This window comes from Engraulis encrasicolus, chromosome 2 (genome assembly GCF_034702125.1).
Source record: "Engraulis encrasicolus isolate BLACKSEA-1 chromosome 2, IST_EnEncr_1.0, whole genome shotgun sequence".
Lineage (NCBI taxonomy): Eukaryota > Metazoa > Chordata > Actinopteri > Clupeiformes > Engraulidae > Engraulis > Engraulis encrasicolus.
Genome location: NC_085858.1, coordinates 52046245 through 52112208, shown reverse-complemented (window position 1 = coordinate 52112208; position 65964 = coordinate 52046245). Strand labels below are relative to the sequence as shown.

At 42.4% G+C, this 65964-nt stretch overlaps 4 protein-coding genes across 4 annotated transcripts in view; all 4 read right to left on the bottom strand.

The window, feature by feature from the left end:
- Positions 1-444, bottom strand: part of syt5a (synaptotagmin Va) — a 7353-nt gene extending 6909 nt beyond the window's left edge. Inside the window, exon 1 of the mRNA XM_063190838.1 lies at positions 282-444. Coding sequence (XP_063046908.1) covers positions 282-444 — 163 coding nt within the window. The remainder of the gene's footprint in view (positions 1-281) is intronic.
- A 7066-nt stretch (positions 445-7510) lies between these two features.
- On the bottom strand, positions 7511-8994 carry zgc:173594 (uncharacterized protein LOC100126128 homolog). Its single transcript, XM_063190833.1, has 4 exons — positions 8699-8994; positions 8312-8458; positions 8053-8178; positions 7511-7869 (listed from the first exon to the last, which is right to left on the bottom strand). Exons 1-4 carry the CDS (start codon positions 8801-8803, stop codon positions 7714-7716), a joined length of 534 nt encoding a protein of 177 aa, XP_063046903.1. The 5' UTR covers positions 8804-8994; the 3' UTR covers positions 7511-7713.
- Positions 8995-10620: 1626 nt separating this feature from the next.
- On the bottom strand, positions 10621-29481 carry aldh16a1 (aldehyde dehydrogenase 16 family, member A1). Its single transcript, XM_063190824.1, has 18 exons — positions 29410-29481; positions 29099-29198; positions 28204-28303; positions 27272-27398; positions 26530-26687; positions 26130-26207; positions 25624-25811; positions 24769-24927; positions 24118-24276; positions 23786-23942; positions 23440-23515; positions 22237-22342; positions 20954-21084; positions 20674-20841; positions 18988-19192; positions 14288-14473; positions 13414-13539; positions 10621-12526 (listed from the first exon to the last, which is right to left on the bottom strand). Exons 2-18 carry the CDS (start codon positions 29183-29185, stop codon positions 12347-12349), a joined length of 2391 nt encoding a protein of 796 aa, XP_063046894.1. The 5' UTR covers positions 29186-29198; positions 29410-29481; the 3' UTR covers positions 10621-12346.
- A 6771-nt stretch (positions 29482-36252) lies between these two features.
- Positions 36253-65964, bottom strand: part of kcnc3a (potassium voltage-gated channel, Shaw-related subfamily, member 3a) — an 85111-nt gene continuing 55399 nt past the window's right edge. The window contains exons 4-5 of the mRNA XM_063190813.1: positions 64946-65146; positions 36253-37080 (exon numbers count right to left, since the gene is read on the bottom strand). Of these exons, the coding sequence (XP_063046883.1) occupies positions 37067-37080; positions 64946-65146 (215 nt within the window). The 3' untranslated portion in view covers positions 36253-37066. The remainder of the gene's footprint in view (positions 37081-64945; positions 65147-65964) is intronic.

The following is a 65964-nucleotide window of genomic DNA, read 5'->3' as shown; positions in this document are numbered from 1 at the left end:
TATTTATACCTTATAGAGAGTGCATCTTCTTATGGCACGTCATGTGTGTGTGTGTGTGTGTGTGTGTGTGTGTGTGTGTGTGTGTGTGTGTGTGTGTGTGTGTGTGTGTGTGTGTGTGTGTGTGTGTGTGTGTGTGTGTGTGTGTGTGTGTGTGTGTGTGTGTGTGTGTGTGTGTGTGTGTGTGCAAGAGGGGAGATGCAGAGTATGAAGACAATAGAGATTTCAGTTGTATGGGGGGGGGGTGTTACTTAGGGGTGGTGAAGGTTGTGGGTCATACTCACTGGGCAGGTGTCCGAGCTCGTTGAAGAACTTGTTCTTCATGTTGAGGAAGTTGTGATTGGAGTGGTGGAGGGGGGGAGGGGGGGGGGGAGGGGGAGGAGCTTCCTCTTCCTCCCGCTCGGCCGCACGCCGCACCCGCAGCCCGGGCACGCTGACCAACCGCATGCTGCCAGCTTGGATGGGGCGCAAAAACACAAAAGCATTCATTTCACTTCACTGGCACATCATTCAGTTAACTCAAAGAAGTCAAATAATTCAATTCAATAACGGACAATGTTAGGCCAGTAATTGCAACGACCCTCTCTGTCTGTCTGTTTGTCTGTTTGTTTAGGATTGCCTGTGGGTTGCGCCAAACACACTTTACGTGCATCTTGCATTGGGGCCAGGTTGCCTCATATGATTACCCTTGTTCAATATAAATTTTAGAGGGGGTTTAGCCGTATTTGGGACAGAGCAGTGAGGAGTTGGACAGGATTTGAGAAGGAGAGAGTAGGGGCAGATTTGGGATGTGACTCAGGTCGGGTCCATGCGGGCAACTGCTTGTGCATTCAGTTCAAGCCACATTGTGTAATTCACATCGAAGGGACAAGACCTGCAGCTGTTGTCTATCCATGTTGCACAGTAGCAAGTTGCCAGCTTATGGGGGCAAAAAAAAATCACTTCAATTCACTTTTAGTAATTCACATCCACGAAAGGCACGAGACCTGCAGCAGCTGTAGTCTAGCCATGTTCCAAATTCTATATGGGCGGACCAATGGCACGTTGCCAGCTGATAGGGGCCCAACCCCCAATAAAGCATTTCAATTCACTGTCAAATCAGCTCATGTCACTTTCAATAATTCACATAAGCATAAGTATGCCCTTTATTATCCCACAGTGGGGAAATCCATGTCCATGAAACTCAAACATTTGATCTGTCTCCCCAATTTGTCTATCCACATTCTAAAATGTTATCCATGTTTTTAAATGTCCACAAAATAAAGCTTCTATCTCTCATTAGAAAAGGCCTGATGATGCACATTGCTGTCTTACCCAACAGCAGGCTGGATGAACAATCCTCCTACAGTTTCTCTGTGATCTTTGTCGCAAAAATAGCTTAGACACCCACACAAACACGAACACACATCATTTTCAAATGTCATGTGACCTGGGTATGCCACATATTTGCCGGCATGTTAAAAGTTGGCACAAGCATACTATAGGCTATAGTTAGTAGACCGTAGACGCATGTTACGTTAGGGCCTGTTTTTAGAACTTGTCAGCTTAGACGAATTAAAAGAACCACAAACACACACACACAGACACACCCCCACCCACAGTAGGAAGAAGGCGCTGGCAAGCAACAGTGTGGTCCCTGCCGGCATATAATAGGATTAATTGGTAAAGGTAATCCAGGCCTGAAGGAAGGCAAGTAAGGCACAGTGAGGTGTCCTGGTTCTGATTCCTGGCAGAGTGTGTCCCCTTCCCCAGACAAGTGCATCTGTCAGCAGCAGACCACCAACACCTCTCCTGACTCCCTCCAACCCACAATGATTAACTCTGTATTCAATATTAATATCTGAGTGTTTCAGTTTATTAATATTTTCAACTAATCTTAGACCCTTTTTTGTATTGTGCCCTGATGTCCAAAAATGCACAATTCTTTAAAGGTGCACTGTGTAGGATGTGGCCAGAATGGGTACTGCAATTCTGCTCATTGAAACTGTGCTGCATGTTGCCAAATTTGATCTTTTCATGAATATTTAGTAAATAATAAACCAATATTTACTAGCTTAACCAGTGTACAGTAAGTATTTCAGCTAAAAATGCATATTTCTGGAAATTCAAAATGGCAGACCATGAAGAAGATCCCCCTTTTCATGTATGAAAACTGCAATTTCCCCCATCATAATGAATACTTAAAATGTTATGGTGGTGGTAAGTGTTCATGAAAAAGGTGGCATTTGTGAATGGGCAGCATGAATTCTGGAAATAAAATACTACACAGTGCACCTTTAAATAAAATTTAAAAAAAGATCTGCGTTGTGGGCCACTTGTTGTCATATTGACTGTGTGGTTAGGGTGTCCTAATGTCTTTTCACCTGCTTGTCCTGCACTTTGGAGAGCTGCCATTGATGTTTCATTTTTTTATCAACTTTACACTAAGCTTTCGCGCATAAAAATGATGATAATAACTGATAACAGAACCAGGCCACCCCCTAGTGGGGAAGCAGTGGGAGGTCAGGGGTGTTTCGAGTGCTCGGAGCGGCAGGGCCGGGGTCACAGACGTGAGAGATTATGAACAGGTTAATAGGCTTCAGCCGCCAACAGTCAAGGTCACTGAACTGCAGGGTGAGCCACCCACGTTCAAGTTGCGTCCATCTGCGTGGACCTTCTGCTGGTTTAGTTGGTTGTTGGACTACCTCAACATCCCCTCAAACTGTAACATGCCCATCTGCCTTGCTGGCCACCTCCACAAACCAAAGCAGTAGGCTATATTGTTAAAAAAAAAAACACACAGCCTTGTACAAGCCATAATCTCATCACCTGAAGTTGGTGTCAGTGACAGGTGTTAGCATGGCTAATTTAAGACAACCACGAGTTGACTGTTGAAAAGGCAGTCTTATCAGTGTCAGGCTACCTTTCTCATTCTTTAAGAAACGTTTTTATTCTACTGCCTTGGTTTGGGGCCAGTGGTTTAGTGATCCGTGTTATTGACCAAGCCCACAAAAAGGGCTGCTGGTATCAGACCTGCACCTCCCAAATGCCTAATTTACACAGAGAGAAGTGACACATAGTGTACACCATTATTGGCATGCGAAAAAACCTGCTCATTTCAATGTTATTTACATTAAAGGGTGCAGGTCAAATCAATGTGATGTAATATCAATGTACCCTTTACTATGGAGGCCTACATCATTTTAAAAAGACAATTTTGGTTAGAACACAATTGCTTGGCAAAAGATACTGCCTCAGCGACAAGCAATTTCACTTGTTATTTACGTATTTTATGAATAGCTCTGTTTGTGACAAATGATAAGGAAAGGAACTGCTGGCGTGATTCTTGACAGCCGTTGGCGTTTGCGAGAGGCTTACCTCCTCGACACGGACAGCAAGGTCAGGGGCTTGACCCCAGGGAGCTAATACCACAATAGAACCAGCCCTAAACATTATGCATTGTTTCGTTAGAAAATTGGGGGAAGCTGGGTTAAAAAAATGCTCCTAAACTTAGTTATATTTGCTTGATATAGAGAATTACGCACGAATGTGCGCTTGGATAAGGCAGGAGTTTGCGTGTGCGGATTAAGCTGGATACACAGTGACAGCAGGACGGATTGATTTTGTCATCACGCTTTTTTTACTCAACAGATGAAAACCACAGAATCCAAGGATTACTTAACTACCATGGCTATACAGTTCAGAGAATATGGACAAAAATTTGGAGATAAAACACGATATACACATGATTTCCACATACAAGATGTTCATGTGCAATAGGCTACTACAGTGAAGACAAAGTTGAGTTGTTGTACATTTTTTGGTTCTTCAGACACATCAAGAACTGACACAAACCCAACAGACGACTGGCGCAGAACAGTTATTTGAATGAGCGAATTCAACAAACCATAACGGGCTGCTCAAATTACCATTAGGTCCAGGAATCTAGAAAGTTTCAAACTGATACCAAGGCGAAACTACCCTTTATCAACGATACAGAAGTCACAAAATAGTATATGAGGATGAGTATTCATTCGTTCTGAGTATCTACAATCGCCGAGTAAAAAAGAAAAATACTTACCAACAAGAGCCTTTTTCCTCTTCAATTTTATGGATGAGCTCTGGATACCTTTAGTGAATGAATGTTGCGCATCATTCCTCTCTGCCCCCCTGCGCTCTCTCTCTCTCTCTCTCTCTCTCTCTCTCTCTCTCTCTCTCTCTCTCTCTCTCTCTCTCTCTCTCTCTCTCTCTCAGCTTAATCTCTACTATCCCGACATGCCATCTTTATCTCCCCTCCCTCCATCCCTCTCTTTCTCTGGTGCGCAAATCGCATTGGGATGACCAAGCCGTCGCTCGGATTAATTCCTCCCGTTAAAGCAGTAGGCCTGCGATCGGATTGATTCTGACAGTAACCACAATTCTGTTCTACCTTCTTTAACTTGTTTCCCAATATGTCTATATATGATGGATAACATATAGACTATAGATAACCAGTGACCAGTGGCTTTCTAAACATATGGTTCTTAATCTTTTCACCGGGCCTATAATCTTTTTTTCCCATTTTAAGGTGGTATAATACTTCCGGTCACTAATCTGATTTCTGCGTGCATCCCTATGTGATTTAGGCGCCATAATTCCCCATATACCATTTCATATAGCTCGCAGACCTAGACCAATATCAATCCACTAATCCCATAGGGTTTATGCGTACTGCACTCCATGGGCAACACTGCTTATGTCTCCTCTCCCAGTTATCACACTGGAGTCTGGACTGTTATGCTATATTGTAGGCCTCAGTGATCAGATTGAGATGTTTTTTTTTTCATGAAAGGAAGAACCTCTCTGCTACATTAGTACTGTAGAGCAAAGAGGCCTAATTAACTTAACCCTAAAGCGACCGACTGGGGTCATTTATGACCCCGGGCACATATTTTCATACACCATTCCGGCAATTTTCATCAGAAAAACTTGTCCTTCTAGGAGTTTGTCAATACATATGTTGTGCATGTTGTGAATGATTTTTGTGAGATTTGGACCATCTATGTAGGATTTATAATCAAAACACCTCTGGGGTCATTTATGACCCCGAGAGGATCCATGAGAAACTCAACATTATAATGTCCATTGTTGTTGTAATTTTCAAACTCTGTTTTTTGTATTTTGTGTCTTTGGGCAGACCATGGTCAGCAGACCTAAAGTATTCACAATATAAACATTTATAGTATTAAAATATAATATATTATAATAAATAAATAGGGCACCCCTGCGATAGCCAACGAAGCATATTGTGAGGGCACCCAGGTAGCATTTCCTCTGTTATTGCTCCATATTTGTTGATATCATGGCACAGTGGTCCTAGACACATGATGAGAATATGAAATAGACGTCATCCTGATGAACAAAGAGGGAGGAAACAAGTCATCAGTGTAGAAATCAATGGCGTTTTTAGAATTTTCCTTATTTTATGGCTATACAAAGGCTGAAGCATCAGTTGAATCATTTCTTTGCTCTAACATATGTGGAAGACACCTTTTCACAGCTACAATGTCCAGAAAAAGTTTCAGAGAAATTTTGAGTGTGCATAAGGTTATATGTTTGAGACATGGTTTTGTCTATGTAAATTACCATATTCTCTGATCTTGTGATTTCATGAACCCAGAAATGTTGAGTATCCTAAAGTTTTATTGCAGAAATGTCATCTATGGGCCTAATGGATAGAATTTAGCTTGGTTTCTCAAAGTTTCACTTTGAGCAATTTCCATAATTAGCATAAATATACTGTATTATTATGGTGAGACTACTACAAGTGAATAGGCTAAAAAATGTAAATGATAGATATCACCATGAAACTTTCTCAGTTGATTACTGATGATGAGAGAAGAAAAAAATGTATTGGATGTTTTTTGTATTTTGATGTTTACATATGCAAATGAGGGTATACATCATATTTAGCATATACGTATGTAAGTTTGACTATTTTTTAGCAAAACAATAAAATGTTGAAATTCACATTTTTTTGCTTTAGATGAGGGACAAGTATGTGCAAGATGTAAATAAATTTGAATGAACCCCAAAAAATAATTTATATAGTGGTATTTCTATATAAACTCCTTGGGGTCATAAATGACCCCGCTCGGTCAGATTAGTCGCAAAAACAGGCCGGTCGCTTGAGGGTTAAACAAATTACAGAGCAACGTACAGTTAATCATAGTCGTTGGTTACATTTCAGATACATCAGATGATCATAATTTCACATGAAGCCCAAAATCCTCATAGCATTGTCCGTTTTAAAAACTCATTTCATATTTTGAAAAAAGGGGCTTTTTTTCTTTTCTTTGTTACAGTCATATCAGTCACCAAATATATCCTTCCCTTTTGATGTACAGGGGTTGGACAAAATGATGGAAACACCTGTCATTTTTGAGTGGGAGGTAATGTCTGCATACCACCAAGAAGGATGAACCACATCCAACAGAATTAACTGTGGATGCAAGAGGCCATAATGTTTAAAAAAAAACAAAACAAAAAAAACATGGCCACGGCAGGGCCGCAAGAGGCCATAATGTTACCCATGATGTTGTGTGCAATGCAATTTGAGCAAAACTGTGCTCTTACCCTGCTAATTGAATATTCACACTTCACCTTACTGGTACAATGTGCAATTAATGAAGATTGGTCAACAGACTGGTCCACCTGAGTCATGAAACTTCCCACTCTAAAATGACAGGTGTTTCCATGATTTTTTTCCAACTCCTGTGTAATTCCATTGAGAAAATGCACCACACAAAAACATGGAAAGATTTTAGATTTGCTGCTCAATCACATACTGCAAAACAAGAGCACCAAGGTGATTTCGTTGCACCGTTGGTTATAACTCGTATACATCATTACGGTTCACACAAGCACCCTGACTTGCAGGTCAACCACTGACTCCTGATTCCGCAATCACTAAAGCAGAAACAATAGAAAGTGCAACTTAAAGTTGTAATAAACCGTTCTGCACGGCTGATGTTACTTGTTCTTGATTTATATCTCACTCCAAACCCAGTATGCATTTTCCAGTGCATCAGTGTCTAGGACTCTTCTATAATCACTGTTGAACTGCTTTGCACATAGCTGGTGTGTTCGTGATCTTTTGATGTCGTTCCGCACCTCTGTGGCAATCACTAATCTCTCCAAACAAGGGTTTAGGGGTTGTAAGAAATGGGATGGGCAACCCAGTCTGAGATTTACCCACAACAATGACAGAACTTGGTTTGTTATATCATTTTCCACCCAGCTTTAAATATAGATTACAGCTAGAATTACCCATTTTAAAAACATAGTTCTCCATTTCAGAAATGTGCAAGAATGCCTCAGGTCATTGTTCCATCTCCAGTAAACAGAGACATTGCAAGAAATGGACAGGGTAAAGATCAAATGACAGCAGTACAGATTGTCATAGTGGGATAGACAGTTGCTCTTTTTGACAGATTACAAGACCAGTCATACCAATAACAGCAAGTGAATCCAGAACAAAACACAGAAGAAAATAATCGGTTCAAAATGTTTATTCATCAGATTGGCAACAGCCATCTTAAAATCAGTTTCTATTCCAGCCGGTTTCATTTTGTGTGCCCATTTAGGATTAGCCAAATAAAACAAAGTGACAGATTAATGATTAATCAAGCAGAACTAGGCAACCTTGGCGTGATGACTGCGTTTTTTTGTGGTTGCGATTTTTTTTGTTTTTAACATTTAGCTCTTGCCACCCAGGGTGTGCTTGTCGAAGAGGTACTCGGCCATCTTGTTGTTGGCAGAGTCCATCTTGGTGAGGTTGGTGACGTAATCTCCCAGCTTCTTGATGGCCTCCACCTGCTCGCCCAGGTAGTGAGTCTCCAGGAAGTCACAGAGCTGCGGAGTAGACACAAACGTAAAGCCCATAAGTATACACATTCAAGTCTAGACAGGTTTTCAGGGCATGATGTAGCTACTGTAGGCCACAGACACACACACACGCTTCATGGGGGTTTGAGCTGTGCACTAATCAACAGGAACAAAGCAGACACTTATGTGAGAAGACATTGTGGAACTTACATGTGGATCTCCTTTTTCGGACGAGATCTTGTGCAGGTCGAGGAGGGCCTGGTTGACGTTCTTCTCCAGCTGAAGAGCACACGTCATGGCCTCCAATCCACTGCCCCACTCATCCCGGTCTGGCTTCTGGAATGGTCATTAAAATAAACACAGGGTCAATGAAGGCCTTCACAGAGACAAATATTTACCCAAGTGCAGCCAATTTAAGCCAAACAACATTACACAATGTTCTAGTAGTGTTATTATCAATGATGCTGACCTTGATGTCCTGAAGGAAGATGCGCCCGCCCCTTTTATTCTGGAAGGCCAGCAGTTTATCAGCGTGCTCGCGCTCCTCGTCGCTGTTTTCTTTGAAGAAGTGGGCAAATCCAGGAAGTGCGACATCGTCACGGGCAAAATAATATGCCTGGAAGTAGAAAAAGGGCATTTCATGATACACTTCACGCCAAACACAAGTGTAGTATTGGAATCAGAAATTGGAACCCAATTAACATTCATTTTGTACAGAGATTTACTTGTGTTAACACCTGCCCGACGCCAAGACGCAAGCTCTTGTCTAGTCTACAGAATTTCATAAACAATGCACTGACTGCATACTTCGATTCATTGATCTATTATAAGGAGATGTTGCATCTGTTCGACTTACCATTGAGGTGTAGGTGTAGGAAGCAAAGAGCTCCATATTGATCATGCGGTTGATGGCTGCCTCGCAGTCGCGGTGGTAATTCTGGCGAATCTGAGAAGTCTCCATTTTGGCACTTTCCTTGTTTTCTTATCAAAATTATCCGTAGAAAAATATAGAATCTGTTACTAGTGTTACTAGTCTACTTTGTACAAAGTAAGCAATGCAGCGATGTCCAAGACGAAGGAAAGAAGCTCCGTTCAAACACTGTTGAAGCAAGAACTTCTTCTAGCGTCTACCACAAGACGATAATAAAATGGCAGCGCGCTGTGCTTATTTATTGTTCCAAATGCGCTGCGTCACTGGACACGACATCGGTGGGAGTGAGCCAATCAAGAACAGCCTTGGTAGTGAAGCAATGAAGAACTGGGTGGAAAGGCCAACTGTTTAGGTTGCTGACATGACATGATAAAACTCCAAATTGCGGCATCATAAAATGATCAGCAATATACACAGAAATGCTTCAGTAGGCTATCATGTAGACTAACTAGTTGCATCTTTTATGTAAAATGTTGCATCAATGTTGACTTTCCAAATGCTACTACTATTACTATGAATTCAGGTAAATTGGGCCACTTTTTCCATTATCTATTATGCAAAAAAAGTGGCCCAATTTGCCTGAATTCACCCTATACTTTTGTGCAGTGTAGGCCTACATTTAAAAATATTTGAAATGTGGGCACTTCACAGTTTTTCATTTTTAATGGTTATCCCTACTCTCTCTGTTTCACATTTCCGTGGACTGTGTGAACACATAACACGGTTGTCATCTAAGGTCAGACTGAATTCTTCTTTTTTAAATGACAATTTAGGAATTTGATTTGAATATTTTATTCCACTAACCAATATAATCATTTTAATTTACACTTGTTGATATGGTGTAGGGTGCAGAATAAGGTATGTGGGTCTAACATGGAAGGCCTATGGCATTTGGCAAAGAAACTTACAACTCTGTAACACACATATTTGTAGTATCTGTGTGTAAATCAAAACATCAAAAGGTGTGGATAAAACCAAAACATGAGGATACAACTCACTCAAGGACAAGGTCAACTACTTGTCACAGTTTAGACCAAATACACCCTTTGTTGTCCGTAAACAGCTATTTGTTCTCTAAGTAATGGCAGCGTACAGTCATACAACCATACCAAGGAACTTAGAAACTACAATTTAAACAGGCGTGTGCAATTTATTTGCCTGGACACAAATGCACACATTAAGCAGACTGTAAATCGTAGGCCTACATGCTTTCCAGCTCTTTCTAAATGTTACAAGTGACCTCAACAAGGTTCAGTGATAACAGTAGTAGCACTAAAAGATAACATACTACCGTAATTAACATATAATAATGCCATCCTGTTAGCACTTTAAACTCATTAGACACTGTGTAGCTGTCACACAGGCAACCTTTGAAGGCTGCACAGCGGTATGAACTGATGTGCCCCCTCTCTCCCTCCCTCCTCCCCCACACACTTCCTGTTTTTCCAATGGGAGCAAAGGATGACTGTTTATTTAGGAATGGTGACTGTGCACTTTGCCAAGGAGAGGCAGAATGAACTTCCACATTTTTCAAATGGAAAACCAGCTCCACATGACAGTGTTGACTCATGTTGTCTGAAATTGCTGTGTCACTGTGACTTAGCAGTCTGCCGCTTCTCCCTCCGCCATGTCCTTATCTGACTACAGGCCAACAGGCGGAGACTTGTTGTATGAGGCGTGACCCGTGGTTTATGGAGACAGATTTAAAAGATAGGAGTCACATAATGACTGTACTGTACTTTTTGGACAAATGCGTCCTTATACAAGTTTAATGGAATAAAATAGAATAGAATGGAATGAAATGGGTGTGGGGGGGAAATAATCCCAAAAAGGACCTATTACAAGTCTTGGTTCTCAGTAAAATTCACTTTAATATCACCACTTCAACACATGTGGTAGGAGTAATAGCTTCTGTTCTTTATTTTCACATAATTTCAGACAGGTGCATACGTACATGTTCTTTTATTCAAAAAATGTGTGAGATGTGTTAAGGGCATGGGTTAGTTTTAACCTTAATCATTTAGTGACCAGGGAAATGCCTATATTTTGATCTTCCAATGATTTGGAAGATGCTCAAAGACACAATCTAATCCTAACCATTTTACCAAAATCTTTTTGACATTAGTTGTATCCCCATATCCCTGTTTCTTGTGTTGCACTGAAATGTTAAGGCAGCGTGTTGAACTGTTTGAGGTGAGGCATGTTCCTTCTAAAGCATTCCATTCTGCATACTTCAGTTACTGGCTGCAGAGGTAGAGGTAGCATCTCTCAAAGAGGTGCCTGTGTGCACAGAGGTGCCCGTGTGACCTCTTGGCAGGGGTGGAGTTAGAGGGGTATTAGCCACAGGTTCCAGGACCCTCCAATACTCATGAACGGCGTGACGTTTTCCGTGTGCGTTACGCCCATTTGTGGGGGAAAACAGCCAATGCAAGTCAATCGGTGGTAAAGCACGGACTGTGTTCATTTAGGCTAGCCGATGTACCATGTAAGTTAATGAGACATTCGGTTTGATATCCCCCATAAAGGGGCGTAACGCACATTTAAGAGCAAAGTACCCGGATGGCCGTTCATGAGTATACGGGTGATGGGTCTCCTATTATGACAATAGCAGGCTGTATGGAGGGCCCTATCACTGTTTTGGCCTGGGGACCTACATGCAATTATTCCGCTGCCAATTCTCAGCACAATATGTACCCTTCACACATTTCCAACTGTTTTTTTCCCTCCCCCACCACGACATTGTATTATGGCTTAGCTAACAGAAGAACAGAACCTCTGACCTCTCATAAGTAAAAAAAAAATGCACTCAACGGTGTGGTTTTATAAGACCATGCGTCCCTTTCAAGACGCGTTTTTAAGACCAACACAATCACATGCCTAACCATAAGGGTAATGTCTGTTCCTTTTTCTCACAGTCAGTTATCCATGTGACGACAAAAAAACAGAAGTGCTATGAAAAGATTCATCCAGATCCGGAGCGAGACAAAGAAAAAACAAAAAAAACCTTCCAAATTACATTGTGTGTTACACAATGTCTCCCTCAGCCATGACCTACAATACCCCACCCCCCATAATTTCTCTTCCTTTAATACTTCATAAACACAGTGTCTTCTCTCCTCTAGGTCTATATCCAAAATGTGCACTCTTTCACTACATAGTAGACTTTGTAGGAAACAAAACATTGCAACTTCCATACTATATGAAGCAGCACTACTGGCTTGTTCAGGTCGACAGAAAACGTGCCGATGCCCATTCCCACACCTGATTCGAACCAATTGATATGTTCACACTGAAAAATTTGAGCATCCTCAAACCAGAAAGTTGGTCCTCCATGTGTGCACTGTGCATCGATAAATACTTGTTTTTTCTCATGGAACCATACAGACAACAAAAACGTCAGCAGGTTCATCCGGGTAACAATTGGCCACATGTAGTAAAGTACACAAGCCGGTATAAATGCAGGTGGTTCCGAACGCAATTGGTGTGGGAATGGACCCTAGCACCTTTCTGGCTGGCCCTAAAGCAGCATAAGTGAAGGCGTGAACATTTCAGACACAGCCTAGGCCAGTCTATCTAGGCAGTGGGGATCCAGACGCTCTTCCAGGCCACGGCCTGCCTCCACATCTCCTCTACGAGCGAGGGATTAGGGAGGGTCCAGAACTTTCCTTCACTGGCCTTCTGTTCATCTGCCTCACAGTGCAGCCACAGCCGCCTCAAGGGGCTAGAGCAGGCGTGCTGCAGGAACTGACAACCCTAGAGAGAGAGAGAGAGAGAGAGAGAGAGAGAGAGAGAGAGAGAGAGAGAGAGAAAGAGAGAGAGAGAGAGATAGAGAGAGAATTAAATTTATTATGGAATTATGGACCTGTAGCTGCCCTCAATTGCTAGAATCTTAATTTAATTGACTAACATTTTTTTATTGAGTGCAATTTATTTGATCGAGCAGTCGTCAGTCTTCCTGGATATAAAAGTAAATCCTTTTTGAATTTTCACATATGTATTTAACACTTTTAGCTGTGGTTTCACACACAGTATGTAATGACGACAGAAGTTTTACAAACTGATTAGGACCCAGGAGTGTGACTAGGGGACTTAGGTTGCATCATCTTCTACCATTAATGAATGAATTACTATGGTATACTATATACATGGGTTCTAAGTTTTTGTTTTAACCTGACTGCACAAAACTAACTGTGCACAACTCAACCTCTGATTGTTGGAAACCACTGTCGGTCAAAAAATTTGCTCACGTGGTTGGCTGCCAGTGTCTTGCCCCTCACAACATCGTGTTTACAAACACGGCGAACCCATGTATACGAAAGGGAGCTGTGCAGATACCATGGGTACATTCCATTGTCCAAACTCGTCGACTTGCACTTGTGGCCTCGTGCTTCGCTGACGCCTGGCCTCCGTGGAAAAAATAAATAAGTTTCCCTGCCGTCAGCCTTGGCACAACAACTTTTTGGGGGACATTCTCCCAGTGCAACATCCCAATTGCGAGTAAGAAAATGACCTTTGAATTGCCACTGTGTGAGATAATTGAATTAATTTCTATAGTCAATGATGTCTCATGCACAAGGGAGGACAGGAGTTTGGATGATGGAATTTGCCCCATGTTCACACCAGCAACAACATCAACTTACTTCCTTACTGCCCCAGTACCACACCGCCTGGATAACGCTGTGATTGGCTATTGCATGAGTCAGCTGATCTCTGCCTCCAGTGATGATGCTCACCACACCTCCAGGAATGTCAGAGCTCTGGAGCACCTTAAGGGAATGAAAAAAAAAATCATAGAAAGAAAAACCTCACTCATGGTGCATTCAGGCAAACTGAAAAACTGTGCCGGTGCCCGTTCCTGCACCTTATTGTGCACCGGACGGCGGTTCATACCTGAGATCTTGGAAAAGTTGGTTTGCAATGCGAACCGAAATATACTCGTTTTTTTCTCCTCAAACCGTGACACCAATGTGGACGTCAGCAGGTTCGTCCAGGTAACACGATCATGTGCGGAAAAGTTCAGAGCCCAGTATGAACGCGGGTTGTTCGCAGGTAAGCACTTTAGTGGCAAACATACAGTAACTGCAGTGGGCACGTGCACTGACACCGTTCTGGTCGGCCTGAAAACAGTCTGCGTCATGCCAATATACTCCCATACTCACATGTCAACACAACAGTCACAAAGTCAAGGCCTGCTCAGTGCACACACACCATGCAGTGGAATACTCCCAGGTCAAGCATTTTAAAGATTAGAAGAGAATTGAGCAGAAAACACACTGCTGCTATTAGAAGTCAATTCATTCATATTTCTTGTTAATTTAGTGTTTATTGTTGCTGGACACACGTATATTTTAAGATTAGGGCTTCATCAGAATAACTGATTTAGTGCCAACAGTGGTGACTTCATAAAGCAACAGGGTTGCACTTAAAAATAAAAAAAAATCTTTCATAACATGCAACACATCCACATCCACATCCCCAGTGTACTTCACAGGAGACATGGGAGAGCAGACGTACCTGGATGAGCTCTAAGGCAGGCAGGGGGTATTTCTCACTGGGCACCATGACTACAGCGTTGCCCGTGGCAACTGCTGCGGCCAGCAGAGACAGCAGTGGCAGGAGGGGCTTGGAGTCAGGTAGAACCACACCGATGACGCCCACAGGCTCAGAGATGGACAGAGCAGAGCCAGACTGAGGGAGGAGCTGAGCAAACACACAAAACAAACAAAATGACATAACATTTAAACGTGTGCTGTGTAGGACGATGGCCAGAATAGGTATTGTAACTATGCTGCTCAGTGAAACGGCTGACAACTGCCAAATGTGATCTTTCCGTTAATTTTTACAAGATAATGAACTAGGCGTTTACTAGTATGACCAAAGTAATATACCAGTGTTTCCCACAGAAATTTTGGAAACAGCCGGGATTTTTTTTGTGGGGGGGGGGGGGGGGGGGTATGTATGACATTATGACAGAAATTACATAAGATTTTACCCATGACATGTATAGTAGTACATTGTCATTTATATTTTAAAAGATGCAGTACAGTGAATCATTTCTGTTTACAACACACTTTCATTCGTCCCTCATGCAGGGGTCTATGCAACAAACAAAATAGGAGCACAGATAAGAATTTAGGAGCACTGTGAAATTGTTAACGCACAGACAAGAATGGTCTAAGAGAGTACGCTATGCTTTTTTCCTCACATAGCCAGGTCCGTACTTTCAAAAGCTCTCTAACCCTTAAGGCATTTTTGGGGGACAGTCGGCATACAGCATTTTTGGAACATTCAAAATCCACCGTATGCCGAAAAAATTAGGCCCCCCACCCCCAATTTTATGTACTTTGAGCTATTCTATTCATAGGACACTTGTCTTGAATGGCAGTGTGGTTGTATGTGTTTTGTACTTAAAAAGCACACCTTAGGCCCCACTTTTTTCGAATGTGGGTTTTGGCCAGCACTATTCTCTTGCTGGTACGACACACCGGGTGTACATTTTATTCGCACCGGTCTACTTTCAAGACTGGGCCCACCATAGCTATTTGAGAGCAACACTACGCCAACCCTTGGGGAACTGCCATGTTAAAGAACAACACAACGTGAGCACTCGGGAACTGCCATGTCAACTCCATTTTCAAAAAATAACTAGAATGCCTGTGCAGTCGCCTTCGACTGCTTAATATATATCCCCGAAACGCAACGCTTCCAGTCCCCCATCATTCCTACCACTCCCGTCCACCTTTTCATAAACGTATATGATAAATACAAAATATTACAGAAATATATTTAATATCTATACATAGATCAATGACGTGCATAGGCTTAAAACCAAATGACTATTATGAAAATGAAGCAAAAAATGGGGCAAATGGTAACACTGTTTTAATGGTTCACTATTACAGTGAATATACCACATTAGGTACAGTGTAATAACCATTGTAACAATATTTAATACCATGTAATACCAGTGTAACACCATGTACCAATTTTGTACTACATCATGTATTTACATGGTATTGCATATTGTTACACTGGTATTACACTAGTATTACATGGTAATATTGTACACTGGTTATTACACTGTATCTGGTATTGCATACTGTTACACTAGTATTACATGGTATTGAATATTGTTACACTGTACCTAATATGGTAGATTCACTGAAATGGTGAACTGTTAAAATAAGGTAGTACCGGGCAAATCAATCCACCCAGTCAGAAGTTATGGGCCAAATAAAAATTCCGCCATTTTGAAACTGTTGACCTCCAAACTCAAATCAGTTCATGCACCTACCCTAGAGCATTAACACACCAAATCTGGGAGAAATCCATCCGACTGGTCAGAAGTTATGGGCCAAACAAAAATTCGGCCATCTTGAATTCAGCCATCTTGAAAGTGTTGACCTCCAAACTCGAATCAGTTCATGAACCTGCCCTAGAGCATTCACCCAAAAAATCTGGGACAAATCCAAACATCCGTTCAAAAGTTAACGCGAAAGACCTCCGGGGATATAATCAAGGAAACATAGAATTAGAACTACCATTCCTGAAAACCACATTTGTTTGGGTACAATTTGTGACCTGTGTGGTGAACTTGCAGGCCAAGCGACAATGTGATAAACAATGTGCAGAAACTGTGATGACCGTTTTGTACGTTTGCAAACGTCAGAGGGAATTCAGTTGCTAAAATACTGCCAGCGGCTTACCATCGGTAGGTCTACACCATCAGATTCCGCAAAGAGCAGAAGGTCCTTTTGAAATAATATCAGAGTGAAATGTTGGCTGTGCAACATCCATTCTTCCCACAGAGAGTGCACTGACAGTGTGCCTAGTTAAGTTTGGCATTTCTGAAATTCCGCAACGAGAAGCGTCATAACATTTCATAACCAGCGTGATGCAACAACAATGCCGATGTCAGCTTCAACAGCTACCAGAAAATTACAGATCAAACTAACTTTATTTTCTTAGTCAATGTGGATAAGTGTCTGCGAAATACTGTAGGCCTACGTATGTACGTAGGTCAATACAGCAGATAGTAGGCTTGTGCTGCACCATGCACATGTGTGGTCATTCGTGGGTGATGTAAAATCCTGGAGAACCAGAGGAGAGAGGGCTGCGTATAGAGATGCTGAGCTGTGCGCACGCACACGCGCACGCGCACACGCGCACACGCACACGCACACGCACACGCACACACACACACACACACACACACACACACACACACACACACACACACACACACACACACACACACACACACACACACACAGGGCAGAATTGGAAAAATTGACCCTGACAGGCATTTAATTGAATATCCCTGTATGTCAAGTATTGTCTTGAAAACAGTGGGAAGGGACTGGGAGTGCATAACATCACAGATCTTTTCATGAAACAAGGACCTAATTGACCAAGGGGAAACTAAAGCTGTGTCTCAGATGGTGCACTTGTGCACTATGTTTCAGTGCGTAATTAATACAGTACGCCATGCACACTGAAACATGAACACTGAAGTACCCGATAAGTCTTGGCAAATCTCTTTATCTACATACTTTGTTTTGTGTATTGTTTTGCTTTCAGGCTTTTTGGTGGGGGGTAGCACCGGTAAGACATGAAAACTACTTTCACCCCTGTTTCCGCTTTTCACAATGCAACTCAAAAGGATGCCCTCTGTTGTTCCTCTGTAAAATGTAATCATGAAGCATTTGCTCATTTCAGTTTGGGCAGGGATTAGAGGTGCTGCCAGAGCTAATACTTTTCCAAATTTCCTGGATGTGACGTCAGGTTCCCTGAGTGCTGTAGATAGTGGTAGCGCACATCTTATGCCTTTGCATTAGGTAGGCGGGGTTTGGGTTTTATTACTCTACTAGGCAACCACACTCACCCTCAACTGCCAACAGTATATCCCCAAAACCTCACAAAACTGGAGGTAGTACATATAGCTTCTACTAACTTGATAATGTACGTCCCAGCTCAATATGATTGAGTGCCAGCACACAAGTATGGGGACAATTCCATCAAGTTGACAGTCTCCCATCTTCAAAGAATTGTCCTCCAAAATATAACCAGTTCATATAGTGTACCAATTACAGAGCGTTAGCACACACGATTTTGTGAAAATCCTCATGTATGAAAGTTATTGTGCGAACAAAATCTCGTCCGTCTTGAAAGTCAGCCATCTCGAAAGTGTTAACCTCCAAAATATAATCTTTTACCTATTACAGTGTTAGCACGTAGGGCTTCATGTAAAGCCGTTTCTATTCCAAAGTTATCATGCAAACAAAAAGGCGGCCATCTTGAAGGAGTTGGCCTCCAAAACGTAATCAGTTCATATGTGTATAGAGAATTAGAGCACAAGATTTGGGGCAAATCCATCCATCCATTCTAAAGTTATCGCATTAACTCAAAATATAGCAGGGGCCATTTCTATTTAGCTGTTTACGGCTAAACCATAACTTTTCGCAACCGGCATACGGCATAAATGGATTCAGCACCAAAAAATCTTACAGAAACAACACTTGAATTACTTTCCCTCAAAAATGCCTACAGCTTCTAATTTAAAGCTCTTTTTCAATTTTGGGACCTGGCTAACACACTTAAGCGTACACATTCTACATGAGGGGTGCTGGTCACGGGCCAGTTTTTCAAAATTCCTCCCAATAAAAGGGCTGAACATATTACACATTTATGTCCATATCCACATTCATAACACATTCATTTCTATATGCAGCCCGATATCTGCTCTGCTGTCAATGAAGGCCTGTCGCCTAACTCATTATCATACAACTGTAAAACAAAGCCTGGGGAGTGTCAGTAAACTCATCCCAACTGTCCCTTCTCTGAAGGTTTTTTTATTGCTGCCAAACCCAAGTTAACTACACTGGGCTTTTGATCCCTCTGTCTTTCAAGCACTCATTATTTTCTCTATAGGATGTATTTACTACTGGAGGAAAATGCGAAGGAAATCGTTTTTTTTTAAAAAGCAGAAATCGTTTAAAAAAAAAAAAGTGGAAAAAAAAAGTTGTTTTTTTTTTAAAACATTTTCGGAAACTATAGCGGCCATATTTAAACTATGGCGGTGCGCCATAGTTTCCTCAATGTATGGGAAACACTGTATACAGTAAGTTTTGCAGTTAAAAATGTCCTATTTGTGGAAATTCAAAATGCAATTTCATGTATGAAAAGTGCAATATCCCCAGTCGAGCGAACCTTACCGGCACCCCGCACACATCTTTGTCACAGCGGGCGGCCCACTCGTAGAGCCGCGAGATGCCGAGGTCCACTTCCTGGTTGGCCTCGTCCAATGAGGCGCCAGTCTGGGTGTGAATGGCGGCGGCCAGTGGCTGCTTCTTCCCCGCCACCAGTCCAGCCAGAGTGTACAGGGACTGGGCACGTGCAGAGGGGCTCTTCTTCATCCAGCTGCAGGGAAGAGGAAAGAGGGTCATTGACTACGTTTACATGGGACATTTAGTTCCGAATTAACTCACTTTGACTCTGAATAAAGCTTAATTCTGCTTTGAAAACGTAATATAAATACTTCACAATTCGGAATTAAATGAAAGATCATTATTACATTGCACTTAGCTGACGCTTTCATTTATTCAAAGCGACTTACAGATATCTGTCAGGGTATTGGTTACAGTCCCTGGAGCAATGTGGGGTTAGGTGCCTTGCTCAAGAGCACTTCAGCCATGGATGGAGATGTAGGGAGAGGTCAGGGGGGATTCGAACCTGCAACCCCTACATTGAAAAACCAACTCTCTAACCACTAGGCCACGGCTGCCCCCGAAAGATCAAAGGGAACTCGACGGAACTATTTAATTCTGAATTATTAATTCGGAATTAAAAATATCATGTAAACGTAGCCACTGAGTCTTCATTTGATTTTTTAAAAACATATTTTTTGATCTTATTATGACAGGACAGTGAGAGAGTGACAAGAAACGAGTGGGGAGAGAGAGAGGGAGAGAGAGAGACAGGGAAGGATTGACAAAGGACCCGGGCCAGAATCGAACCCGGGTCGGCGGCATAGCAGCCTAGTGCCCTATCGTTAGAGCCACGGTATGGCCAAGTATTCATTTGATTTTCTTGTGTGTTGGATTACAAATGGTCATGTTCAGTCATACTTCAACTGTTCTTTATTGTCATTAAAAAAAACAGTAAGAGAGGGAATCTAGAATGAGATGTACAGTAGTGTATTTGCTTGGCTACCACTAACTAACACTCATACCATGCACACAGCACTGTAGCAGAGCTTTATAAAACACGAGTCATGAGACTAGACACATGGCTCAACCATAAAATACAAGCAGAGGAAACCATATGGGCATACTCATGTGATAGACATCCACCACACATTCATAGACAACACAACAATGCATTAGGGATCACACTGTACTGTCCAGTTGGGGGTTTACTGCTAGTGCTTTACTGCCGCTTTACGAAGATTTTTATAGGTATTGGCAAACCTGAGTCAGCAACCTTCAAGAAATATGTTAACCAGGTGACACCTGAGAGAAATCTTTAGTTGTTCTGTCAGGGTCAATGTTAATGTTAATGTTAAAGGGCTGTGCTGTTATCAGCACTTACTATCACCACACTTACAAACAGGTCTCAGTCCCCACATGCCCCTTACCAACCAACTCCCTTTGTATTCAACATGGGCTGCAGTCTCCAGATAACTGTGTTATATATGTTTATGTTACTTGTCTTGCTTCTCTTGGTTTTTGGTTGTACAGTGATATGTTTGTAATATTATGTTGTAATCTGACTATTTCCTAATATTCTAAACAATCTGCGGTGTAGGTAACTGAAAATGTGTTGGTTAGGGTTGGGGGTGGAGTGGGGAATGTAATGTTGTGTTACTTGGTGTTGTTTGCTGCAGTAGTTCCGTGCCTCACCCTGTCTGGCTCTTAATGGCCGCCTCCATGGCGTTCCTGACGTCCTTGCGTCCCCCGTCTGGGCAGAGAGCCAGCACAGCGCCCTCTGGTGACAAAACAGCCTTACTGCAGCCAGAGTCGGCTTTGCAGGCCTTGCCTGCCACAAAGTGGGAATAGAAGCGAGGGATGCTGTGGAAACAGTGAGAGAGAGAGAGAGAATGCGTGTAAGGATGAATTATTCATGCATGCACACACACGCACACACGCGCACACACACAAACACACACAAACACACACACACCTGGAGGGGTCGAATCCCTCTGGAACCGAGGCCTTGGAAGCGGCGGCCCCAAAGCCAGCGTAGTCCAGAGTGGAGGGAGAGCAGCGGGGCAGCGCAGGGGAGTGGGACGGCCGCAGGAACTGGTACAGGCCCTGGACACAAGTTCAAAGGTCAACAGGGTTTATTATAGCTCGTTTTGGTACAGATGGGATGGCCAGGGATCCGGCTCACTGTTTCACTGATGTAGCCTTGCTATTGCTATGACATTAGAGAGCTTTAAATAACAGAATAACAGGTAAAGAAATGGACATTACCATTTTGGTAACAACAAGCTTGTAATAATTAGAAACAAGCTGGTCCCACTTCAAAGAGACTGGGCCAAGGATGACTGGAGCACACAGGATACTTTTGCTGATATTTTATTGTGGTGCAAGCATGACTAACGACGCCGTGCGTCTTCATCAGAGTCAAAAAGCTTGTAATGATAACTATGAGAAAGGGTTAACAATAAGATTCTGCTTTCTGATCAGATGATGTGTGTATACACTTTCTATAACAGACAGCAAATTTCAAACACCTGAATTTTTGTTCTCTACCACTGTCCTTAGGAATGGTGTGACAACTCTGTCCGTAAATGTTTAAGCCATTCTCTACTTTCCACTAACGGATGCTATAACGTAGAAAATCATCCAGTTATTAATTTATGGAGGTAATCGTAGATTAAAAGGCTTCCAGGATGTCAATGAGAGATAAGCAGGATAATGTCCCTCTCCAGGTGAACAGGTTCGTAATAAAACACTGACTCTGCGGAAAGCTCATCATGATCATTTCCACAGGGCAGATTACCTCAGGCACTGCTATCTCCTCCCTATTGCAACACTGAAGTCACAGAGCTGGAAGGACATGGTGCATTTTCCAACCTTAAGCAGCATTCACACACATGGCTACTAGTTACTCGCTCAGCAAGCGGACTCTATAGAATGTCTATGTGTTCCAGCGAGGTGAGGCCTGGACAGGCAAGGACAGTACAAACGATGCAATGTTGAAAATAGTTTAAACTGTTTTAAACATCAAGTTTAGAATGTTGGAACTTTGCACAACGTGAGTTAACAGGTGAACAACTGCCATGCAGAATTCTGACTACTGACAGTTAACGTTGCCCTTTTGCAAAGGCACTTAAACAAACAGGAACGTTAACAAATGACAGTAGTCCATGAGTCAGTGGAAAACAAGCGAGTGGGGGAGAAGAGAGTAACTAGTGGCGATGTGTGTGGACATGGCTTTAGGGAGTACAGCTGCCTTACCTCCCTGCCTCCATCAGTGCAGTTGCCGCTGGTCTTGCGTCCAGAGAGAGACAGCGAGGGGTCGGACACAGAGTGGGAGTTGACCCACACACAGCCCACACACAAGCTGAGGACAAAGAAAGGAGCAGTCAGAAGAGCAAGCTTGTTTCACAATGATTCATAGATCATGTTATGCATAAAACAAGAACATGGTCCCTACCCTAGCTACCTAGAGATTGAGCCCTATCTCACGTCTTTCGTGAAGTCTTCACGAAAAAAATAGAGTAATTTTCGTGGTGCATTCACGTTATTGCCCGCCTTTCGTTAAGTCTTCACGAAAATAATAGATTATTTTTCACGCTGCCTATTCACTTGAATTGCCCCACTGCTGCTATGGTTATCCAAACGTCTGCAGGGGCGCGGAGAGGGTGCTGACAGAACACTGCTGATACACTCGGGACTCACTAATTCGACGCCCTTTCGGTACTTACGCCTTATGGCCCCTAAACCTAAACCTAAACCTAACCCTAACCTTAACCCTACTTAACCCTAAACCTTAACCCTACTTAACCCTAACCCTAACCCTAACCTTAACCCTAAACCTAACCCTAAATTGCTTGTTTGAAATGTTTGATTACCGTGTACTTACGCCTTATGTCCCCTAAACCTAAACCTAACCCTAACCTTAACCTTAACCCTACTTAACCCTAAACCTAACCCTAACCCTAACCTTAACCCTAACCTTAACCCTAACCTTGACCCTAAACCTAACCCTAAATTGCTTGTTTGAAATGTTTGATTACCATGTAGGCTACCGAAAGGGCATCAAACTAGTGGGTCGCTAGGCAACAGTCGGGCAATTCAAGTGAATAGGCAGCGTGAAAATTAATCTATTATTTTCGTGAAGACTTTACGAAAGGTGGGCAATAACGTGAATGGACCACGAAAATTACTCTATTTTTTTCGTGAAGACTTTACGAAAGGCGTGAGATACGGTTGGGAGATTAGGCCCCAGTTCCCTATTTTGACATGAAGTTGTATTGCTCACGCTACTCTTGACTTGTCGGTACCCTATGATGCAGCATTTTTTGTTCAGCCCTTTCTGAGATCGTTACTACTGTAATGAGGGGCATGGTTGTTTACATTTTTAAAAAATGGCTCGACAACATACTCCAAATATCATCCCAGAAGTTTGCAAACAGAGAGGTCCATAGATGTACATACCTCTTGACGGTCTCCAGAGCCAGAGTGAGATCCTCAGTCCAGATGGAGGCTGCTTGGCCGTGAGGACTGTGGTTCCCTGGAACAGAAGTTAATGGAAGTAGCGTCTCAGTCTTGGACATGGTATCATGCACTCTCAATGGTCTCAGTAGCATGATGAGAATGCAAAATCATTTAATTTTCCATTCTAGTCATCTTTATGGGCCTGTATCTGTACTGTACAGTATATCTACAAATGTATGTTTAAGTTCATATAGACAAAGATTACTGTGCACAATTATTCTGTATTTTAAAGTACGCCTCTGTGTGTGATTGTGTCTGAAAAGTTATTCATAGGTGAAATGATTACCCAGAGTAACCGCTTCTCCAGGGCCTCTAAATGTTAGGAGGGGCAGCACTGGTCCGGGGGCTGGGGAGACCACGGCGGGGCAGGAGGGAGCCACCCCGCACAGCAGCGTGGGGGGGTAGAGGGCACCAGAGGGGGGTGGAGGACATGGCTGAATGATCTGAAACAAACACACACACACACACACACACATTTCATGGACATTCACAAACCGCTAAATTATACTGTACACTGTATGCTTGATGTATGTAATTTGGATTGAGGTTAGACACAGGATTGAGCTTGGACAAACTGTACACAACACATGTGAGACTATGGTTGAATATTTAACTCACCGTCGCCCCCTGGGCAGTAGCCTCCTGTACTGCAGTGTCCACCAGGGCCCTGTGTGCTTCAGACTGCAGTGCAATACTCTTCATGCCCGCTAGGCGGAGCTTCAGCCTGGCCACCACACTCTCCAGCACAGACTCCTGCACATACAGCACCCACTGGCACTGGAATGTAGAAATATATTGCAAATGACCCAACATTAATGAGAAGATATGTCTGAATTAATTTTTTCATGACATGCATGGTCTGATGCGTTTTTACTCCCTATAACTCAAGTAAATGGTTAGTGTTTTAGTTTAATGATACAACTAAGGGTATAGCTTTAATATAGACATCTCTCCTTTAGCTCAGAAGGAAGTAAATCTGAAAATTGGACTGAACCATGTTAACATATATATTTTTTTTAAAATCAACTAAATCCACCAACCTTCCTATCCTCTTTACCAAGATGTTATGGTTTGCTAATCCTTTGCGGATCAGGATAGTCTACCATCACAGGGTCTGTCTACTGGAGATGGAGCACCCTCACATACGGTAGGGGAGAGTACAAGCACAGTTGTGTGTTTTTTTCTGGATATGGTGGCACGCTTTTGGATATGGGCTCAGAAAAATGCATCTGAAAGCTCTGCATGTAAATTATAGATGAGCTGCAGTACCTCTTTTCTCTTTTTGAAGACCGCTTCCATTACCCCGTCCACAGCGCTGTCGATGTCCGCAGACTCAAAGATGAGGTAGGGGCAGACAGAGTCCAGGGGGAAAGACACCGAAACCGGTACACCCCAACCTGCCGTTTGCCTGCACAGTGCCTCACCATCCTGAGAGAGAGAGAGAGAGAGAGAGAGAGAGAGAGAATAAAGCCCATTGAATTGAATTGAGAGAGAGAGAGAGAGAGAGAGAGAGAGAGAGAGAGAGAGAGAATAAAGCCCATTGAATTGAATTGAATTGAATTGAGAGAGAGAGAGAGAGAGAGAGAGAGAGAGAGAGAGAGAGAGAGAGAGAGAGAGAGAGAGAGAGAGAGAGAGAGAGAGAGAGAGAGAGAGAGAGAGAGAGAGAGAGAGAGACCGACAGACAGACAGACAGACAGACATAACAACACCGTCCATCAACACCAACTACCCCTGTTTTGGGTGGTGTAGCTGACAAATTCAGACAACAATTGCTGCTATGCAGTTATTTGATTACTCAGGTGCTGAACCCAGATATGAATTAAAAGTCTACAAATATGTAGCGTGATTGATTGTGTTCAATATTTTGGCATAGATACCGCTGATGTACCATAAAACAACACTATTCTTGGATTTTTATTTTTTTTAGGCCATCAGGAATGAACAGAGCAGAGGTGTATGTGTACAGCACATTCATGTAGAAGTGTTAGTGCACTGTGTGCGTGTGTGTGTGTGTATGTGTGCGTGTGTGTGTGTAAAGTGTGTGTGTAGAGTTTATGCTTGTGACCATAAAGTGAATTACGCATTGGCTACCAAACCCACACCAGACATACAGTAGACACACACCTGTCTGGTGCCAGTGAATGTGACATACGCCATATTGCTATTCTGTGCTACTTTGGCGCCAAGAGACGCATCACTTCCTGTGATCACATTCAACACTCCAGCAGGAAGTCCCGCCTCTCCAAACAGCTGAGCCAATAGAAGGGCAGGAGGTGCTGTGGGCGTTCCAGGAACCAGCACCACCGTGTTACCTGGCACAGAAAAATTCAACTGGGTGTAAGTTTCCACATTTGATGACACATTTGATAAGAGCACACCACTGGCAGTGCTCAAAAATCAACAGCCGTTCACATAAAAAATGAAAACATTATTTACACATGTAGCAAATCTCAAAGCTGTCTCTGAACCTTTGAATGAGGCTCTGTGTCAGTGCATTTGCGAGAGAGAAAGAGAGAGAGAGAGAGAGAGAAAGAGAGAGAGAGAGAATGAGAGAGACAAAGACAGATAGTGTGAGTGTGTGTGTGTGTGTGTGTGTGTGTGTGTGCACATTTAAAATCATGCAGACTTACCCATTGCCAAAGCTGGCAAGACCTTAAGCCAGAGGGAGTACAATGAGCAGTCATCAGATGCCACCACTGCCACCACACCTAAAGCGGAGTAATAAACAATAAAATAGATGCAACTACACGATGAAAAGGACAACTAATGCCATCAGCATTGGCTGCAGTCACATCCACAAGGAAGAAGAAGAAGAAGAAGAAGAAGAAGAAGAAGAAGAAGAAGAAGAAGAAGAAGAAGAAGAAGAAGAAGAAGAAGAAGAAGAAGAAGAAGAAGAAGAAGAAGAAGAAGAAGAAGAAGAAGAAGAAGAAGAAGAAGAAGAAGAAGAAGAAGAAGAAGAAGAAGAAGAAGAAGAAGAAGAAAATACAAAAAAATGAATAAGAAAACCCCATAAAGACAAAAGAAGCATACCTCTGGGCACCCAGTCCTGCATGTGTGTGTCGCGGAGCTGAGCCCAGCTGGCGTAGAACTGGGCCAGTCGCACCAGCGCCGCAGGGGAGCAGGGGGCCTGGGAGGCCTCACATAGCTCCGTCACACACTGGCTGTGCCTCTGCACCGCGCTCGCCAACCTGGTGGGGTGGGAGACCAGGATGGTTGACCTTTTGTTTTCTTTTTAAACGGTCTCAGCCTTACAATATCCGTTTCACAGTGTTTAACATAGTCTTTCTCAATCTAATTTTTTAATACTTGGCTATGGATGTTGGGAAAGTCATGATGAGATGAAGGGGGCGATTGTTGAAAAAAGGTTGAGAACCACTGGCTTAACATTTATTGCATGTATTACTTAATTATTACTGCATTTGAATCAATAGTTATATGTTGCCGTACAGTCCTAAAGGCTACTGTCTGTGCCCCTGCATAGCACTTGCCATCCTGGGGAGTGGGAGTCGGAGGAAGCATGTACAGTATGCATGTATGCTGCACATTTATGTTAACATCTTAATCTAAGCCTGACATCTCCTATTCGGATTACTGAATTACTACTGCATACTGAATTTGTTACAGCACAGCCACAAACAAATATGTTCAGGACAAGCTTTGTTAAGCAAACATGGTGACAACATATATGCGATGTACAGTACATATGTCAGGCATCCCAGTATTTTTAGAGAGACTTGTTCATTGTGTGTGTGTGTGTGTGTTTTCTACTCACTTGAGGAGTGGTGTCGCCCTCTGGTGGCAGCTGAGCTGACTCCAGGCCTTGAAGCTGCTTGCTGCACTGGACACACAGCTGCTCACATCCTCATCCACTGCACACATCAGACTGCACACAGCCCTGCCTGCATGGGCAGACGCACAAAAGATGAAAGGAAATGTGTGTGTGTGTGTGTGTGTGTGGGTGTGTTTGTACACATTTAATGACTATTGTGGGGGCCAGATGTTCCCACAAAGGTAGTAACATGAATAAAATGGTACTTTGTGGGCCCCGTAGAACTAGCAGCGTTTTTCTTGGTTGTTTTGTTATTGGTGAAAGTGAAAGTGCATAAACATTTCCTCACTAACAGGTTAAGGTTGAGGATTGTTTTGGTGTGGGCATTCTTTAGCCATTGGTAGGGTTAATATGAATGGAAGTCAATGGGAGGGCCCCGCAAAGATATATTGGTGTGTGTGTGTGTGTGTGTGTGTGTGTGTGTGTGTGTGTGTGTGTGTGTGTGTGTGTGTGTGTGTGTGTGTGTGTGTGTGTGTGTGTGTGTGTGTGTGTGTTGCACAAGAATCAGTTAAAAACCTATCAATAGTATTTAAATCTAGTCAGATATATCGAGACACAGGTGAAGGATGTTCTGCATGCATTTCACTGTTGTACAGCTCAAATGTAAAGACATCTTCAAATAGTTTCCTATGCAGCTGAATATTGCTTAGACAACACAGCTAGCTATACCACAGGCATTGGTTCCATGTCTTGAGTTATCAATGAAAATATCAACATTGAGATGTCAAACAATGCACAGGAATGGTATTCTGCATGCATTTCACTTTTGTGCAGCTCAAAGGTCAAGACATCTTCCATCTTCTGTCAGGCAAGCAAACAGGAAAGGAAATGTCTCTGAGTGTTGTTCAGTCATGTCATTTCTGGGCATTCCTCACCTGTGGAGTCTGTTAGGCTGCGTGTCTGCCTATCCGCAGGGTGAGAGAACTTCCCATCCTGGAAGATGCCAAGGGAAGCCCCCTGTTGCTCCAACCAGGACTGAGGAAGAGAAAATGGATGGTGTTAAGGTGAGTGGCCCTCAGAGATGATGAGAATGAGAACCATTTCCCCGCAGTTGTTTTGAGTATCAGAGACATTCCTGTTTACAAAGACTAAGTCAATAACTACTGTATATAATAAAATAAGTAGGCATGGTGTTTCGTAAAAATGAGACAAAGTGGGTTTCTTATATTTTACAGGGTGCAACAGGGCAAACGTTTAGGGACTGTTCCTGGAAACAGGACATGTGCTGTCACCCTAGAGAGATGAGGGTGATGGATACCGTATATAACCCCCTCCCTCTTTCTCTAATTCTTGTAACTACACACTCATGTGAAGGTGTTCACTCAAGAATCTCTGAACAGATCATGGTCTATGGCAGTCGTCCTCCCCACCTCCCTAGTTAACCAATGACTGGTGAATCACCCCTCTCTTGCAATGTCCATGCGGTGAACTTTAGTCCTGGCATGGGATATTTTTTCACAGAAAGCTGAGGTTGGGTTCACCAAGCACTTTGTGTACTGTAGCTCCCTCCACTGAACGTCACGCTCAAGGCCAGACCTCGAACCTCTGTGCTAACTCACATGTCTAGCATGTGAGTTCACTCTGGATTAGCTAATTACAGTCTCGTGCGTGTACAGTTTGTGTAAAGTTGAATTGAAATCGACTTTTTTTTGACAACTTGACATTCTTATCAGAGTCTATGCCGTTCAACGCTGTGAAGAGTGCCTGTTATCAGCGGCAAGCAATCTGCGCCTCTTTTGACAGATAGCTGTCATCGGTCATAAACTTTACCTGGGCTGTGGAGAAGCTCGAGCTGGACGGTCCGTAATCCATTGTCTGAAAAATCTCGAAGACCGTCTTGGTGGTGCTACCAGCCATAACACCTGTCCAGCTGACAGAGCCGTCAAAACAGTAATGCAACAAAATAACAGAACTTTAGCTGGTATGTCTTGCAGCATGCACATTTGCAGAAATGAAATCTGCACAGCTAGTCAAAGATTTCGTCTTCTATGTTGCAGAGGCAGAAAATTAAGTAGACCTTTCCAAAGTGTACGGAAAGGGTTTCTATACGTATTCGATAAACATGAATATAAAATACAGACCTTTTTAAAACACTGATTGTGATACAGATCCCCAAACGTGTGTACCAGTGCGAAGCCTTGACTGTCTTGCGATTTCCGTCCTGCAGCCAAGTCTCCGCCCCTAATACATGACCTCCCTCTTAAAGGGCAAGTACAGAATCCATGTTCATCAGTGTGCACTGTGTAGGCAAAAATACTGGATAAGAGAAAGATAACGCAAAACACGCCTACTCAATGCAAAAGCGTGTGCTCAAGTTGGGTCTCCTAAGGGGGCGTTGTCCCCTCCTTCTTCTTCTCTTTTTGAGGTGTTTGCACAAGACGTGCGCTACCGCCATCTACAGCGCTAAGGGGACTTCATTTATTCTCAACCTCAGGACTCCGAAGGTCTCCTAACCGAAGGTCTCCTAAAGGGGCGTTCACCTGACATAAAGTGGATACCGGAAAAGAAACAAAATGACGCTTCTTGTTAGATCCACCTTCTTTGGTGTAGGCCTAATACACGTTTGCCGTGTCTTTCCAGAATTCATGCTGCCCATTCACAACTGTTACCTTTTTCACAGATACTTACCACCACCACCACAACAACAAATACTTGACGACAGCGAAAATTGCACTTTTCATACATGAAAAGGGGGATCTTCTCCTTGTCCACCATTTTTAATTTCCAGACAAAGACGTTTTTAGCTGCAAAAGTCAATGTAGGCCTACTGGTTATACTAGTAAATGTTTGTTTATTATTTAGTAAATAGGCTATTCATAAAAAGATCAGATTTGGCAATAGGCCGCAGCACAGCACAACAAGCAGCATAGTTGCAATATCTACTCTGGCCACCATCCTACACACTGAGTGCACCTTTTAGTTGCACAGTGCTGAAGTGGGTGTGAATATGACCAAGCAGACCAAGCTAATATAACAAGAGTTGTATAAAGTAGAAGTAGAAGTACTCTCACATATTTATTTCACAACACTTGTAATATGCTATTACAAAGTTGGAATCATGTAATAAATCCCTTGTATCCATACACATGACATTTGTAAGAGTAGGCTACCCCTGCTTACCTCTGCTACAACTCTGAATAGCCTATAACAGCAGGCTACCTCTTCAACTCTACCTCTGCAGTCCTACAGTTACCTCTATAGCCTACCACTGCAGTTCTACCTATACAGTTACACCGTCGTTGCATAGCATCATATTCTCTTCTCTACAAAGCATTTTTGACACAGGTTGAGTTTACACAGACATCGCCTTTGAAGAGGGTGGCATGCATTAACTGGAAGATGCCCTTTCATTCATTTCAAATGTCAAGTGTTCAATATATAGGCCTACAATATTCATTCTTCTTGCCATTATCATCCCTGACTAAGTATATTGATAGAAATAAAGAAATAACAGACTAGTAATAATGATAATAATAATAATAGACAAAAACAAAGGTAAACATAATACAAGGCCCTAATTAACACAGCCCCACTAAAATCACTTGGTTAAAGCCAGGCTAAGTAATATTCATCTTCCATCACGCTGGTTGAGAGTGTAATTGCTTACCTTTCTTTTTAGATTCATTTGTTTGGTCTTTTTCGACTCCATTTAATAGGACAGTGTGAGAGGCGGACAGGAAGCGAATTGGGAGAGAGGGGGAGGGGTCGGCAAAGGACCCGGGCTGGGAGCCGCATGGCAGGCGAGTGCCCCACCAGTTATCCATGGCAGGGCCGTAATTGCTTCTCATGGTAGCCTATTCATTGATCTGCTCCTCCAATGATCAGCGCCATAATACTAGCCTATATTACCTTACGATGATAACGTGGATTCAGATGTGACTGACTGTTATCAAATGATCAAATGATAACATTTAAGCCTATTTTTAGATAAAAAAGGGAAAAAAACCTCTTAGATGCTGATTAAACTCAGGGGCCACTGAGAGATGTTAATTTCCCATTTATAGTAGGCCTAATTGATTTAGCTGAAGTGGTAGGAATGTTGACATCCTGGACTTTGCCAATGGGATTAGGCCTACTGTAATTTGTCTCCCCTCGCTTCCGCCTTCTGAATTGTAACTAACTTATAGGCCTATCTGAAATACCACAGCACAACTCTAAATAAAAGTATGGCCTAGTAAATGATGATGGTGATGAGGAAGATGATTAAAACTGAGATGTTTTTTTTTTCTTTTTCAAAAAAAGGAATACACACAAAGGACACACAGTGAAAATTTTGGCATAAGCTTTTATTGTTTTTATTGATTTTTGTGGACCTTTTCTTTTTAAATTTGATATGTTTTGTTGTATTTTTTCTATTTATTTTGTGTTTTTTGTTATTTTATTGTTATTTTTCCTATGTGTGATGGAGAAGAGTTGATCAGGTAAGTTAGCATTCACATTCAAACTTTCATTCTTTAATAATAGAGCTGTTGTAAGTCTCGCCTTTCACAAACTTTGTTAAATTACGGTTGATTCATTTTTTCATTGTTTCAAAAATATAAAAGGTAAGTAATAAACATTCCATTGAAATATATTTTATACAGTTCTGTAGACTTTTTTCTTTTTTATATTTTAAAATCATATCCAGTATCTGTCTTGAAAGCATAAACCATCCAACCATCATTTTGATAACCATCTCTTTCTTCCTGCATTCCCATTACGCCTGCTCTCTCCAGATAACACAGGAAGTTGCTGTGCCTCCACCCATAGATATAATTAGATATAATTTGATTATGTACAGTCCAAAAATCATCGGAAACAGGTGTTCTAAATAAAAATGATCACAAGTATAAAGTAATATAAATGGAAGCATCTGAATATAGAACAAAAAATACACATAGATATGGCCATAAGACGTGTTACATTTCTGCTGAAGTCAGTAACTGTGTGTGTGTGTGTTTGTGTGCGTGTGCATGTGTGTGTGTGTGTGTGCGAGTGTGAGTATACATGGATATGTTTTAGTCTGTGTATGGCTCAGATTGCAACACCGGGATAACCCTGCATCATGAAATTCATTCAAAGACTAACATATGCAAGTATGGTCAATTAATCAATGAATACCAGTAAAAAAGATAATTTTTTTGTATCAACATAGGAGTTAGTAGTTAATGGATTTGCTTTTGCATTTTCCCCCTCCCACCTAGCACTGCTCCAAAATGACGGGGAGAGAGCTTTCGAACAGGAAAACAGGGGAAAGGGAAGGTTATTTCTCTCAGGCCATTCACAGATAAATTTTTAAGTCTTCTTTTTTCCCCCACGCATGCATTTATAATTCAGCTTCAAACAATATGACAGAATAAACACAAAAGAACAACAGATGCAATTTAGCTTCGTTCCTCCTCAAAACAAACAAACAAACAAAAAAATCCGATACAGGAAGAAGAGAGCAAGTTAAGGTGGGAATGGAGGGAACACAAGAGGATAAGAGAAGAGTAGAGAAGAGAGAAGGGGAGTGGCAGCTGAATCTGGCTCGATTGGTTCTGCTCCTCACTGATATGTTTCATATTTGGGTTTCAAGTAAACAGTGGAGCCATCAATCACCTATACACAAGGGCGTGGCATTGCTCTAACTCACGCAGATCCACTCGAGATGCATCCCCCCTCCCAAAGCTCAGACAGAGACAGGTTAACACACACACACACACACACACACGCACGCACGCACGCACACACACACACACACACACACACACACACACACACACACACACACACACACACACACACACACACACACACACACACACACACAGGCAAACACACACAGATAATCCCAGGCACGCGTGCCACTACATACGTGTGCAGAGTTAGAACACACACAGTGGCACATTACAATCAATGACATTCACAAGGATATCCTGAATTCTCTCTGTAGGTAGGTCCCAACTGACTTTGGAAACTTGTCACCCCCCATGTTAAAATGTTTGTCCTTCTGCTGGGAACATTTTGGACTTGTTATTGCTCTATCAGAGACCCTGGACTCTCGATAAAGTTTACGTTTTTGCTGTTAGAAAAGGGGCTATGACAGGCCTGCATATAGGCTACCTTTCCTCCATTTTGTTTTCCCTGATCGTGCCCCACCCAAACAGGTTTACATCCACCATTGACTTCTGTCATCTTTATGTGCCCCCTCTTTCTAAAATCAATACATTTCTATTTCTCATACATGAATCCACTCCGGTGTATAGACTGAAATTATCCTGAATAACGGAAGGAAGGGACTGTGTGGGCAGGGGGGCATAGGACAACACAAGAGAGTTGAAATGAATGCCACGGTACAGTAAGTGATGCTTATAAGGGGAGACTACTGCTGCATCAATCTTTTGTTTACCTGAAAGTCAGTGACCCTGTCATGGATGATTTACTCGTATGGCTACAGTGGAGACTGGGGTTAAAGTGACCATTATACAAGGAGCTACTGATTGGGACACACACACACCCCCTCACTTAAAAGTGTTCACAAGAAAAAAAGAGAGTTACAGCCTAATTTGAGATGGGTGTTCTTGTGCAAATCGGACACATTACAGCTGTGCTCTTGCATAGGCTACAGTTCACCTTACGTAGACATCAGGTCAGGTCATTTGTACATGTCGTGTCGACAAAAATGGATATCACCAGTGCAGTGATCATTTGGGTTATCCACATATGCTGTATATCTCAAAAATTATCGCGGTATAATAATTCAGCTATTGACTATCCGGTATTGGCTTTAGTACGAGAGATATAAGGTGAAAGGAGTTTCATAGGGTTAAGTCTCTTTGATGGCCACAATGCATGTGCTATTCCACACATCATAACAATGGCCAAATGCAGTACCACCATGAGCTACATGAAAGTGGAAAAAGTTGAACAAAGAGAACCATTAATGGCACTAGTTGTGACAACTAAAGACAAATGCTCACGATATCACTGCCATTCTTTTGTTTCTGAAACACTGCCTCATTTTACAGTTTATTTTCACAAGTCTCATGTATCGTATAGGAATTCTTTAAGGTCTCAAGATGTGTGTAATGTGTGAATGATGCAGTGGACATTGGGAAATAGGCCTGGCACACTTCTGGTGTACCACTAGTATGATTTAGACTCCATTTTGTTTCAGAACAACTGTGTGTTTAGGTAGGGACAAATAAGAAAAGTGACAGATAAGAAGGGACAGATAAGAAAAGTGTAAGACCATGTGACACTGAGGTGATGGGGGTGGCTTAAACTGGAAACAAAACAAAAAAACCAAAACACAGTAACTGCATAAACAATCTCTTTCTCATGTCCTGCTGTCACCACACTGTTTCAGTCTTGCACATACACAATGGGCTGGTCTTATCCATCTTATAGGCTGAGGACATCAGAACCAAGCAGCTAGTGTGACATACTGGATTGGAGCCATTACATTTTTAAAAAATTGGGCACATAAGTGTTACGCTACAGAAGAGCTGGATAATGGCAAAAAAGAACCAAAACAAAAGAGGTCGTCTTTATAATTTGCACAAAGAAATGGCACAACGTAAAAGTGCTAAGTGAAGGGGACAGAGAAGCAAACATTATTGTGAACCTGTGACCGCTAGGAGGTTTGAGATGACAGCAGCACAGGATCTGAAATAAGCTCCTCCTTTGGATGATCCAGAACTAGTATTGCTGGGCTACAATCGCAAAAAAGTTTGTTCAAGTTGTATTATACACTGTCTACCCACACGCTGACCCTCTGTGAACACTTTCAACTCATCAAGAAACAGAGAAACAAGGACAGAGAAGTAAATGATAGTAACAGACTCTAGTTGACATTAATTGCACAGGCGTAGGTAGCATCTCCTCCACTGAAGCAATCACCCATGACCTCCTGTCGTCAGTGCACAGCTGTGGTTGCAGAGGGGCGAGAGGTCAACGAGGCAGAGCAGAGGCGTCGTGGTGCAGCCTGTGCTGTAGGGGGCAGCGGTGAGAGAGGCTGACAGCGATGCAGCAGGAAAGAGCAAGCGGGAGAAGGAGTAGAGCCGTATACAACAAGAGTCCTTGTGGTAGGATCGGGAACAAGAGCAGTCATAGTTATAGAAGTAGTTATAGAAGCAGAAGTAGCAAGAGAATTGTTCACATCCAGTACATTTGGTGGGGTGTCTTACCTTATATCTAATAAAACATAGTTTGTTTATCTTGCAATCTTATATTTTTATTCTTTTTTGTATTCAAAAACAAAATATAGATCCTCTTTTAATATAATCCTCTTCTTTTCTAAGTTGCATATAACATAAATCTCTTGTTTTCCCCATTTGGTTTTGTTTTTGAAGGGATTGCGAGCCCCTTGCTCTTTTTGGGGGCTGCGGCTTGCAGAAGTAGTCATGCAAATTAGTCATGCTGGTAAACAAAGTAAGAAAATGCAATTTTTTGATTTTCTCCCTTTTTTCTGAATTGTTCATCAAAGTTCATCAACTGTACTTCCATTTTACTGTTCTTCTGTTGGCACCATGCGTTGTATTTTTTTCTTCTTCTTTCAGCTTGATCACATCTTCATGTGAAGGAGAGGCGCTTTCATTTCATTTCATTTCATTTCATTTCATCTCATTTCATCTCATTTCATTTCATTTCCATTCATTTCATTTCTTTCTTTTTGTTCGGTCTAAACTTTTTTGTCAGCAGCTCAGATTATGGGCCACCTCATGATCATTTTTTTCAAGGTCACTGAAGAAAAAAAAAGGATAACGCTTTTTACGCGCCTTTAGTTTGCTAACTGAAGTCTCTTCCTCCATCTACTTGTTCTCTACTTCCTTGCTTGAGTTTTTTTCATGCCATGCAGATCACTACAGAGTAGACACGCCGAAATGCAGACAGGTGAACACAGGAGAGGGGGGGTGGGGGGTGTAGGGGGGTTCTGGGGGGAAGGGGGTGCTAGGAGGGCACAGTAGCATGACCCATAGAGGAGAAGAGAGAGAGAAAGACAGAGAGAAACAACATGGGGCAACGTACTGTATAACCCCCAGCTACAGGACAAACAATCACCAAGATCATCACTCTCCTTCGTCACCTTTTCTGCATTTGCTGAGTCACAATTTTAAAATGTCCCAGAGTCCAAAGAGGTTGAACTGCTTGAAGCATCAAGATACATACTGCATATGGTGTCTGAGTGTGTGTGTGTGTGTGTGTGTATACATCTTTGGATGTAAATCATTTGGATGTGAGTCATTAAGCTTTCCTTCACATCTCAGGTTAAAATATGTAACTGATGGACCTTTGTCCTCCAGATGTTTTTTCATTGCCATGGTCACAAAATACTGGAGAAAGACGTTTTGACAAATCCGTCGGCTAAACAGAGGTTGTCACAAACCTCTATGGCCAAGTCCTAATGCCTCGTATTTTGTATGTGTTTGCAGTCATATGTGCCTAAGCGTTGCATTATTATAGTCTGCATATGTCCATTGTCCGATGTTGATGGATGCTATTGGTTATATGTGTTTTAGTAATTGTCCACTCTTTGTCTCTGTTGCAGTATGTGATGCAGAATAATAGGTAAGTGACTCTTCTTTTTTTTTCTCGATGTCTTCTTTTCCTCAGGTCTTCTCACTCTCTTCCTCTCTTGCTCTCTCACTCTCTCTCTCTCTCTCTCTTTCTCTGTCTTCTACATGGAAGTCGTAGTTCTTCTAATGGTGCTTCCGATGACAGGCTTTGGATAAATGGGACAATTTTTGTCTTCTTTTGGACAGAAAGTGAGGGAATTTAGAAACTCAACACTGCAAAAAAGGGAGAAGAGGCAGAGGAGAAAAAACACGGCATCAGTGAAAACATGAGTGAACACTTATACACACTCAGCACAGGAACAAAAATCCCTTATGAGAACAGTTCTAACATGGTGGACGAAAGAGCAATTAAATGAAGGATAAGCCTCAGCAACTCACAGGCATTTGCGTATTCTTTGCTGTTCAGACATACAGCACATGCCTGGGAGTGCATACACAAACATGATGATTCATGAAATTATTTGTTTTATTTTTTCAGCCAAATACCCACAATCCCACAGGGGTGTTGATGTGAAACAAAGAGGGAACTGATGGAGAAGCCCACCTACATGCACTGAAATAAAAGACACATTGGCCAAAAAAGTTTGAATATCGAAAAAACAACAGTTGTTTCTCATACATTTGGCTCACATCTTTCTCAGCGACACATACACACACCAGCATGCGCAACCAAGAGAGCATGTGCTCTCTCCCTCTCTCTTTTTCTCTCTCTCACACACACACACACACACACACACACACACACACACACACACACACACACACACACACACACACACACACACACACACACACACACACACACACACACACACACACACACACACACACGGGATGATGGAACCTCCAGTCTTTGAGGCCCAGAGTTCTGCTGGTCACCATTGGCGTTAAATAATTTAGGGCTCCAAATGGAAGATTGAAGAAGCTATTTTGTTTCAATTTTTTTTTGGTGGCTGCCTGACCTCAACAGAAAGGCACAAAAAAACACTTTCAATGTGACCTGCGCAGAGACTGAGGACCCCTGAGGACATTGGAGCATTGGAACAAATCAGAAGAAGTCTCCCCCACAGAGCAAACACAGAGGAGTGTGGGTCCCAAATGACACTGTCAACCCTCTGCTCCACTGTCTCCCACCTGACGCTCCCCCCTGCGCCCCCAGAGACAATGGGCCGGGGCCGGACCAGACCACAGCCAGGACAGGCCAGGCTGCCTGTCTGACTCCTGGGGGCCGGGGGAGCAGTGAACACTGAGGGGGGGTCATTTGCGACAGCGGAGAAAAAACACGACACAGAGCAAAGAAAGGCGATTAAAGCTGAACACAAAAAAGGAGAACCACAGGAACAAACGAAACCACGGCACACATTTAAGCACGTTGCACTGAACATGAAAACATGGCACGAAGGCATTCTCTCTCGCTCTCTCACTCAAACATACACACGTACGTACACACTCTCACACAAAGAAACACAAACAGGACATGAAACACTCATTCTTACACTGAGAAGCGATCAGTTTCCATCCTCCTCTCATTTTGATTTTGTTCTTTCTTCCCCAAACTGTCCTCCATTTCACGGTTTTCTTCCTTTGATGACTCTCCTCTTTTCAAACAGTTCCTACTAGTTCCCTCACACAGAACACTCTGTCCATCTTTCTTTTCGTTTTCACGTTAGGGTCTGTCCATCTATCCACGTGAGTTCTTTGTAATCCATTACAGCAAGATCAAATTGGAACATGTTTGCTTTGTTAAACCTCAGTTCATTGTTTTAAGCAGTTCAATATTTGGATGTTTTTTTTCTTTTGGAAGCAGTAAATTGTACAGGAAAATATATGAACACAAACAGAAGGGGAAAACAGGAAAATGGAGGGAGAAATGAAAAGAAAACCATGATTCAGAAGGTAAGTGAAGACACTGAGAACAAATGAGGGGTGAGAAGGCGAAGGAGTATGACTCTCACAGTCAGGAATCATATGTTCACAAGTTCTACTCCACTACTACATTCTATTTAGACATCATTTTGGAAGCACTGATCGGAAGAGAAGAGGAGATCTTGTACCTGAGTAGTGACAAGGGAAGCGTCCGATTGAGGTGAGTGCAAGAAATATGAAACATTCCGGAACACACAGTTTGTTCCAGAATTTGTAGCTTGGTGATGTGCTGTAGCATGAATGGTAGCATGTATGGGTTTAAAGGAATTCTATGTCTTAATTAAAATGGTGCTAAACTTTGCACAGGCCGCCAAATGCTTCGAGTGCTCCCGCACACGCCACACCTCTGACATCAACCTCTCCCTGAGTGTTGCCTCATCTTGGACAGCAACCATAACGAACCCTGCTTCACTTCACCGTCACACCACCCGAATACTAATTCCTCTTGCTAAGTGGAGGTAAAAACACCATGCGTCTATTTACAGTACTGGAGTTAAGTTAACTCAACTCAAGATGCTCATGGATGCAGTAAGTAGCATTCTCATGACACTCAGGTCTGCATGCAGAGTCTATGTGAATATTACAGGTTTGAATTATCTTTTTTTATTTTTTATATCTGGGCCATTGTAGTCTTGGGCACCAGACTTCAGATGAGCTCCAACATCAACATGTTCTTCCCCCCAAAAAACTTGCCATTGCCATTGCCATTGTAATCTGAGTAGGGTTCCTTTCTTACATTTTTTATTCCCAATCAGTCCATTACAATAATAAGTCCATCTGAAAGTAACTGCAGAACGTTATTACATTTCTGATACTATATCCAAAGGACATCCTGCTGTGATGTACTTGAAATGCTACAGTACCTCAGTCCGTCGCTACATGGTACAGGAGACAAGACCTGAATCTGAGCACAAGGTTTTGCCACTGGTTCTATAAAAATGCTGTTGTCATCCCTGTGCAGGCAAGAAAGATTACATCAATGCAAAATGTCAACAAGACAGAGAGAGTTTACTCTAGTGAGCTGTATGGACAACTTGAAACAACCAAATGACTAGTCACTAGCAAACGATACCTGATGGCATGGGAGAGGTGGTCGGTGGGCAGGGCGAATATTGTTGACATGTGTTTGTGACTACACAAAACCCAGTTGTGTGTCTGTGTGGGGGTAGGTAAAGGAGAGAATGTATGAAAGGTATGGGTCTTGATGTTGATTAGTAATGGGACTATGCCAGAGGGGGGAAATGATAGCTTGTTTCAGTGTTAATTCACAGCTACTGCTTCTTTTTGCATATATCTGATAAGCACAGGGCTTTCAGTATAGTTCTCTGTGAAAAGATGAAAACACAAATAATAAAATGATAAGATAAGAGATCTAAAAAGGATCAAAGACAGAAAAAAACATTAGCAGAACAAATCCTTAAGTTTCAGCATTGCCCCAATCCCCATTCTCTTCTTGAAAAGGAACAGAAAAGAGAAAATAAATAAAAGACAAAGCTTGAACTCAATCCCCTCCCCAAAACAGTAATGATGGTCTCTGCACCCAATAGCATTATAGCATGCAGATCTAAGGCCCACCCCATTCAGCAGTCAAGTTGATTACAGTAAGAGGATTGGAACAAAATACCAATCGATATTTTTTTGTAAGCATGCAATCAATCAATATGTATGTGTATATAATTACATACATACACATCCATATGTTCACACACTTACATATGAATATACACATACATACAAGCTTTGATAAAATCCGTTTTGCTTATAAAACATACACCCTATTCATTTATATTTCCATATGAAGTCCTTATTGCTTGTGATGAAAACCCATGCAGGGAGGGGATGAAATAGAAAACTGTACAGGACACCGAGCCCTGGACACGGGCTCTCTTTGACCCAGTCACCCTAGTTTAGAATGCAATGAGTCTGAACCATGGGAATGACCAGAGACAGGAGAAGGAAGACAATCAAGGGGGTTACACAGAGACAGAGACAGTAGGAGAACGTTTTTTCTTTTTCTTTCGCAGATGTCCCTCTGTATCATGATGGTCCAGAGACCTGTCCACATATGCCGCTTATGTCCCCCCTCCCTCCTTCTGACTACAGAGCCCTAGCCCTAGCCCTACCCCACTCCCACCCTCTTTCCTGCACATCTGTATTTCTTGCTCCTCATGTTCGATCTCCCTCTCAAATCCTCAACATCTTGCTTAGCCTTCACCATACATCTTCTCTCAATGTACGTATACATAGCTGCATAGTATCATCGTGAGTTAAGTCTTGCACCTTTAAAGGCTGACACGGTGAATCCTGAATGATTGAACCCTCTATCTTTGAAAAGAACAAATATTTTTTTTCCTCTGTCTTCCAAAACAAACAAAAAAAGTACAGAATATGTAATTAAAAGATTAATCTGCTAAGCTAAGTGACCGGTCATGGTTAGTTATTCAACAATGACTCATTCTACGATGAGTCATATTGTTCATTCATTGGCAAAGCAAATGCAACATGTTTCCATCATTCTCAACTAGCATCCATCTTAAAATGGATGACGGAAAATGAAGGTATGTGTGACAGAACTGATGAGAGATGGAAGAGATTAACTATGCACACTAGGTATAGGAAAATAAAGTATATGTTTGGTCATAAAAAGAAAAACATTTTTGTCTCAATTCTATCAACAGTGACTAGGCATTAAAAAGAGATCATGCTATCATGATCATTCTATTCACAAGTTAATTTCTGCCCAAATTAAGGACCATTACTGAAAACATTTTTCAACTCATCAGTTCTTAGTAGCCTCTTGGGAAATAAAAAAAAATCTTTACATGCACCCGCAGAAAAGAGGTGTACAGAAAAAATAAGAAAGACAAAATATGTTATGTCTGCTTTCCCACTGACAGGAAAACAACGTATTTGTCACCCCTTTACATGCTACAAAAAAAATCAAACAAACATAAATGTTTTGACAGGCTTGAAGGTCATTACGGGCAACAAATTGAAATGAGCAGCACATTATCTCCATGGCAACACATTTAGTTTACATTGCATAATTCCTTGTAAAGGTTGTTTCGCTAATAACATTTTTTTTTTGCCATTTCTTTCCTTTTCTTCTCTCATTGACAGCTGTCAATCCAGCATCCATCCCATGCCCCCTCCTTTTTTAACACAATGCGATGAAGATCAGCATCCAAGAAAGTGAGGGAGGTTGAGAAGAAGACAAAATAAATCAAATAAGAAGAAAAATGAGATAGTAAAACAACTGAGAAATCGAGAAGTGCACAGAAGGCCTACTGTACAGAGTACAGAGTCACAGCAGTCAAGAAGGGGGGAGCAACCAGGATGAGAACAGAAAAAAAACCAAACAGATGATGAGGACGGTATGTGGGTATGTCACGGTGTTACAAGCCCAGCCGAGTCTCATGTGACAAGCAGGTAAAACAGGCAGCCACACGCCTCTTCACCCCCGTCCTCAGCAGAGGGGGTAGCAGTGATATGTATGCATATGTGGTACAGTTTCGTTCATGGGAAAACTGCAAGTCCCACCATGCACCTGCTCAAAAAAGGGGGGTGGTGCTGGTTCAGTGCGTAAAAAGTCTCAAGATCTTTTTTTTTAATATAGGCCCTTATTTGGGAGACACTTCCCCCTATCTGCTTTTCCGTCTCTCCCTGGACAGCTCTAAGGTGACTCATGGTAAAGGGAGGGGAGGGGAGGTATGTGGTGAAGAGTGTCAATGAAGGTGTCCATTATGTCTACTCTACACACGCACACTCAAAGCTCCTCTCCTTCCCGGTTCAGTCTATTGAATGTGCAAACCCATGTTGCCACACTGTACGCCTCTTATTGACCTCCAAGGCTCATTCTTGAATTTAAAAAAAAGATCTGATCAGTTTTTTTCCTTTGCTTATGGCATTTGTGACCTGACTTTGTGTGACATCTCTGACATCAGTAGAGCTAAGTAAATTCTAAATAGTTTGCTAGAAACTACTTGCCACAAGCATTCGGTCGATAATCTTTCACGGTTAGAAATGCTACAGCTTTGACTGACCAGATGGAATTAGAGGAGTCGTCTGTGAACAGGCTCAATGGCAAACAGAGTGGAAATGGCCTGGATGATTCAAAGCAAACATTTCAAATAAATTTTATACAGAGTGGGGTGGGTGAGCCAGAGTTATATTTATATATATGTGTATTATATCTACATTGCAGTCTGGCGATTTGTATTTCTTTTTTGCACTTGGAGAAAAGGGAGAGGGATATCATTTTTCTTCTTTTTTTGGTATACACGTTTTCTCATTTTCCTGATTTTAGGTGTCTTCAGGCATGCACTATATATACACACGTTTGGTATTTTGTTTTGCACGTTTGGTTGCTGTCATTCTCCTACAAATTGCATCAGTTAGTCAGTCATTCATGTGTGTCTATACAGCAGGTCTTGTTTGAGGCTTGTAAGCGTTGTACAAAAAGAAGCAAATGTGTCTTGTTCTCTTCTTGTGTCATCTGACTCTTCAGATCCGTGTTCACTGTGTACAGACGTTTTTTTTATAGGCTGAGCAGTAGGGACAGCCAGCTAGCTCACTATGGCGGCCCATATCATGAGCTAATAAATTACCTGTATTTTTCAGGGTCTATGAGCCTGGCTATATTTTATCAGAAACATTTCTGTTTTTTTTTCAAGGCTAAATATTGCTATGACTGCGATTCTAATAGTTGCCAGTTTGAAATATTGCCAAAAGCAAATGATGTAATATGAAAGGGGTTGTTTTTTTTTGTCTCGAGGTGTGAGGCCTATACTTTTTGCTAGCCTGGTAGCATTCTCTACAGGTTTACCATCAGGCTATCTAAAAGGCATTTGTACTTTTACATCATAATGCTGGGGAGGGACTAATAATCTTCCAGAGCTGTGGATATATATCAGAAGATCTCTATTAAATATTGGGCTTTCAAAAAAGAAAAGGAATAAAGGAAGAAGAAAAAGTGAAATAATCTCAATTCCCCCCCTCCCTGTCGTCTTGTTCTTGCTGATGCTGGGTGAGGGGGTGACAGGCTACAAAATGGAGGGGATGGGGGATCTGCAGCGCCTGAGGGGTCCCGGGGTCTCGTAGGGCTCGTAGGGAGTGCTGTTGATGGGGGTGATGGGTGTTAGGCGCAGGGGGGCTCCTGACATGCCGGAAATATTGTTGAGGCTGCGAGACTTCTCATAACCAGTGGCTATTCATGTACCGCAGGGAGGACATTGCCATCAGAGGACGGATTTTTTTCAAGGTTTTTCAAGAGAAAGTGGAATTATTTCGTTTTGGTAATTGTATGTGTGCATACACATGAATGATACAGAGTGTGCAATTGATTGGTTTTGTACAACCACAAATTGGAGTATTTGGTGTTATGAATAAAACATGGGTGTGGAATTAAATCAAAAGGGGATTTTTAATTAAATGTGAATGAGGTGTAAACATTGGAGTAAGATAAATATGTCATGAATACATGATTCAGTAAATCATAAAATAGGAGTAAGGAACGGGCAAAAGCGAACACACAGACAGACAGACAGACAGGCAGACAGACAGACAGACGTCGAGACAGACAGACAGACAGACAGAGACACAGACAGACAGACAGACAGACAGACAGACAAACAGAAGGACAAAACAGAAGAATGAGAGTTATGAGATATGTCAACAATATTGTTTGCTACAATAGATTTAGACTAATAAAGACCCCTCTCCCTCTAGTGGCAATAGCATACTCATTAACAACAGCTGCATCATGGGAGTGTGTGGATAAAGCACCCAGTGTTTTATATTTCCCTGAAACTGAACTGGCACCACCTGCAGGCAGGTCAGGAGCCAGAACTGTGACAACACACACATAGGTGTTTGATCCAGGCACTGACACAGACCTTTTTTTGCACAGGTATAAAAGGAAACAAACAGGTAGACAGCCACAGTGGAGCTCTGCGGCCGGCCCGAAGCTCGGAGCCTGCTTTGGCGTGGACCGCATGAAGAGGTCAGAGTTCAAATTCCAAGAAAACAACATAACAAGTCACTGCTTACAACCTCAGCTCTTCAGAAATGAGCCCAACATTGACAGTGCTATATTGTATACTACCCATAATGTATACAATGTCTAACACCGTTAACTTACAACGATTTAGTCAACAGTAGGATAAAAAAGGTCGCTGAGGTGACAAATGAGTGTCTGTGGGCTCTGAAAGGTGTAAATTGATTTGCGCGCACAGCCGTCGTTGCGCTAAATCACATTGTGTTATTGTTGTTGTTTTTTCTATTTGTAGCATTAGCCTAGCACCTAGTGGAAACACTGACATCTTCACATGGTCCAAAAGCACCTGGCTGCCATCCTTTCACACCCCTAACGTCCTCGTTAGCCACCCACCAGTGATCCGAAAAGTTAGAATTCACTTCCTCTGCCTCTGTCAAAAACCAAAAGTCTCTATTTGCAATCTATACTGTAAAATGATCTTTACAGATGTACTATAACACCACATATCAGTGTTCAATGTGTGCTTAAGATTATATTGCCAGAGGTGTGTGAAGTAGAAGTAGAAGTGCTAGTAGAACTACACGTACGAACATGGCATTACGTAGTTGTTACACCAGTTATGCCACTGTACCTAATGATCACCAAATGTGGGTTTTCACTTCTCCTCTACTTCTAGTTTACACAAGTCTCCCTGCCTATTCTTTCTTGCCAGGAGAAATACAAACGGATTCGGACAGAGTCTATGGCAGAGACGTGGACACTGCTTCAAGCGTGGCTTTGACCGAGCGCAGACGTGGAAAGGAGAGCAGGCTTCACATGTCATCCCAGGAATTTTTCCCTTCTAGACAGACAAAAGAGACGGGACACCTCCACACCGACAGAAACACACAGAGCAAGTCGTGGATTTTTTCTTTTTTTTTGTTGGTTGCTGTTTACAAAAATGGATTGTAAATTAAAAAAAAAGGTAAACAGGAAGAGCTACGCCTGTAGTGATCTGAGGACACACAGTAGGGGTTAGTTTAGACTGCAGCATCTGATCACGGGGCTGGTTTAAAGTGAGACACCCTGGGACTGCATCGCAGTGAAATATCTACACATACTGTACACACACGCAGACAGACATACACACACAGACACACACGCACGCACGCACGCACGCACGCACACACATACACACACACACACAAACACAAACACACACACACACACAACCCTAAGCCTCTACTAATGTAGTGTACTATAGCAGTTATTTGAACTTCATTTGCTTCTTCTTAATCCTGTTCGCTTTGTTTGTGTTTGTTGGCTTCAACAAAGCTTTGTCTGATACTAGCAATCGGTTTTCAAACTGATGTGAACATCAGGTACTCTGTCCTAAGACGGAGAGAGGTAGAAAAGGGGAGAGTTCTGATAGTGTATGTCTAGGCAGTGATGGGCATCCTGCATTCATTTGTTACAATCCAGAGCCGCAAATTCCAAAATTATCTGGCTTTACCAATCCAATTCAACCAGGTGATTGCCTGATTGAATGGCCACCTGGTTGAATTGGACAGGTAAAACCAGGTAATTTGGAATATGTGGCACTGGATTTTAACTCATGAATCCAGGGTGCCCATCCCCGTGTCTAGGTTTTACTGTGTGTATGTTTCAGACATTCACACACATGCGCACACACACAGACACATGCACACACACTACCAGAAACACAGACTTACATCCAAAACTAACATAGCCAGTGGCTATTGTGCAGTATAATGGACAGGTGAGTCATACAGTATGTAACAGAGGTGAGTACACCTCACATGTCTGCAGAATTGTAAGTACGTATATCTTTTCATGGGACAACATTTAAGAAATTTCACTTTGACACGATTAACTACTGTTAACGTAGCCAATGTACAACTTATATAACCGCTTCAATGTGTTGTTCACTCAAAGAAAAGTGTCTGATCTGTACAATCAGACATGGTAGTGGGACTGACATGGTTTGGGGCAGCAGTAATACTGTCTACATTGGACAGCTAAATTTCACCAAAAGAAAAAAAGCATGACAACAGGGCTGCTGCTAAGATTTTGGAGGCCCTAAGCGCAACATGGTCAGGAGGCCCCCCCTCTTATTTGACAAATAATAATAGGAATCCATTTTTTTTTAGTCAATCTCAATTTGGTTGAGGCCCTAAGTGCTCTGCTTACGCATAGCGGCGGCCCTGCATGTCAACATGAGACTACCAAAGCACATCAGGATTCTCTCTATGGCAGGGGTGCTCAACTAGAAACTGAAAAGGTCCACTCGCCAAATTTCGTATGTTTCCAGGGTCCAAAAAAGTCGCTACGGACCGATGCAGAAAATAGCCTCACTCGCTGGCCGCACCGGCCTCTTGCTCACTCACTGACTTGTCATAGTGATGATACTTTTATTTGTCATAAGACTGCCTTCGTAGAAATACTGTACACCTATAGATCGCATGGCAGCGAAATCTCATGTATAATTTATACATATTAAATACAGATGGATTTTGTTTGATGACATTGCGTTTGGGTCCGCATCCGGACCTGGGTCCGCCAGTTGAGCACCCCTGCTCTATGGGATTTTAACATAGGGTGTACTCACTTTTGTGAGGCACTTTTTGAGACATTAATGGCTGTATTTCAAATTATTTTCAGTGAACAATACATTTAAATGGCTACGTACGTTGTACACTAGTGGCAACTGTTCATTGTGTCTAAGTGATTTTAATGTCCCATGAAAAGATATACTTACAAATCTCCACAAATATGAGGGGTGTACTCACTTCTGTGATATACTGTACCCTGTACCATACTTGTTTGTACTGTACTGTTTGAGAGCTACCATAATTGCAAAACTATTTCTACCAACTTAAAAATTGTGAAATATATGAAGGTGACAAGAATATCATAGGACCATAAGTTGTCATTCGTAGAATATAAAACATATAATCATGTAACAACTAATTGACTCTATGTTATATCCTTGTCTTCAGCATAACTATCCAAATAACACTTCTAAAACAATAATTCTCTGTGACTCTCCAATGTACAATCTGTTCGCAGAAAACAATCTCTCTCAGGAACAGCTTTCAATATGATGCTGATTTGGCAATAGAGCAATGCAGTAATACAAGAACACGCACGCACGAATACACGCGCACATGCATACACACAACCACACACACACACACACACACACACACACACACACACACACACACACACACACACACACACACACACACACACACACACACACACACACACACACACACACACACACGCGCACACACACATTGGCTATGGATTAGATAGGGCGCGCACACACACTTACGTATTTTATGGTCACAACAAGTAAACTTAATGACGATGCACAAAAGTTCTCAGTGGCTGTCTGAAGGGCCTATTGGCTTTTGGTGCTTTTAAACTTGCTCTTGGCTCAAACTCACTGAGACTTTCTGCATTCAATGGGCCCTGTCATTATTCATCACGTCACAACAACAACAACTTGACCACCACGAGAGCCGTGTCCCAACCGGAATATGTTTTTCTTTCTCGTTTAAAAAAACAAACAAAAACATTTCATTATCATTATTTTTTTGTCGTTGCCTGTCTTTGCAGCATAGCACAGATAAAGAGGGAAAAAAAGAGAAGATTCTGAGTTGAAGCCAACACCGGCCTGGCCAAAAAGCTCGGCAGAAGGCATCGCAGTGTGTCATGACATGCGGAGGGAGGGAGAGTGGAAGGGCCCAGGGCCAGTCCAAGCGCACGCGCGCCGCGCCGGCCGCGCACACAGCACAGCACAGGGGAGCTGCTGGAGTAATGTACAGTACGTACCTCTGTGTTAGACCTTAGTTATGCTACGGGGGCTGGACGTACGGCCTGGTGGAGGAGGGGAGCGAGGGAGGAGGAGGAGGAGGGGATGAAGAGGGGTTAGTGTGACAAGCAGGAGAGGAAGGGAGGAGGAGGGGGGGAGGAGGAGGGAGAGGGGGAGAGGGAGTAGAGAGGAGGGAGGACTAGGATGAGGACAACAAATATCAACCCTGGAGCTCCGTGCAAGAGCAATGCAGCACTGCAACAGGACGATTGCACTTTTTCTGGCAGGTTCTGTAGGCAGGAACTGTTTTCAAAAATAATGAATTATGGAATGCCGTTCATAAATTACTGTTTAAGTGCAATGTGTTTGCAGTGGGATCATTGTTTTTTTTTGCTGGAACCAGGTTGATATTTGTTAGCAGATATATATGTACATCATCAAAACATGGAGATATGATATCAATGACAAACACAATGACCACAATGACAAAGATGAACATAATAGTAATTGGAAAGATGACAATACTTGAAGGAATGGAGGAAAACATAGTATAACACGTACGTATAACACAGGAAAATATGAGTTAAGTTTGACAAAAATCCGGAAACAGTGTACCATTACCAATGACAACAGATGTAAGAATCAGTAGATCAGTACAGTATGAAATCATATTAGTTAAGATAAAACGTGGAAAACAACGTGAATGGCATTAGTCATAATGTTACGACGACTGGGGCTGATTCTTACACAGAGGACCTCCCATCTCCCTCCCCAAGTTTACTGTAGAATATTAATAGTTTACACATTTTCGGTGCTTCATCAGATTGTGAGCAGAGAGACATTGAGAGACCTATTATTATCCTTACTTTACTGAGAAAGCTGCCATTTTTGATACACCGGAGTGGCCAAGTCTGCACTACTGTACATAGGCCTACTCAAGAATCAACACAACAGTGAAGTGATTGTTTCAAATCTACCCCTGCCACTGCGCAATGCTAAAAAGTGGATACAAGTTTAATTAAGTATGATCTTTCCAAATTCCTAATAATATTAAGAGATTGTGACGACTTTGGTCAATTGCAACACTGACCGGTCAAAAACCTGTCGAAACATTGATTGTATTTTCTGTGCTGGGAAACTGCAGTAATGCCTATGCAGAGTCTTATTGTGGTCAACACATTCTAAATATAAACAGGATACATTTCAGTATCCGTCTACGTTAACCAGCCATCAACAGCTGAGAACTCATAATAGAGAAATTAAATTTTTCCTGAATTGTTCAGACCAACCTGATGTACTTCTCTTTCACAAACTAAAATCTTCTTTAAAAACTCTAAATCTTCTCCTTTTTTTTTCTTTTTTTCGCTTACCTCACCTTCAATGCAAGAATGTTTAATTCCCAATTAGGAGACAATATTAGAGCGTAAAAGACCGAGATAGAGGGGACTTGGGAGGGATATTGTGTGTTGGCAAATGGCACAGTGTTAGATTCACAAGCAAGGGAAACACACGCATGCAGGTTAAACCCATCTAACACCAAAAATAAAAGTCATAATGTACCAATCATGTATACCCTGTGCATACATGATGTGGGCACGATGTAGGGAGATGGGAGAGTGAAATGAGAGGGTAATACAAACACACTCTGTCACACAAAAACAAACAGACAGGTGCACTGTCTGAAAGGCCATATTTCTAAACCTGCCACATACAGACACAAACACAAAGACAGGCACACATGTGTACACACACACACATACACACAGACACAGACACACACACACACACGCACGCAGATGCACACTCACACGCACACACATACACACACACACACACACACACCGTCACAATTGTGGCACACCTCACAAACTATTGGTTCACTTGACTGTTCAAATAAACCGGCTGTATTAAATTACTAAACAAAAAAATTATCTTTTTTTTCAAACCCTCAACCTCTGCAGACTAAATATGTATGCTGTATCAAATGTATGCTGGTTACACCTTGTGTCCCCTTTTCTAATGAAAAAAAAAGCGCCTTGTGATGTTGGTTGAAGACATTGGGTGGCCACAGAAATTCACAACAGAGGGTCGAGAGAGATCATTAAGATAGACTAGGCAAATGCTGGTGTTCTATTAGTGCCCTTTGCCCATAAGCCTTTCATGACGAATCAATAACAATGGCATATACCAAAACAAACAAACTGGTCGAACCCCGTCAAATCTTTAGGACTCTTCTGCAGCTAACACAAAACCTGGCATTATGGAAACCCCAAAATGGCCAGCCCCATAACATGAGCATCAGTGCTGCGCAAGATTGCTGTAGCATGTACCTACGTATATGCATGGGATAGACCCAAGGGAAATATATTCTGATGATATGTTGGACAAATTACAAGGCTTTCGCCAAGGATCAGACAAGATTTTCAGCTGCAGAAAAGTCCTTCTTTCCCTTAGACCCCCCCCCCCCCCCCCCCCCCCCCCCCCCCCCCCCCCCCCCCCCCCCCCCCCCCCCCCCCCCCCCCCCCCCCCCCCCCCCCCCCNCCCCCATCCCATCCAACTCATCTGACAGACCAGAGCAAAGCGAGGACTCTGACTCTCCCCCCTGGACGTTGGCTAAAAGTCTCCGCAAACACATCAGTTTAACTGGTGTGGGCCTACAAGTCTACTCTTCTGACAAGAGTAAAGGCATGTTCTGTGGATGCACTGTATATAGTATGAGTGTGTATGAAAAGCAAAACATCTGCTTTTGTGATCTGGTTGGCCACAAAAAGCCAATGTGTGGCCTTTAAGTGTGCCGCATCCCTTCTGACCCTGGGTCAGTTGAGGTTTGATCGCTGTGGTCCTCCACAGCCCCCCATCAGTGGCCCTTGTTATGAAAATGAAATGAGCACAATGTGCGTCCACACGCGTGCTCTGTCCATTCACACCTCAGATGGGGTGTGGGAAGCGGAGAATAAATACTGGATGCTCTAGCCCTCCTTCCTGCAGTCCCCCCCGCTGAAAACATATGTAGCTTATACTGCAGTGGCGAGCGCACGCCAGGGCCCAAGAACTTGCTGTGGGGAATTACTCCATCCCCTTCTGCTTAGGTGTTTTTCGCTGAGCAGAGCTGTCGCGTGGCAGCCAAGAGCACATATGCTGCTTGTGCAAAAGTCCGCACCATAGGACGCCAGGAGGAGGACCACTCCCAAGAGGGCAGGGACCTCTCCTGCGAAAGGCCCATATGGGAATCGGTACCGTTTGCCGGTTAGCTTATTCTCCTCCGCAGTGTGTGCCCAGAAGGCTCTGTCCTGTGTGTCGCTAAACGCAGAGGCCGGTGCACGTTTGCCAGGGTGGAGAGCCAAGACACTCACTGTGCTAAGGTTGTCATCGTAAGGGGAAAAAACAAAAACAAACCCGCTAAATTCCAACAAGCCGCGGACAAGCAAAAAACGTGGTGATATACACGTGAATGCACAACACAGTCAGCAGCAATAGCATATAATTAGTAGTATAAAGATGGTACTTGCAGTGCATCTTGGGAGCATGGTTTTGGTGGTTGGATGTAACGGATATTCATGTCTTCATTACCTGGTTGCTTTTTTTTGACATCTTATACCGTAGTTTTTTTGTTTTTTTAAATACTAGTTACTTCATTTGAGTTGTTTAATATATCTGTCCCATAATGCATTGCTTTCAAGTCCCAGAATGCTCTCTTCCACTGTTCCCTTGGCAACAGTGGGCATGAAAGAGAGAAAAAGGAGAAGAAAGAGCTGAAAGGTATTATGAGGAAACAGAGTGTAGCGAAACAGATAACACACAAATTCAAAAAGTTGTGTGAAAAGACAAAAAAAAAAAAACGAAACTAACAACTAAAAGTAAAGAAAATGAAGACACAACTACTAGAACCCATGAATGCACACAATGACAGTAACATAATCGTAAAATGAACTCAATGTAGAAAAGTACTACTCACACATACAAGCACATTTGGAAAACACGGATGAAAGTGAGGTTTTCATTACATTTAGTGTTTATGTGTGGGGTGTAATGTAGTGGTGAAGTGGAGAAGGAGGAGGGGTGGGGGGCATATTGAGGTGGCAACAACGACCTCTAACCTGAACTTTGACCTTTCCTGACCCTTTTGCTATAGTAGGCGGCACGAGCATGTCTGTCAACAGAGGTCAAAGCAGTGGCAGAGAATGGTGGCTGCCAAAGGGCCGAGGCAGAGAGAAGCTCAAATGGAGCCCCGTTAAAAGCCAACAAGCTGCCTTGCGAGAGCTGAAGTCAACTCTGGGTGAAGCGATCGAGAAGAAGTGAACCCATCAACACCCCCTTTTTGGACCTCATCCCCTCAGCTGCTTGGCTTTTAAGGCGCGGGAAAAAGCACACATTAAGTTGACACTCACACGCAACACACTCTCACACATGTTCACACACGCACGTATACATACACACGCAAAGAGCACAGCAGAGCGCACGCACCAGCTCACTACAGTCCCAACGAGTCTCACTGCTACTAAGCCCTCTGTGTCACCTGTCCCAAGCTATTGCTGCCCACCAACCTCAAGCACTGTCTTCACCTGCTTATCTTTCTATTCCTGTCAGTGGCTTATGATTTGGCTTTGTCTTTCCATATGGGTATATACTACACCCATCAATGGCTTTTTAATACATCTATCAGTAAAGGCAGAGCTAGGTTTCCCTAACTAACAATGGTCTGACTTACCTCAGCGGCTGTATGTGATTGCTAAGAAAGCTGGCCTGGTGCCATCTAATTCTGGTGTGTCTTCTGGTGTGTCTTCACTCACTCCAATGGAGTAATGTATGATACATACATCCGATGGACCCCTTAGTCAAACTTTTTCTCTCCTTTTCTCAGTTTACCCACCAGTCTACCAGTCCCAGATCTGCTCTTATTCAAATTTTCACCCTCCCTCCTCCCTCTCCACCAAAAAAAGACACCAGCCCCTATCTATTCTACAGTATGTGCGTTGACATTTCTGTCCAAGTGTTTCGAGACCAAAGGACTGTAGCACATCCTCACAGCATCAATGATCAATGTTTCAGCACAGGCCTTTTTGAGGAACATGTTGTATCTTTCTCACACACTGCAGCCCCAAAACTCTGACCCCAGGTCAGTCTGATTCCCTCTGCTTGGCAAAATGAGATGTCCGTCAGTCAGTATTATGAGGCAGAGGTGTCTGATCTGGGATCAGGGCACTGGGAGGCCCGCTAGGTGGCGCTGTGATGAAACAAAGCTCATTTTGCGCTCCATTGGAGGGCAGTTTCCAGGACAGAGAAGAAACCAGCTTTGTGTAATAAACGAAGGAAATAAAGAATTATCCCCAGTGACTTTTACCTTCATGAGAGTGCAGCTGTTAGCAATAAACAACACCGCTAACGCTCGCCACAAAAGGTGGCAACACAATGCTAATGCTAATGCTAATTCCGTGAGGGGAAAAACGCTTGTGTCTTTATTTTTTGTCTTTGTTTTTTTAAAGTTAGTTAGGTGAAAGGTGAAATGCTATACTGAGGGCACTCCAGCAGGTAAAAGCACCAAGGCCAGAGAGGAGGAGGACACAGCAACACAAAAACACAACACACAACACACGACACACACGGGGGGAAGGAGGGGGAAAGGGGAGGTGGTGGGAAGACAGGACAGAGAGAGTAACGGATAGCAACAAGAGCAAACATACAAACGCATGACACGACACAACCTGAGGAAGAAAACAACAACAACACAACAGCGTGTCAGACACCTCACAAACCCCCAGGGGAGAGAAGAGGACAGAGAGAGACAGAGAGAGACAGAGAGAAAAAGAGAGAGAGAGAGAGAGAGAGAGAGAGAGAGAGAGAGAGAGAGAGAGAGAGAGAGAGAGAGAGAGAGAGGCAGGATAAAAGAGACAGGTAGAGAAAGGAGGGAGAGAGAAAAATGAAACAGCACCACAGCCTATAATCAAAGTCAAACACACACATACAAGCATACACACACACACTGTAAATGTCGCATGTGCAATATTAATTACTTGTAATTGTAGGAATGTGTTTGTGTAGGTCAGATTTTGCTGACCATTACAGTTAGAGAAACAGAGAGAGAGAGACAGAGCGAGAGCGAGAGAGAGCGAGAGCGAGAGAGAGAGAGAGTTCTGGAAATGCTACAATATAAGGTTACAATAGTGTTAAGCTCTAAAAAGCCAATGTACTGTACGTGTCTTATCTTATGCATTGGAATTTGGAGAATACATGTGTGTGTGTGCGCGCGCAGGTGCATGCGTGCATACGCGTGTGCGCGTGTGTGTGCACGCATGTGCATGTGTGCGTGTGTATGTGTGTGTGTGTGTATGTGTGTATGTGTGTGTGTGTGTGTGTGTGTTTGTACATGAGGAGGAGCACAGAGTAAGCAACACAACACCCAGTCTCACACAAACATAAAACAAAACACGAGGCACATCACATAGATTACACCTTGCCCCTATCCCATTTTTCAAAGAATGCAAAGAATCATGATTCACCATGGGGGAATGGTGAAACACACAACAACAGCAAGAACATCAACAGCAACATATTGTTGTAAAAATCAAATCAAATAATCAGTCATGCATTTCAAATACATTCAAATACATGATACAATATCTATGCACACAACACAAAAAGAGTGAAAAGACCAGAAATAAGTGAGTAACGTGTGTGTTATGTGTCTTTTGGCTCTTTTGGCTTCCTATCAGTTATGTAACGTGTTTTATTGACGTTTCTTTAATTCATTAGGCATCCATGGGTGGAAATGCACACACATGGGAATGAGGAGGCACGTGCGTTGAATACTCTGAGGCTGTACATATCAATGCATGTATGCTGTGTGCTGTCTGCTGCGTGCTAATATTGCTGACTGGACTAGACTGTACTGTATGTGCGAGGGGGCTGTGTGTGTGTATGTTTGTGTGTGTGTGTGTGTGTGTGTGTGTGTGTGTGTGTGTGTGTGTGTGTGTGTGTGTGTGTGTGTGTGTGTGTGTGTGTGTGTGTGTGTGTGTGTGTGTGTGTGTGTGTGTGTGGGTGGGTGGTTGTGTGTGTGTACATGTCTGTGCATATGTTTTGTGTGCACATGATGTCTGTATGTATTGCAGATGTGATGTTTGCTGTGTAAAGTATGTACACCAAGAAACGTTCAGTGCACTATACATGTCTTCCGCCCAGGCGTTGGACGCTTGTCCATGTAAGTGCATGAACTCTCTTGGCATGTGAGTTATTGTGGAGACTCTGCCTCGCGGTGCTAAATTACCATCTGATTGAAGCTAAAACAAAATACTGTGATAACTGTAGGTAAACAATACTAATGATAATTGGGTGTGCTTTGGGATGTGAATTGGGGATGTGTGTTACCTCTGTGGCGGCTATGGTTTGATCCAGGAGGAGGCAGAGTTTGCATTGAGGTCCTGCTGTAGCAGTGGCCCCTCCGGCTTGAACCATTCCTCTCCCGGGGGGGAGATGGGGCTGGCGGCAGCTGCTTCTGGTGGTGTGTGTGTGTTTTTTTTTTGGTTGGGTGGGGTGGGGGTGGGGTGGGGTGTGGTGTGGTGGGTGGGAGTAAGGTAACGGTAAGGTGTGTCAAAGGGGGGTATAGAGGAAGTGGAGGAGCGAAGGAGGAGGAGGAGCCAGGAGGCAGGAGGCAGGAGGAGGAAGGAAATGTGTGTAAAAAAACCAAAGGAAAAAAGATGGAGAGAAAGCCAACGTGCAAGACGAGAAGAGGAGAGAAGAGAAGAGACAAGAATGCAAAGGAGTTTTGAAAAGGAGGAGAGGGAGAAGAGGAAGAGAAGTTTGGATGGACAGAAGATGAACGACAACCAAAAGTGGGTTGAGGGAAGAGATCAGTAAACAGAGAGAGCATGAGCAATTAAAAATTATGAATGACAGCAAGACAGACAGACAGATAGACGGACGAACAGAGATAGATAGATAGATAGATAGATAGATAGATAGATAGATAGATAGATAGATAGATAGATAGATAGATAGATAGATAGATAGATAGATAGATAGTGTTAATAGATAGACGGACCGACAGACAGACAGAGAGACCGACAGACAGACAGATAGATAGATAGATAGATTTAGCGGCTTGATGAAGCGAGTTTGCTGAATGCTATTCTTATCTATGTACGCATGTATGAATGCAAATGTCCATCAGGTTCTGTATTTTACTTGATAATAGATCATGTATATGCTGTATATGAACAATGTATACTGAGTCATGTGGAGGAAATGGTGATGTGTCTTTATGCTGTGTATGCATCTGTGTGCGCGTCTGTGCATTTGTAATCTCAGTGTTATCTGTAAAAGGATCCAGTGCACTGATTTATGTGATGTATATTGAAAAGTACGTAGGGGGCAGTGCACTGTACTGTTGTCTAGTGTAGTCGTGGTTACGTAGTGTAGTGCAGTGTGCAGCGTGAGCAGTGTAGTGTAGCATAGTGTATTGCTGTGCTGTGTTGTGTAGTGTGGTGTGTTGCGGTGATGAGCGGAGCAGCGCGAGGAGGAGGCATGGAGTGCTGCAGTGGAGCAGACAGCAGAGGGGAGCTCTGGAGAGCAGAGTCGAGCCGAGCCGAGCAGAGAGTGGAGAGGAGAGGAGTAGAGTACAGCAGACTGCTGCAGAGCGAGGCAGAGCCAGGAGCCACTGCAGCAGCGATTCTGTCTCTGCCTCGCGCGGCAAGTGCCTCGGCAAGTGCCTCTGCAAGTGCCTCTGCAAGTGCCTCTGCAAGTGCCTCTGCAAGTGCCTCTGCCTCTTTACCTCTGCCTCTGGTTTGGGCTGCCCACTGTCCCTGTCATATGCCACTGCTGCAGCCTATGCCTTTGCCTATACATGCTTGCCATGGCCACTGCTGTCCTGGAGCGGTCCTCTCCTCCTTTACGACCTCTCCTCCTTTTCTCCTCTTTTCTCCTATTTTGTCCTCTCCTTTCCTCTCTTCTCTTCTCTTCTCTTCTACTATCATCTCCTCCTCTCCTGTTCTTTCATATAGTTTTCTTTTCTCCTCCCTTCCTTCTCTCTACCTTCCCTCCTCCTTTCCTTTCGTCTCCTCTGCTTGTTCTTGCCACTGCCGCTGCTGTCCCGCAGTGGTCCTCTCCTCTTCTCTCCTCTTCTTATCCTCCTCATCCGCCCTCTCCTCCCCTCTCCTCTTCTCCTCTTAGCTGCCCCACTCCCTCTGGTCTCCTCTCTTCTTCTCCGCTTATTGCCCCCATCTCCTCTCCTCTCATCTCCTCTCCTCTCATCTCCTCTCCTCTCCTCTCCTCTCCTCTCCACTCCTCTCCTCTCCTCTCCTCTCATTTTTCTTCCTCTCCTCTCCTCTCATCTCCTCTCCTCTCATCTCCTTTCCTCTCCTCTCCTTTCTCACACACATCCCTTCTTTCTCTCACACCCCTTCCCAGAAGCCCAGCCTCAGGACAGCAGTGGGCGTGGCACAGCAGCAACTGGCTGTCAATCAGGATGACTGATGTGGTGGAGCGATGAGAGGGGATGGCAAAGGGGGTGCGGGGATGCTTTAGGGCTTCGGGGGCGGGGGGGAGAGGGGGTAGGGTAGGTGTGTAGGTCCTCTACTTAATATATGTCCCCCTGTGTCATGATGTTGTCAGTGGATGCACGTGTGCGTGTGTGTGTGTGTGTATGTTTGTGTGTGGGTGAGCATGGGTGTGTGTGTGTGTGTGTGTGTGTTTATGTGTGTGCGTGTGTCTTTTTCTGGAGAAGAGTTGTGATCAGAGTGCTGTCTATGGCGTAGAGCAGCATCTGTTTGTGGGGGCACGCAAAGTGCCGTCGCAGTAGGACTGAATTGGAGTGCTCGAGCAATTGGAGGAGCTAGAGTATTTCTCAGAAGGCCAAATGACACCTGAAGGTACATGAAGATGCATGCATGTGTGTGTGCATGTGTGTGGAAGAGCAAGGTAAGGGAACAAACATACAGACATACATTGTATTGTATGAACGTATGCTGTTGGTTGTTTTTTTTGTTTTGTTTTAAGTTTTTCTTTATTCTTTCACATGTAGAGTAGTGTAATTGTGTGCGTTCTTTGTTCGTTAGATAAGTGAATACACATAGCAGACATACATACGTATCCATGCATCGCTTTATTTTACGGTACAGTATTTACTATGTACTTTCTGGGTAACAACTGGGTAACAGAGGGAAATTACATGGTACCTAGAATGTAAAAAGAGGGTAATTACGATGTAAATACTGTGTAATTACAGGGGGGAAAAAACTCAAAAGTTACCATGAAACTACACTGTGTATTTTCTGGGTAACAAATGGGTAACAGAGAGAAATTACCCAATTGTTATCCAGAAAATACACAGTGTAGTTTCTTGGTAAGTTTTGAGTTTTCCCCTGTAATTACATAGTATTTACATCGTAATTACCTCCCTTTTTTTCCATTCTAGGTACCATGTAACTTCTCTCTACGGTACAGTATTTACTATGTACTTTCTGGGTGACAACTGGGTAACAGAGAGAAGTTACATGGTACCTAGAATGTAAAAAGGGGGTAATTACGATGTAAATACTATGTAATTAGAGGGAAAAACCTCAAAACTTACCATGAAACTTACACTGTGTATTTTCTGGGTAACAATTGGGTCACAGAGAGGAATTAGATGGTATCTAAAATTTAAAAGGGGGGTTACTACTAAGTAGATGCTATGTAATTGAGAAGAAAATATCTCGTGAATTACTACGAAAGTACGCTGTAATTTCTGGGTAATTATTGTTTGATGGCAATTTAACAAAGGATGAAAGTAGGCCTACTACCTATTTGCCTGTTTGTTTTACAGCAATACCACATTTAATTACTAGGTTAATGTGATGCTCTGGATGGTAATTACACAACTCCAAAGTCAGAACTTACAAGGAACAGTATTTCATTGTAGTTACTGTGTTTATCACCATACATACCCATTTATTGCATGGGTAAATGTGGTAGGCCTACTTACCTGACAAAACAATTGCTGGTGTCACACATTGCCATTGGGCTTTATCTTCATTCTTGTAGCCGTTGAGTCAAAAGTGTTTGGTAAGTACATGGTAGGTTTCTGCACTGTTACCAAGTAACATATATTTATTTACCAGGTAAAGAAGGGGAAACTGTACCGTAAAGTAAAGCGAATGTTCTTACCAAAGTATTACCAATTTCTTACCAAGCAATTAAACTTGTTTCATAAATCATGTAAGTACATGGTAAGTTTCTGCACTGTTACCGAGTTACAGATATTCAGTTACTAGGTAAAGAAGGGGAAACTGTACTGTAAAGTAAAGCGAACGCTCTTACCAAAGTATTGCCAATTTCTTACCAAGAAAATAAAATTATTATATATCATGTAAGTACATGGTAAGTATCTGCACTGTTACCAAGTAACAGATATTCAGTTACCAGGTAAAGAAGGGGAAACTGTACTGTAAAGTAAAGCGAACGCTCTTACCAAAGTATTACCAATTTCTTACCAAGCAATTAAACTTATTTCATGTATCATGTAAGTACATGGTAGGTTTTTGCACTGTTACCGAGTTACAGATATTCAGTTAGGCTACCAGGTAAAGAAGGGGAAACTGTACTGTAAAATAAAGCGAACGCTCTTACCAAAGTATTACCAGTTTCTTACCACACAATTATACTTCATATCATGTAAGTACATCTACACTGTTACCAAATTACAGATATTCAGTTACCAGGTAAAGAAGGGGAAACTGTTCTCATAGGACTCAGTGTTAATTGCTAGCATGGAGATAAAATTTTCACTGCTGTAGTCAGAGAACGGCAGGAAGTACAGGAGAAAGGTAAAACCCAATAACTTAACTCAAGGGGAAGTGTAATACGAGCTCATTTCCAAACATGGGACAGTATCACTTTAACATCCGAGTTGGCAGCAGATATAAAGACTCATCAGACCAGGCCTACATTTTTTACAATACAAGACTAGAGAAAGTATTGCCTGGACTGATGAGTGTATTTCTGCTGCCAACTCGGATGGCTGCCTTGTTCCACATACACACACAGATGCACTGTATTTTATTAGGCTATTATTAGGCCTATTTCATTCCAGAATTCCTGCTGCCCATTCTTCATTTCCATTTTCATGAATAGCACTTTTCAATTTCTAGGTATTATGACAGCAAACATTGCATTTTTCATCAATGAAAAAATGAAAAGGGGGATTTTCTCCATGATCCTCAATTTTTAATTTCCAGAAACAGGCATTTTTAGCTGCAAAACTTACTATGTTCATGTAACCCAGTTGACAAATGCATATTAAACAGGTAGGCCTATTAGTTGATTAAATAGCATAAATAGTCAAATGGGATAATAAATAGTGATAATACTGATAAGGCAATTCGTGAATGATGGGTTGTTATTGTTAAAAACACGATTAACACATATTTGATATAGCCTAACTTTTACTGTGACAGTTACGTTATGGGACTTTTATTTTGACATGCGTTTCCATGCATTCAGCTTTCCGTGGAGCCGTTCTAGTCAGTTGAGCTGAGAAGAGCTCCAAAGCTGAATTGAAGACTCCGTTTCTTCTGCTCCACCTTGGAGCTAGATATTGATAGAAAAGTAATTCTAAGTTAATGATAACTACTTCTAAGTTTCCTTTTGGACCACCGAGCGACCTGCTCTGTAAATCTTTTGTGTTTTGAAGAGAAAGAAGCTGCGCTTCGTCGTGTATTGTTTCTGTTGAATCGTCTCGGTAAGGCAACCACCTGTAACTTATTTTCCCTACTGATGTAACTTGAGTGTTATTGCTTATCACTGTGAAATACTTCGGTGAAACTTCAGGATTGTAGTTTGTTTTGTTAATACTTGTTGTGTTTAGTGTGAAAGGGGTATATTTTGGTTGAATTGAGTAAGTTTAAAGCTTGGAATGAGCTGCCTGTAATTCACATGCTTGTGATCACGCACCCATCACGTGCGAGGGGAGAGGTCTGAACGAGTCCTCCTTATCATTGCTGTGCTCGGCAATATCTGTGTGTAATTCCCGCGGTTTCAGTACCGAGTGATGTTTTTCATAGTATTCATCCTGTTATTTGACAATGGTTATGTAACTGAATGGTATGCCATGCTTTTCTGTATAAATGAAGTGTAAGCTTATGCGGTTTCCATATAGGCTATTTTCCTTTGAGAAGATTGATATTAATGTTGTACAACCAGAGGTGGAAAGAGTAGGCTACAGAAAATTTGTACTCAAGTAAAAGTATCTTTACTTTGCCTAAATCCTACTCGAGTAAAAGTAAAAGTAGGCCTACCTATCTAAACATCTACTCAAGTAAAAGTAAAAAGTACTTCACTTAAAAATGCAATTTGAGTAAAAGTACTTAGGTACATTTAATTAGCTTTCCTCTCGTCAATTTAATGTTTCTTTTTCTTGAATATCGTCCTCCATAACCTCTATCTCTTGCTTGGCACCAGCCATCATCCAATACATTGATCCAAGATAGTACAATAGTGGAAATGCCGTGTGCCATCCTGCATAATCTTTCATTTCCGGCAGATTGTGGCATTATTTTGCGTGGCATTTTGTCTATTTTTTACTCAGTACTCAGGCCAGGTTCCAGTGTAATTGAGTTAACTACTTGGGTCAAATGTACTCAAATACTAGTAAAAGTATTCATTTTAAAAACTACTTAAAAAGTACAACGTAGGCCTACTCATAAATGCTACTCAAGTACAATACTTGAGTAAATGTAATTAGTTACTTTCCACCCCTGTGTACAACTACTTTAAGTTTAAACTGTTTGAACTGATATTTGATAAGAAATGTGAACATTGTCCTGTGTACATGTGTAGCTTAACTAAGGGTATGGTTACACAGGTGACGTTTTTTGAACCTGGATTCCGCTGTGGATTGATGACTGCGTTTGATGGCGAGCCACCCACCCCATTGAGTCGGATCCTGTCCTGTGTCATTGTACATGGCGCATATGTGGACAGGTTGTGACCTGCCTGTGTCACAACAACACTGACTGACTGACTTGAGTTGTTACTTTAACGGTTTTTACAAAACTGAACTAAGGCCTTGAACTGAACGGAACTACTATAAAGGAACTACTTTTTCTTTTTTTTTTCTTGAACAACTGAAAGGAACTCTTTTCTCTTTGAGGATTCAAAGGACTGATTTAAAGGACTGTTGGAAAATAGACAATTACTCACTTTTGAAGGACAATTCATTTTATTTTATTTTAAAGGGTCAATTCTTTTCTTTTATTTTGGGAATATGTACATATTTTCTACCTTGCAATTCATAACTAAAGAAAGAAAAAAAGTATATCCTTGTGTGGTGTCTTTTAATTGTACTTATCTTTTTGCACTCTCCCAGAGCCTAGTGTCTTTATTCTCTAGCTATTGAACCTGGCCTATCATCGACGTGTACATACCTAGTAGTGGGTTACATTCATACTAGTATATATTAGTTTATTACCTAAACATAATACAATTTGGCAATAAGCAGCACAGTTCCAATGAGCAGCATAGTTGCAATACTGTTGTTTGCCACAATATACAATAATAAAAAAAATGATTTCCACAATAATGCTTTGATTTGCTTTTGATGTTTTTTTTTCCCTTCTTTACCTGGTAAATGAATATCTGTAACTCGGTAACAGTGCAGAAACCTACCATGTACTTACATGATATATGAAACACGTTTACTTTCTTGGTAAGAAATTGGTAATACTTTGGTAAGAGCGTTCACTTTACTTTACAGTACAGTTTCCCCTTCTTTACCTGGTAACTGAATATCTGTAACTCGGTAACAGTGCAGAAACTTACCATGTACTTACATGATACATGAAATAAGTATAGGCCTATAATTGCTTGGTAAGAAATTGGTAATACTTTGGTAAGAGCGTTCGCTTTACTTTACAGTACAGTTTCCCCTTCTTTACCTGGTAACTGAATATCTGTTACTTGGTAACAGTGCAGATACTTACCATGTACTTACATGATATATAACAAGTTTATTTTCTTGGTAAGAAATTGGTAATACTTTGGTTAGAGCGTTCACTTTACTTTACAGTACAGTTTCCTCTTCTTTACCTGGTAACTGAATATCTGTAACTCGGTAACAGTGCAGAAACTTACCATGTACTTACATGATACATGAAATAAGTATAATTGCTTGGTAAGAAATTGGTAATACTTTGGTAAGAGCGTTCGCTTTACTTTACAGTACAGTTTCCCCTTCTTTACCTAGTAACTGAATATCTGTTACTCGGTAACAGTGCAGAAACTTACCATGTACTTACATGATTTATGAAACAAGTTTAATTACTTGGTAAGAAATTGGTAATACTTTGGTAAGAGCATTCGCTTTACTTTACAGTACAGTTTCCCCTTCTTTACCTGGTAAATAAATATATGTTACTTGGTAACAGTGCAGAAACCTACCATGTACCTACCAAACACTTTTGACTCAACGGCTACAAGAATGAAGATAAAGCCCATGGCAATGTGTGACATCAGCAATTGTTTTGTCAGGTAAGTACCACATTTACCCATGCAATAAATGGGTATGTATGGTGATAAACACAGTAACTACAATGAAATACTGTTCCTTGTAAGTTCTGACTTTGGAGTTGTGTAATTACCATCCAGAGCAGCACATTAACCTAGTAATTAAATGTGGCATTGCAGGTAAATAGGTAGTACTTTCATCCTTTTTTAAATTGCCATCAAACAATAATTACCCAGAAAATACACAGTGTAGTGTCATGGTAAGTTTTGAGGTTTTTCCCTCTAATTACATAGGATTTACATCGTAATAACCCCCTTTTTACATTCTAGGTACCATGTAACTTCTCTCTGTTACCCAGTTGTCACCCAGAAAGTACATAGTAAATACTGTACCGTAGAGAGAAGTTACATGGTACCTAGAATGGAAAAAAGGGAGGTAATTACGATGTAAATACTATGTAATTACAGGGGAAAACTCAAAACTTACCAAGAAACTACACTGTGTATTTTCTGGATAACAATTGGGTAATTTCTCTCTGTTACCCAATTGTTACCCAGAAAATACACAGTGTAGTTTCACGGTAACTTTTGAGTTTTTTCCTCTGTAATTACACAGTATTTACATCGTATTTACCCCCTTTTTACATTCTAGGTACCATGTAATTTCCCTCTGTTACCCAGTTGTTACCCAGAAAGTACATAGTAAATACTGTACCGTAAAATAAAGCGTTACCGGAACGTATGTTGTTGTTGTGATTTATTTCACTTAATTCTTTTGTGTTTGCACATGTGTGTGCTGTAAGTGTACTGTGGAAGTGTTAGTCATTTCTTGTGCGCATGTCATAGAGCCCAGTGGCGCGTACCTTTCCTGACATTGCTGTCTGCGGTGCGGAACTCTCCGGTGCTGAGCAGGAAGCACGCGCGGTCGTGCGGGTAGCGCTCGCGGCCTGTGCCCTGGCCGCCCGTGGCGGGGCTGCGGTCGTCGGGGCCCAGCACCTGGTCTATGGTGGGGCAGTCCTCATTGGCCAGGGCCGCGCTCGCCGCGTCGCCATTCTGCTTGGAGTCTGGAGAGCAGAGGAGGGAGGAGGAGGGAGGGAGGGGGAGAAGAAGGAGGGGAGGGATAGGTTCGGAAGGGGAGTGGGGGAGAGAGAGAGAGAGGAATGGACAGAAAGAAAGAAAGAAAGAAAGAAAGAAAGAAAGAAAGAAAGAAAGAAAGAAAGAAAGAAAGAAAGAAAGAAAGAAAGAAAGAAAGAAAGAAAGAAGGAAAGAAAGAAAGGGAGAGGGATAGCGAGAGGGAGAGGGAGAGAAAGAGAGAGAGAGAGGGAGAGAGTGGGGGGTTGAGAAAGATAGAGAGGAGGGGACAGAAAAAGAGAGGAAGATGGAGAGAGAGCGGGTAAAATGCCAGAGCGTGGTGTGGGAGAGAGAGAGAGAGAGAGAGAGAGAGAGAGAGAGAGAGAGAGAGAGAGAGAGAGAGAGAGAGAGAGAGAGAGAGAGAGAGAGATAGAAATAGAGATAACCAGAGTCAGAGGGGACGAAAAAAAGGGGTGGAAGGGTGCAGGGTGGGGGTGGAGAGAAGTGAGAACCGGGAAGGGAAGTTGAAAAGGACAGTACAGAATGTGAACAAGAGACACACACAAGAGAAAGAGAGAGAAAGACAGCAACAGAGGGACGGAGGGAACAAAAATGGTGCGGTGGGTGAAAAAGAGGAGGGGTGAACAGAGAGGATGTGTTAGAACAAGTGGTACAGAAGGACAAACGTGGGGTGAGGCGAGGACGCGTGGAGAGACAGAGAGAGGACAGAACAGAACAGGTGTGATGATGTTGAGTAAGAGAACAGTTAGGGAACAAAACAGCAAGGGTTTACAGCATCAAGAGGACAGGT

Coding starts and splice junctions, on each gene's coding strand:
- zgc:173594 (XM_063190833.1), bottom strand. CDS start 8,803: ATGGAGACTTCTCAGATTCGCCAGAATTACCACCGCGACTGCGAGGCA. Junction 8,459..8,698: donor CCTACACCTACACCTCAATG/GTAAGTCGAACA, acceptor TTCTACTTCCAG/GCATATTATTTTGCCCGTGA. Junction 8,179..8,311: donor TCTTCCTTCAGGACATCAAG/GTCAGCATCATT, acceptor TGACCATTCCAG/AAGCCAGACCGGGATGAGTG.
- aldh16a1 (XM_063190824.1), bottom strand. CDS start 29,185: ATGGCTGGTAGCACCACCAAGACGGTCTTCGAGATTTTTCAGACAATG. Junction 21,085..22,236: donor GCACTGATGGAGGCAGGGAG/GTAAGGCAGCTG, acceptor ACTTGTGTCCAG/GGCCTGTACCAGTTCCTGCG. Junction 13,540..14,287: donor CTGCCTTAGAGCTCATCCAG/GTACGTCTGCTC, acceptor CATTCCCTTAAG/GTGCTCCAGAGCTCTGACAT.